At 44.1% G+C, this 72,089-nt stretch overlaps 1 protein-coding gene across 1 annotated transcript; it reads right to left on the bottom strand.

Moving 5' to 3' along the window:
- Window positions 1-20,251: 20,251 nt before the first annotated feature.
- RTN4RL2 (reticulon 4 receptor like 2) lies at window positions 20,252-66,958 on the bottom strand. The gene is made up of 3 exons (XM_044299621.1): window positions 66,823-66,958; window positions 57,601-58,097; window positions 20,252-20,911 (listed from the first exon to the last, which is right to left on the bottom strand). The coding sequence occupies exons 1-3, from the start codon at window positions 66,956-66,958 to the stop codon at window positions 20,252-20,254; spliced, it is 1,293 nt and encodes a 430-aa protein (XP_044155556.1).
- Window positions 66,959-72,089: the final 5,131 nt, after the last annotated feature.

The raw sequence follows: 72,089 nt of genomic DNA, 5'->3' as shown, positions 1-72,089 counted from the left end.
AGAGAAAGGGAGAAAACTAGGTACTAGGCCCCTTTCACACGAGCGTTGCGGGAAAATGTGCGGGTGCGTTGCGGGAACACCCGCGATTTTTCAGCGCAAGTGCAAAACATTGTAATGCGTTTTGCACTCGCGTGAGAAAAATCGTGCGTGTTTGGTACCCAAACCCAAACTTCTTCACAGAAGTTCGGGCTTGGGATCGCTATTCTGTAGATTGTATTATTTTCCCTTATAACATGGTTATAAGGGAAAATAATAGCATTCTGAATACAGAATGCATAGTATAATAGTGCTGGAGGGGTTAAAAAAATAATAATAATAATTTAACTCACCTTAGTCCACTTGCTCGCGTAGCCGGCATCTCCTTCTGTCTTCATCTTAGCTTTTTGTAGCAACAGGACCTGTGGTGACGTCACTCCGGTCATCACATGATCCATCACCATGGTAAAAGATCATGTTATGGATCATGTGATGACTGTGACATCACCAAAGGTCCTTTTTGCTACACAAAGCTAAGATCAAGACAGAAGGGCTGCGCGAGCAAGTGGATTAAGGTGAGTTAAATTATATATATATTTTTTTAACCCCTCCAGCGCTATTTTACTATGCATTCTGTATTCAGAATGCTATTATTTTCCCTTATAACCATGTTATAAGGGAAAATAATAATGATCGGGTCTCCATCCCGATCGTCTCCTAGCAACTGTGCGTGAAAATCGCACCGCATCCGCACTTGCTTGCGATTTTCACGCAACCCCATTCACTTCTATAGGGTCTGCGTTGCGTGAAAAATGCACAAAGAGGAGCATGCTGCGATTTTCACGCAACGCACAAGTGATGCGTGAAAATCACCGCTCATGTCAACAGTCCCATAGAAATGAATGGGTTCAGTGCGGGTGCAATGCATTCACTTCACACATTGCACCGGCACGGAATACTCGCTCGTGTGAAAGGGGCCTTAGACTGTCAGTCATCAGCAGGAGGGCGGGAGAGCAGGAATTTATTAACCACCTCAGCTCCCCTAGCTTAAACACCCTTAATGACCAGACCACTTTTTACAATTCTGCACTACACTACTTTCACGGTTTATTGCTCGGTCATACAATTTACCACCCAAATGAATTTTACCTCCTTTTCTTCTCATTAATAGAGCTTCCATTTGGTGGTATTTCATTGCTGCTAACATTTTAATTTTTTTGTTATTAATCGAAATTTACAGTTTTTTGGCCAAAAAATGACATTTTCACTTTTAGTTGTAAAATTTTTCAAATAAAACTACATTTCTATATAAATTTGAATTTCAGCATTTTGAAGCAGCTCTGACTTTCTGAGCACCTGTCATGTTTCCTGGGGTTCTACAATGCCCAGACAGTAGAAACACCCCACAAATGACCCCATTTTGGAAAGTAGACACCCTAAGGTATTCGCCGATGGGCATAGTGAGTTCATAGAAGTTTTCATTTTTTGTCACAAGTTAGCGGAAAATGATGATTTTTTTTTTCTTACAAAGTCTCATATTCCACTAACTTGTGACAAAAAAAAAACTTCCATGAACTCACTATGCCCATCACGAATTACCTTGGGGTGTCTTCTTTCCAAAATGGGGTCACTTGTGGGGTAGTTATACTGCCTTGGCATTTTAGGGGCCCTAATGCGTGAGAAGTAGTTTGAAATCCAAATGTGTAAAAAATGCCCTGTGAAATCCTAAAGGTGCTCTTTAGAATTTGTGCCCCTTTGCCCACCTAGGCTGCAATAAAGTGTCACACATGTGGTATCGCCGTACTCAGGAGAAGTTGGGCAATGTGTTTTGGGGTGTCTTTTTACATATACCCATGCTGGGTGAGAGAAATATCTCTTTAAAATGACAACTTTGTATAAAAAAAATGGGAAAAGTTGACTTTTAGAGAGATATTTCTCTCACCCAGCATGGGTATATGTAAAAATACACCCCAAAACACGTTGCCCTACTTCTTCTGAGTACGGCGATACCACACTTTTTTTGCAGCCTAGGGGCACAAAGGGGCACAAATTCCTTTTAACATGGCATTTTTAAACATTTGGATTCCAGACTTCTTCTCGCGCTTTAGGGCCCCTAAAATGCCAGGGCAGTATAAATACCCCACATGTGACCCCATTTTGGAAAGAAGACACCCCAAGGTATTTCGTGATGGGCATAGTGAGTTCATGGAAGTTTTTATTTTTTGTCACAAGTTAGTGGAATATGAGACTTTGTAAGAAAAACAAAACTAAAAAAAAAACATAATTTTCCGCTAACTTGTAAAAAAAATAAAAACGTCTATGAACTCACTATGCCCATCAGCGAATACCTTAGGGTGTCTTCTTTCCAAAATGGGGTCATTTGTGGGGTGTTTATACTGCCCTGGCATTTGAGGGTCTCCGCAATCATTACATGTATGGCCAGCATTAGGAGTTTCTGCTATTCTCCTTATATTGAGCATACGGGTAATGATATTTTTTTTTTTTCGTTCAGCCTCTGGGCTGAAAGAAAAAATGAACGGCACAGATTTCTTCATTCGCATCGATCAATGTGGATGAAAAAATCTCTGCCAAAAAAAAAAAAGGAGGGGAAAGGTGTCTGCCAGGACATAGGAGCTCCGCCCAACATCCATACCCACTCAGCTCGTATGCCCTGGCAAACCCGATTTCACCATTCACATCAATCGATGTGGATGAATAAATCATTGCCAGGTTTTTTTTAGTTTTTTTTTATGCAAAGTGTTTGCCAAAGCATATGAACACTCTTTTTTACTGCAGAGGAGAAATCTCATCTTGCAGCGCCGCATACACTGACTTTTGTGTAATCTGACAGCAGCGCAATGCTTCTGTCAGAATGCACATCAGTGCTGCAGCTGGTTCATCGGTTGGTCCACCTAGAAGGTAAAAAAAAAAAAAACAGGCCGCAACGCAATAAATTTATTAACATGAACTTTATAATAACATTTGAACAGAACATTAACTTTTATCAACTTTTTTGAAGTTTTGGAACAGAACATTAACGTTTTTGCTTACTGGTGATTAATTTTTTTTGTTTTGCTTTTTTAACCTTTATAGGACAAACCTCTCCTTCCCCATGGGACAATGTGCAAAGCGCAAATTGCCCAGAGATGTGGCGAAGTACATTATGCACTTTGTCCCAGGTGAAAGGAGAGGTTTTCAGCAGCTCTGTGTGAAAGGGCCCTAAGAGCCCTGTGTGCCTGTCCTGTGAGATGCAATCCCTATGCTAATAGTGTGAGTGGTACTTCTGGAAACACTCCCCTAAGCATAGGGCAGGGTTGGGGTACCAGAAACGACATTGGGGAAATGTCGCTCGTGTAGACGGCTCACTACACTGGTGGATGGAGCCACGGAACCTCCTGGATACAGGAGGTTCTCGATGATCTCTTCCTGAAATTTGAGGAAGGATCCTGTTCTCCCAGCGTTACTGTAGAGAACAAAACTATTGTACATAGCCAATTGAATTAAATATACAGACACCTTCTTATACCAGCGTCTGGTTCTGCGGGACACTAAATACGGAGCCAACATCTGGTCATTGAAGTCCACCCCTCCCATGTGAAGGTTATAGTCGTGGACTGAGAGGGGCTTTTCAATGACACGGGTTGCTCGCTCAATTTGTATTGTCGTGTCTGCGTGAATGGAGGAGAGCATGTAAACGTCACGCTTGTCTCTCCATTTCACCGCTAGCAGTTCTTCGTTACACAAGTCAGCCCTCTCCCCCTTGCAAGACGGGTGGTAACGAGCCGTTGGGGGAAGCCCCGGCGACTAGGTCGCACGGTGCCACAGCAGCCAATCTGTTTTAAAAACAAATGCCTGAAGAGGGGCACACTTGTGTAAAAATTGTCCACATAAAGATCGTGCCCCTTGCCAAATAAGGGTGACACCAAGTCCCAGACCGTCTTCCCACTGCTCCCCAGGTAGTCAGGGCAACCGACTGGCTCCAGGGTCTGATCTTTGCCCTCATAGACACGAAATTTGTGCGTATAGCCTGTGGCTCTTTCACAGAGCTTATACAATTTGACCCCATACCGGGCGCACTTGCTTGGGATGTATTGTTTGAAGTCAAGGCGCCCGGTAAAATGTATAAGGGACTCGTCTATGCAGGGTATACAAATCTGCAAATTTGGTGTTAAAGTGGTCTATGAGGGGCCAAATTTTGTGGAGCTGGTCAAAAGCTGGGTGGCCTCTGGGACGAGAGGTGCTGTTGTCACTAAAGTGCAGGAAACGCAGGATGGTCTCAAATCGTGTACTGGACATGGCAGCAGAGAACATGGGCATGTGATGAATTGGGTTCCTGGACCAAGATGACCGCAATTCATGCTTTTTTGTTAGGCCCATGTTGAGGAGAAGGCCCAGAAAAGTTTTAATTTCGGAAACTTGGACGAGTTTCCACCAGAAAGACTGGGCATAAAAGCTTCCTGGGTTGGCGGCTATAAATTGAGTGGCATACCGATTTGTTTCTGCCACGACTAAGTCCAAGAGCTCCGCAGTCAAGAACAGCTAAAAAAAAAACAGTGCCAATCCGATCTGAGCTGTCTCAACCCAAACTCCAGACTGGGCGGTGAAAGGGGGAACTACTGGTGCGGCTGAAGTTGGGGGCTGCCAATCAGGGTTTGCCAGCACCTATGGGACTCTAGGGGCTCTATGGGCCTGTCTGTGCGGTGGCTGCGACGGGGGAACTACTGCACGTGCCACTGTACCAGCTTCAACTGCCCTTCTGGTGCTCGCCACTTCACCATGTTGTACGGCAGTGCTGGTACTAGTACCAGGATGGGCTGCACTGCTGGTGTATGCCTCACCACGTAATCCGACAGCGCCAGCCCCACTCTGCTGCCCTTGAAGCGGATCCTGCGCAACCTGTGGTCTAGCAACACGGGGCCGGGTACGCCTGGTGGTATCAGGGACCTCAACCTCATCGTCCGAACTTTGGGTCAGACTGCCACTGCTTTCTACAGGTTCGTATTCTGACCCGCTGGATTCATCAGATGAGGGTTCCCATTCCTCATCCGACTGGGTCAGAAGCCTGTAGGCCTCTTCAGAAGAATACCCCTTATTTGCCATTTGGTCAACTAAATTTAGGGGGTATTCCCTGAGACTGCCCAAGAAAAAAAGCAAGCCTGTCTTACAAATGGGAGGCTAGCGAAGTACCGGAAGCCGCTGCGATTGATAAAAAATATCAAAACTGATTTTTTTATCGCCGCAGTGCTTGTAAAGTGATTGTGCAGTGATAAAAAAAAAAACATTTTTTTGTCACTGTGGTGGGGCGGGCGTGGGTGAACGCACGTGTGGGCGACCGATCAGGCCTGATCGGGCAAACACTGCGTTTTGGGTGGAGGGCTAAGGTGACAGAGCTAAGGTGACACTAATACTATTATAGATCTGACTGTGATCAGTTCTGATCACTTACAGATACTATAAAAGTACCAATGCTGATTAGCGATACGCTAATCAGCGAATCAGTGACTGCGGTGCGGTGGGCTGGGCGCTAACCGACGCTAACTACCTGACAAAGGGGCCTAAACTATCCTAAAACCTAACCGTCAATACTAGTGAAAAAAAAGTGTGACAGTTTACACTGATCACTTTTTTCCCTTTCACTAGTGATTGACAGGAGTGATCAAGGGGTTAATTGGGGTGATGGGGGGTGATCTGGGGGCTAAGTGTAGTGTTTGGTGTGTACTTATAGTAATGTGTGCTCCTCTGCTGGGACCAACCGACGAAAAGGACCAGCAGAGGAGCACACAAGCCATTTAACACCTTATATTTATAAATATAAAGTGTTAAATGGCTTCTGATTCGGTTTTTTGAAAATCACCAGCCTGCCAGCGATGATCATTGTCTGGCAGGCTGGTGACGAAATACTCCTCTAACTTTTGCCGGGCCGCAATGCGCATGCGCAGGTCGGCTGTGTGCGTAATCTCGCGAGATGACGCACGGCTGCGTCTACGAGGAATCCATCGACCGCCTCCGGACCACGATCCTGCGTTAGGCGGTCCGGAGGCGGTTAATAACCATGACTCTTCTCAGGTGGCCGTGACTCTTTTCCAGTCCCAGTCTGCAATGATTGTGATGTTGGTTCTCAGCAACCACTTACTTTTAACTTTTAAATGACAGACCGCTGAAATCTGTGCTGTTCTTTTCAAATTGAATTCCTGCACTGTATTATTATATCTCCTTTTACTATGTTGTTTCTACGTATTGTTTCTCTGCTGCCATCTGCTGGCCGGAATTTGTATGCTGCACGCCTTGTTCCTTGTCTATAAAGTTTTTCTTTCTGGGCGTGGTTTTAGCAGCCTTGGTTCTTGTCACTTCCTGTAGCCATTTTAAGTGCTGCACTCCTTGTGACTAGAGACTCACACCTTGGCTTGTGAAGGCATCAGTTTTTGACCAGCAGTTGCCTCAGCAGTTAGCCTCAGAATAAGACATCTACACAACAGCATCTACTCTACTACCGCATTACAGTACTGCATCACTGTATGTCACTGCTCTGGATCAAATAAACCCACGTTTGATTGCATCCTCATGTCTACGTCTGGATCCATCTAACCTGAGCATCTGCCGGTCCGGTCTGCTCCACTGCTTGGATACGAAGGTAGGACAGTCACAAGGTCATTATCAGTTACACCTTCATTCGCCTTCATGTGGGGACAGAACAAAATCAACTCACCTGTCTCTACTTTATTCTGCCGTTAGTATGGGCTGCATAAAGCTGATGACAAGTTCCCTTTAAGGACAACCAAATTCCAAAGTTTAAACATGGCGCCCCCTCAGATGCTGAGTAGTTGCTACAGACTCCCAGAGGCAATGTCTATGATCGGCAATAACGCTAATCACAGACATTTAACTCCTTAGATGCCGCGGTCAATTGCGACCCCGACATTTGAGCAGTGAAACCCTGGGAGCCATTTGGTTGCTCTGGCAGCCTTGGCCTTCTGAAGGCTCCAAGGCCTGCCACAACTAGGTCCCTATGGAGCCCATTCATTGACAGGGCTCCACAGGAACAATATGAATCTCCCATAAGCTGTGATGGTAATTTACTGCAGTCTGTGGGAAAAACGATCAGACAATCTCATGTTCAAGTCCCCTAGGAGAACTTAAAAAATAAATAAAATAAAACTGGCAAAAAAAGTTTTGAACATATAATAACATATAAAAATTCGAATAACCCCTTTTCATCATATTAAAAATAAACAATAAAAAAATAAAGGTCATAGGCATCGTCAAAACCCAAAATGTGTGTACTAATAAAATATAAATGTATTTATCCCGTATTGTGAATGCCGTAATGGAAAAAAAATTGATGATTCCCTGTTTTTCCATTGCTTCACCTCCCCAAAAAATGTAATAACAAGTGATTAAAAAGCAATACATACTGCAAAAGGGTATCAATAAAACTTACAGATGGTCTCGCAAAAATGAGACCTTACTCAGCTCCGAAGATGAAAATATAAATAAAAGATGGAGGTCAGAATATTGCAATGCAAAGAAAATAATCTTTTTTGTCAGTTTTTTTAAATATTAAAACACAAGGAAAACTATATAAATGTGGTATCACTGTAATAGTACTGACCCACAGAATAAAGCCTCATGCACACGACCGTTGTTCTGGTCCGCATCCGAGCCGCAGTTTTTGCGGCTCGGGTGCGGACCCATTCACTTCAATGGGGCCTCAAAAGATGCGGAAGGCACACGGACAGCTTCCGTGTTTTGCAGATCCGCAATTTGCAAGTAACAAACATGAATGAATATATAAGGCTACTTTCACACTGGCGTTTTGGCTTCTGTTTGTGAGATCCGTTCAAGGCTCTCACAAGCGGTCCAAAATGGATCAGTTTGGCCCTAATGCATGGAAAAGGATCCGCTCGGAATGCATCAGTATGCCTCCGATCAGTCTCCATTCCGCTCTGGAGGCGGACACCAAAATGCTGCTTGCGTGTCCATCTGACGAAACTGTGCCAAACTGATCCATTCTGACACACAATGTAAGTCAATGGAGACAGATCAATTTTCTATGACACAATAGAAAATGGATCCGTCCTTCATTGACTTTCAATGGTGTTCAAGATGGATCCGTCTTGGCTATGTTAAAGATAATACAAACGGATCCGTTCATGACGGATGCAGACGTTTGTATTATCTGAACGGATCCGTCTGTGCAGATCCATGACGGATCCGCACCAAATGCGAATGTGAAAGTAGCTTAACAACATTCATTTCATGTGTGGGGGAACAGCTATATTCTCTCTGGGGATTGCTATCAGTATTATACTTCTGTGGGATTACAACATGGTTCTACCCACTGGAAGTTGGATCCTGGTCTTGCGCCCAGGGTGGGTGGAAGACGGTGAGACCTCAACCACGCTGCGGCGGTTCGTGGGGTCGGCAGTGATGACCAGGGCCGGACTGGCCATAGGGCAGACCGGGCATTTGCCCGGTGGGCCGGGCCGAACACAATCAGCCGTTTTTTTTTTTATTATTGTGGCAGGCAGCAGCCGGGCAGGAGTGGAGATGAGCGCTTCCCAGTGGCGGCCGCATACCTATCAGGGAAGCAGCTGCTTCGGGGCCCGAGAGCAGTCGCTGTACTTTGTCACCCCGGGCCCGTCAGAGCAGCTGACTTCTCCTGCACTTGCACTCTTTGCTCTGCCTCTCCAACTCCTCAGTTCGGCCCGATGTGGGCGGAGCTATCATAGCCCCGCCCCTTTTCTACCCGCGAAGCGATTCCTGCAGCCTGACGTTACCTTCCCTGCCCAGCAGCATGCTGAACATCAGTTGGATTGTCACCAGTTAACTGCACCAGTGATGTGAGTGTCAGGGGAACTTGGGTTATATTCAGCTTTCCCAGACTGTGCACATGTGACATGCAGTACAGTAGGAAAGCTGGGTGAATTATATCTTGAATTGTCATCCAGCTTCCCTGCTATCCTGCATGGCACAAGTGCAGAGGCATTAGAGTATGGGGGAGAGGCACAGAAGGAAAGCTGGGTGTCTGTCTATATATGTGTATTGTATATGTGTGCGTCCATGTATGTGGAGAGTGTGTGCGCGTCCATGTATGTGGAGAGCGCTTCCATGTATGTGGAGAGTGCGTGTATGACTGCGTCCTTGTATGTGGAGACTGCGTCCATGTATGTGGAGAGTGCGTGTATGAGTGCGTCCATGTATGTGGAGAGTGCGTGTATGACTGCGTCCTTGTATGTGGAGACTGCGTCCATGTATGTGGAGAATGCGTGTATGAGTGCGTCCATGTATGTGGAGAGTGCGTGTATGACTGCGTCCTTGTATGTGGAGACTGCGTCCATGTATGTGGAGAGTGCGTGTATGAGTGCGTCCATGTATGTGGAGAGTGCGTGTATGAGTGCGTCCATGTATGTGGAGAGTGCGTGTATGTGTGCGTCCAGTGTGTATGACTGCGTCCATGTATGTGGAGAGTGCGTGTCTGACTGCGTCCATGTATGTGGAGACTGCGTCCATGTATGTGGAGAGTGCGTGTATGACTGCGTCCTTGTATGTGGAGACTGCGTCCATGTATGTGGAGAGTGTGTGTATGACTGCGTCCATGTATGTGGTGAGTGTGTGTATGACTGCGTCCATGTATGTGGAGAGTGCGTGTATGACTGCGTCCATGTATGTGGAGAGTGCGTGTATGACTGCGTCCATGTATGTGGAGAGTGCGTGTATGACTGCGTCCATGTATGTGGAGAGTGCGTGTATGACTGCGTCCATGTATGTGGAGAGTGCGTGTATGACTGCGTCCATGTATGTGGAGAGTGCGTGTATGACTGCGTCCTTGTATGTGGAGACTGCGTCCATGTATGTGGAGAGTGTGTGTATGACTGCGTCCATGTATGTGGTGAGTGTGTGTATGACTGCGTCCATGTATGTGGAGAGTGCGTGTATGACTGCGTCCATGTATGTGGAGAGTGCGTGTATGACTGCGTCCATGTATGTGGAGAGTGCGTGTATGACTGCGTCCATGTATGTGGAGAGTGCGTGTATGACTGCGTCCATGTATGTGGAGAGTGAGTGTATGACTGCGTCCATGTATGTGGAGAGTGCGTGTATGACTGCGTCCATGTATGTGGAGACTGCATTCATGTATGTGGAGAGTGCGTGTATGACTGCGTCCTTGTATGTGGAGACTGCGTCCATGTATGTGGAGAGTGCGTGTATGACTGCGTCCATGTATGTGGAGAGTGAGTGTATGACTGCGTCCATGTATGTGGAGAGTGCGTGTATGACTGCGTCCATGTATGTGGAGACTGCATTCATGTATGTGGAGAGTGCGTGTATGACTGCGTCCTTGTATGTGGAGACTGCGTCCATGTATGTGGAGAGTGCGTGTATGACTGCGTCCATGTATGTGGAGACTGCATTCATGTATGTGGAGAGTGCGTGTATGACTGCGTCCTTGTATGTGGAGACTGCGTCCATGTATGTGGAGAGTGTGTGTATGACTGCGTCCATGTATGTGGAGAGTGTGTCCATGTATGTGGAGAGTGTGTCCATGTATGTGGAGAGTGTGTCCATGTATGTGGAGAGTGCGTCCATGTATGTGGAGAGTGTGTCCATGTATGACTGCACTATGGGGGCATCTACTGGGGGCCCTATATACTGGCACGCATTATAGGTGGGCACTATGGAGAAGTGGGGGACAAGAGCACTATGAGGGCATTATATAGGGGCATTTAATACTGGCACCCATTTTGATGCCACTATGGGGAAGGGAGGAAAGGAGCATTATGGGGGTATCTATGTGGGGCATTTTATAGTGCCACATTATGGAGGGCACTATGGAGACGGGGAAGGAGCACTATGTGGGCATCTTCTGGGGGGACTATATAGGAGTATTTTATACAGGCACAAATTATAAGGTCACTATGGGCACCTAAGCTCAACTGGGCACTAAGTGTTTTTTGTAGTGGCACACAGTGCAGGTCATTAGAACACATGAGGGCACTCTGGGGGCATTGGCTATACTGGGGGCACTAAGAGGAGGTGTTTCTTTTTTTACTGCCACACGACTGAGCATTTTTTGTACTGGTGCACATTATAAAGGGGGGGGGGGGGTTCTACTGTTACACATTATAAAGATAATTATTACTATCGGGGCATTATGGTGGGCTTTATTACAACTGGGGGACTATGGGAGCATTATTACTTCTGGGACACATTACTGACTTTGGGAGCACCATTACTTTGGGGGCACCTGGCACAGCATCAGCTTAGCACAGTTCTTTTTGCAGTATAGTTTTGGGGAGCACAGCTTCTCAGTATTGGGGGTGCATGATGGGATGTTAATTGGAGGATGATGGAAAAGTAGGAAACTAAGATGTCTGTCAAACTCTGCAGAGACGTGAGATGGCTGAAAGAAGTTATCACGGTGGTCTGGTCTGAATGGAGAAGATGAAGAAAGAGAACATCTACATCAGTGGAGACGTCACTGGATATAAGAGGTATGGGGTGCTGTATGAGGCTACTGTCACATCTGCGATAGTGATCCTGGCGGCTGTTCCAGCTGAGAATTCACTGGATCCGGCACTGCTGGATGCAGACGGAATGCCCGCCAGCCCCATTAACTATAATGGGGTACGGCAGAGATCCGGCCACAATCTGGGAAAAATGCTGAGAATCAGCGGGACATAAACCGCTGCATGCTGTGCGTTGTGTCCAGTCGATTCCTTGCATTTTCTGCCGGATTAGGTGGCCGGATCGTACTAAGACCCCTAATGTCACCTGGGGACCCCCAAAGAACCTTGTGTGTTGGCTGAAGCCTTCCTATCTTACTGGTGGCTGGCCCTGCCTCTCAATTGTGCTTCCGGTTTTGGCTCCGCCCCTAGACTGCAAGGGGGTGGGGCCTGTTGGGGTCATGTGATTGGGCTGCTCAGTCAAAAATGCCCGGGCCTATTTTTTGTCCCAGTCCGGCCCTGGGTGATGACGGTGTCAAGTGGAGTGCTTGGAGCCCTCAGGAAGCACTAGGAGCATCCATCAATGGAGGTACCCAGTCGGGGTGCCAGGAGATCCGTTACAGTGGTGGCAACAGTGGGATAGCGTCCTACTGCGAGGAGAAGCAGCTCGGAGACACCGGTAACCTATAGAGTTTATTGAGGGCAACGCCAGTATCCGTACAGCTCCCCTGGATACAGCAGGATGGAATCGTCTAGTTTTCGGACAGCAAGGAAGTCTGGTATGATGCCCTGGAAATAACCCAGTGGCAGCGAGGTGAGAGTCTCCCCAGTTAGCAGCGGCTACAGAAGCGTGTGGCGATGCGGATGGGTCTCCTGAGAGAGCAGCCCCTGGACGAGTTTGTAACAGAGCTCCAGAGCCTGGTATGTAAGGAGCTTTGGCTAGAGGATGCTTACCGGGCCTTAAGGTGGCATGTCATTCAAGATTCCCCCTGGAAGGCCGAGCACGATTTACCCGAAGGGAAGGATTATGATGGACCTGGGTTACTATGGGAGGCCTTGGAGGGGGACATTGATCTTGGCAGCACGGAGGCGTCTAGGTTTTGGGACATCTACGACTACCGGATGGGCATGCATATTTATGCTGACGGATGGGAGTGTCATGGCCTTTGCTGTGTGCGCTGTGACATTTGTGCCATGCTTGCGGTTGCCGGTGGCAACGTGTTGCTGTTATGGCATGTGGTGGCTGTGTCTTGGCTTTGGCTGTGTGTGTCGTGACATGGTTGCCACGCATGCTGTTGCCGGAGGCAATGTAGTGGCTGGTGTGTGCACTTCCCCTTTAAGTTGTAGCCGTCTCCTGTCTGGTGCTATAAGGCTTAACCCCCTAATTGGGTGTGGTCGCTTTGGCTTTGGGCTATTTAGCTTCTGCTGGAAGCCTGTAGCTCAGTGTTCCTACAGGCTTGGTGTGTGCTGGTGGTTCACTGCTCCTGGCTTTACCATCTGTCCAGTGAGGGCCACCCTTGTGGTCATACTGTCACGATGGGGAGTGGGGAAAGGGAGTGGGGAAGGGGAGCAAAGACATGACCCCCCTGGTAACAAGGGAGTGGGAGCTGGAGAAGACCTACCAACACCTGCTCTGCTCCGTTCAGCCCCAACCTACCCGACAAGCAGAGCCAGATCTGCCATCCAAAAACTGGGAAGACTGGGTGGCGATACCCCCTGCTTCCCTACCTGCTCCCAAAGTAGGGAACTTCATCAACTGGTTCTGGGAAGACCTCCCGACAGGCAGGTAGAGATGGGACTGAAGTCTCTCCACCGGTCCTACAGGGATGCTGGGCAACTGGCCCAGATCCCCAACTACAGCCAGCGTTATCTGAAGTCCAGACAGTCGGTTTGACTCCCCAGCGGCAGCTTACTTCACAGGGAAAGATGACAACCGGTCTCTCTCCCCAGTGGGAGACAGGATTTCAGGGAGAGGAGATTGTCGGTCCCTTGTCCCTGCAGCAGCAGGCGATTAATCCCCAAGCAGCGTTACCATGAGTCGAGACAGTCAGTCTTACCCCCCAGTGGCTGTGTTTTGTAAAGGGAGAAGAGACAACCGGACTCTCTCCCCAGCGGCAGTGTGTCCTACAGGGAGTGGAGACTCCTGGTCCCATGCCCCAGCGGCCGTGTATGTTACAGAGAGATGGGACAACCAGTCCCCCTCTCCAGCAGCAGCTGCTCAACCGAGTCCCAGGAGTAGTGGAGGAGCTGGCATCTGGGCAGAGCCCAGTTGGCCTCTGCCCTCCACTATCCTCTTGTCCACAGCCTGACTCCCCACAGGCTACCCCAGTAGAGGAGCTGGCATCTGGGTAGAGCGCAGTCAGCCTCTGCCCACCAAGTACCCACAGATCCAAGCTAGAGAGCAACAATGCAGCAAGCAGTAACAGATGCACACTCAACAGCTGGGGACATAAAGAACAGAGCCAGGCCCCAGTGTTTGTTTATGGGTGGGCTACTCAACTAACTCAGGCACCGACCGAAAGGAGGTCAGGTACCTGGTTAGTCTACTGTTGGGAGGGGAGAAATGTGACGTACTGAACCATTGCTGGGGCTGCTGGAGAAGCCCGAGGGCTAGCCTCCTTCCTATGAACTATGGACCTAGAACTATGGAGACCCCCCTCAGACCTTTTGGGGTTACAAGGAACTATGAACCCTGATTTATGTGTGGAGTTTATATGCCACATATTTCCAATTGACCACTAAAGGTGCAGGGTGTGAATCCAACAACACAAAAAGGGTTAACTGTGCACTGAGACTCCCACTGATTGTGTTAGTGATGGGATTAAGATAGCTGACTCTAAAAGTAGCCGACTCCGGTGTAGAGGAGTAGATCACCCTATGATACACTCATGAGATAATCCCATCACATGTGTCCCCTCTCTCCCTATTCATTCATTATGGAGGGGGTGAAGATTTCTGTTTGCATGTTGTTCATGGTTGATTGGTTTATGTTGTTAGACTTCTTGAACTGTATATAAACTGAGTTGGTCTTCAATAAAATCAGTTCCTGTTTCGCCTTCAACATAGAGCCTCCTCTCATGTGTGTGGGGATTGCTATATACTGTATACTGTTTCTGACCATGTCCATCCCTTCATGACCACCATGTCCCCATAAATGAAACATCATAATACATGACAATCTCTTTCTAACAAAGCTAGAACCAGCTCTGTAGCTCACATGGATACAGAGATCTCTCCATTCATTGTTCTGCTAGATTTATATCAAGTTGACAGCTCAAGGGGCGTGTCTTTTGTGCTGCAGCTCAGGGGGAGTGTCTTTTCTGCTGCAGCTCAGGGGGAGTGTCTTTTCTGCTGCAGCTCAGGGGGCATGTATTTTCTGCTGCAGCTCAAGGGGAGTGTCTTTTCTGCTGCAGCTCTCTTCCTATCACAGCTCAGGATTTAGTTGAAGGATGAAAATGAGCATGTGCAGCCATCTCAGTGAGCCAGACAAAGAAATAATAATAAAAAAAAAATAACGCAGGTGGCGTTACACAAATAAATTTTATGGAATAACTAGTGGCTATGCTAAATTTTTAATTACATGCAATTACAAAAGTGTTCAGATTCAGGTGCTGGTTTGAAAACTGTAGAATACTTTTCATGGGACAACCTTATATCTGTAGTGTCCCACTAGGTAAATGTGGGCACTACACAAGGGTCAATTGGGCCACGTGGTTCTCCTTCTCCTGAAGAACGGTGGCATTGTGTTTTACAGTCCTTTTTAATGTATATTGCTATGTTTTTATGTATATTTTCCCTGTATCTTGGGTGTCAGGCCTGTTAGGGTATAGTTCCTCCTCCTAGACAGTAGAGGGAGCTAGGGAACCCATAGTATAAATAGTCAGGTCCTGTACAGGGAAGGGAGCTGTGTGTGTGCAGAGTTAAGAGTTCAGAGGGTGTCTTTAGCCAGAGTGGAGCTGAAGGCCAACTACTGCCATGCAGCTAGACAGCCCAGGCTTCTAGTTGCCACCAGGAGAAGAAGTTTTCTCCTGAGAGAAACCTGAAGTTCCCATAACCAGAGCAGAGCAGAGCCAAAGTGTTTCCAGCCAACCTGAGGGCTGAAATGCAGAAGGATTTTACTGAAAGCACTGAAAGCAAGGAGATATATACCTGAGGACGTTTTCCCTACCAACGATAAAGCCAGCATTAGGGCATACGGGCCTTGGGATCAAGACAGACAGGAGTTCTGAGGAATAGTGCACAGGATTTCTGAGGAAAAGTGCAGCCTGATCTGTAAGTGTTTTAACCCTTCTGAATATCTTGCAAGAACATTGTGCCTGCCATTTGTAAAAGCCTGCTTCGAATTGCCACTGCCATGTGGAACTGAACCTAGACTGTAAATAGTTGACTGTTTCCAGTAAAAGGAAGTTTTGGTTCACCACAACATCGTGTTCCTCAATTATTCCTATTATAAATCGGTGTGCCACCGTTACCGTCACAAATCTTAAAAGGACCTTGCCCCCGGGACATTAAACACCTGCAACATCCAGGGCACCTCATCTACCATCAGGCCTGGTCCCTATACACAGAGAGTGCCCCAGAGGTCCCGTGTGCCAGCCTCTCCATCACTGCCATACGCCTGCCCAGGGTCTTTCAAGAAACTGTGAGTAACCCAGACCTCACCATCGCAATACCCTGCAGGGCTGCATACTGCATATCTTAAAGGGGTTGTCCTCATTCAGGGATCTTTCGGCCTGACCTCCCCCATGTTGCTGGACCTGTGGAGGAAAGCCTATTTACTACTCCATGCCGCTGGGTTTTGGCTCATTTCGGTCTCCTGCTGCCACTGATATGCTCAGGTCCTGTGTGTCAACATCCAGTATGACAGGATGTCACATGCAGTGGCGTACATAGAGAAGTAAGGGCTCCATAGCAACGGATCAAACCAGGTCCCCCACACAGGACAGAAGGGTTTCTGCCTAAACCTCTTTCAATGACCCTTGGGCCATTTTTTCCACTGCCTCATTTTCTAAAAGTTGTTCCTTTAGAGGGTAGAGTCCTGACCAAGTTTTCACCCCCAGTAGAAGAGGAGATAATCCGAACTAAGGCTACTTTTACACTGGCGTTTTGGCTTTCCGTTTGTGAGATCCATTCAGGGCTCTCACAAGAATTCCAAAACTGATCAGTTTTGCCCTAATGCATTCTGAATGGAAAAGGATCCGCTCAGAATGCATCAGTTTGCCTCCGATCAGTCTCCATTCCGCTTTGGAGGCGGACACCAAAACGCTGCCTGCTGCATTTTGCTGTCCGCTTGACGAAACTGAGCCAAACTGTTCTGACACACAATGTAAGTCAATGGGGACGGATCTGTTTTCTCTGACACAATCTGGCACAATAGAAAACGGATCCATCCTCCATTGACTTTCATGTTAAATATAATACAAACGGATCAGTTCATGACGGATGCAGACGGTTGTATTATCTGAACAGATCCGTCTGTGCAGATCCATGACGGATCTACACTAAACGCGAGTGTGAAAGTAGCCTAAGACTGGGCCTCCTCTTGCCCTGTGCCCCATAGCAGTCACATGGTCTGCTGCTATGGTAGTTACGCCCCTGGTCACATGTGCTGCTGTAGCCAATGTCTGGCTGCAGCGGTGATGTGTCTCCCATACGTCTCGTCAGTGGATCACTCCAGTCAAACCAGATGTTGACACACAGGACTGAAGCACATCAGTGGCAGCAGGAGACCGTGGAAGCCAAAACTCAGTGGCTGGGAGCAGGTCATTATGCTTCTCTCCACAGGTTCAGTGACACAGATTGTTAAAGGCGTTGTCCCATGAAATATACACTCAACTAAAGAATTATTAGGAACACCTGTTCTATTTCTCATTAATACGATTATCTAGTCAACCAATCACATGGCAGTTGCTTCAATGCATGTAGGGTTGTGGTCCTGGTCAAGACAATCTCCTGAACTCCAAACTGAATGTCAGAATGGGAAAGAAAGGTGATTTAAGCAATTTTGAGTGTGGCATTGTTGGTGCCAGACGGGCCGGTCTGAGTATTTCCCAATCTGCTCAGTTACTGGGATTTTCACGCACAACCATTTCTAGGGTTTACAAAGAATGGTGTGAAAAGGGAAAAATATCCAGTATGCGGCAGTCCTGTGGGCGAAAATGCCTTGTTGATGCTAGAGGTCAGAGGAGAATGGGCTGACTGATTCAAGCTGATAGAAGAGCAACGTTGACTGAAATAACCACTCGTTACAACCGAGGTATGCAGCAAAGCATTTGTGAAGCCACAACACGCACAACCTTGAGGCGGATGGGCTACAACAGCAGAAGACCCCACCGGGTACCACTCATCTGGACTACAAATAGGAAAAAGAGGCTACAATTTGCACGGGCTCACCAAAATTGGACTGTTGAAGACTGGAAAAATGTTGCCTGGTCTGATGAGTCTCGATTTCTGTTGAGACATTCAAATGGTAGAGTCCGAATTTGGCGTAAACAGAATGAGAACATGTATCCATCATGCCTTGTTACCACTGTGCAGGCTGGTGGTGGTGGTGTAATGGTGTGGGGGATGTTTTCTGGGCACACTTTAGGCCCCTTAGTGCCAATTGGCCATCGTTTAAATGCCACGGGCTACCTGAGCATTGTTTCTGACCATGTCCATCCCTTCATGACCACCATGTACCCATCCTCTGATGGCTACTTCCAGCAGGATAATGCACCATGTCACAAAGCTCGAATCATTTCAAATTGGTTTCTTGAACATGACTGAGTTTACTGTACTAAAATGGCCCCCACAGTCACCAGATCTCAACCCAATAGAGCATCTTTGGGATGTGGTGGAACGGGAGCTTCGTGCCCTGGATGTGCATCCCTCAAATCTCCATCAACTGTAAGATGCTATCCTATCAATATGGGCCAACATTTCTAAAGAATGCTATCAGCCCCTTGTTGAATCAATGCCACATAGAATTAAGGCAGTTCTGAAGGCAAAAGGGGGTATTAGTATGGTGTTCCTAATAATTCTTTAAGAGAGTGTATTCAGCAGTTTTCAAACCAAAACCTGAAGCTGAATACTTTTGTAATTGCATATAATTAAAAATTTAGCAAAGCCACTGAGTTATTCAATGGAATGTGCCTGTGTAGCACCACCTGCTGTTTCTTCTTTTCCTTATTTTTCTGTCCACCTCGCTGTGGTTGGTCGCACATGCTCAGTTCTATCCTTTATTTGCCTCCTGACCTGTGAAAGGGAGAGAGCTGCAGCAGAAAGTACATGCCCCCTGAGCTGCAGCAGAAGGGAAACGCCCCCGGAGCTGCCAGCTTATAAAGCTTGTTTTAGAAGAGCAATGAATATGGGGAGATCTCTGGATCTATTTGAGGTACAGGGCTGGTTCTAGCTTTGTTAGAGATTGTCATGTACTATATAATGTCTGATTTTCATTTTTTACATTAATCACCCTTTAATGTCCATGAGGTTTTGTAGGAAGGCTGTTGTATAGCTAAAAAATCATGTACCCATTAATCAATTTCAAAATCAGTGCGATTTTGAAATTGATTAATGGGTACATGATTTTTTAGCTATACAACAGCCTTCCTACAAAAGTTCGGGTTGTACCGAACTTTGCGAGTTCGGGTACCCGGACCTGAACCTGGACTTTTTCACTGAAGTTCGGCTTCGGTGTTCAGGTGATTTTTATTATTTTCCGTTATAACATGGTTATAACGGAAAATAATAGCATTCTTAAAACAGAATGCTAAATAAAATGTCTATTAAGGAGTTAAAAAAACTCACCTCATCCACTTGATCGCACAGCCACTATCTTCTTTTCTTCAGGACCTGCAAAAAGACCTGCAGTGACGTCACCGCAGATCCTGCTGAATGAAGATAGAAGGACACTTTATTTGGCATTCCGTTTTAAGAATGCTATTATTTTCTGTTATAACCATGTTATAATGGAAAATAATAAAGTGAAGTTCGGGTCCCCATTGACTTAAATTTTGACCTGTAGTTCGGCAGAACCCGGTGAAACCGAACTTCCACAGGTTCGCTCAACACTAGTCTTTATTAAAAATATGGAATCTTTTTTGTGTACAGAGCTGATATGCCGTAGTAGCAGCCTCTGGATTTTCTCTCTTTTCCGTCAGTTGGGGAGCTGACAGGCTCCTTATCTCTGCTCTCTGATATTATAAACACTCAGCTCTTATGTTACTGATAAACTTAAATAAGTGTTCATGACCTCGTAGTAGTTTAGAGATAAGGATTATTAAATGACCGACCCAAAATGAAAGTGAAAGTACCTGTCACACAGCTAGAAAAACAGGGTAGAATGGCTCAATATTTTTAATAAAGGCCAATTGAAAATAAGATTTTTAGCAAAAAATTAGCAAAATGCAGTCATAAACAAAAATTGCCTCCAAAGGTGTACATAGCCTTTACCTTTGGGTCCACATCCATAAAAGCCACACAGGCCAGTTTCCCATCCAATCTGCTGAGATTTATGTAAAACGTTAACCTATAAAACAAATCCCGTGTTTTGTGTGTTTTTTCATGATATGAAAATCTTCATAAAACATTTCTGAACCTGACAACTTCACTCAAAACACACCGATGGACCCTGAAGCTAAATACAAGGGATTGCAAACCTTTACCTTTAAAACTATGGGACTGCGGAAGTGTGTTCAATATGTTCTTGCAGCAGCTCCAATATTTATTGAGACCTTCTAATAAGCTGTGGTAGAAATCATCACAGACACTTATATAAATATATATATAATTTATTTGTCAGAAAGTGTTCACAGAGGACAAAGTATTAATTGCTGAGACGATTCCACAGGTCAAAGGTCCATTTCCACATTCCAAATGAGCAAAGCCAACAGAAGCATTATGCTTAGACCACCTCTATCTCCACCACCATTCAAACTGTCACCAATATCTTCTCCCACCTCCTCTATCCTATCTTCCCATTCCTTGATCTCATTCTGACTTGGGCCAGGTTGACCTCTATAGAAAGAGGAAGGTTTAGGTGGAAAGGATAATCCTGACAGATTTCCTGTGGGGATGGGGTTATGAGAGCTACAAAACCGTAGATCCCGCTCCTCAAGGGAGCGCAGGTCTCTTCCTCGAAAAGCTGGTGGGGAGGAGCAGGTCACTGGGGAGCTAGAGATCCCCGGGGAGGACCGAAACCAACCCCACAGTGATCGGCAACTACAGTCACAATGCCATGGGTTCCCATTCAGACGCAAAAACTGCAGTGAAGGTAGGGAACGCAAACAATCTCCTGAGAGGGATGGTAGGCTGTTATTGAAGAGGAAGAGTATGGTGAGGCTGCTCAAACCACTGAAAGCTGCAGGGGAGATAGTCACAAGGCGATTACTATGAAGCAACAGCCGATCCAGGCTTGAGAGACCGAGAAATGTACCAGCTGGGAGAGACTGCAACAGGTTTCCATACAAAAACAACTGTGTGAGGTTTGACAGGTCACGGAACAAGGCATCCTAAAGAGAGAGAAACAATCAGATGATTAGTAGATGGAAAGTCTTTTTGAGCGGTGTTGGAAAGTAATTAATAAGTGCAATCAAAAAAATAGAAAGAAAATAACAGGTGGTGGAAGGAGTGTTGTAGGAGTATCTCACATTGGTAAAGTAAGAGGTTTATATATAGTATGTGACGGCATCCGCTCCATATTTAAAGTTATATGCGAATGTTTAATTGACAGTCTGTAGTGCATATAGATCTGTCTCCTGTACTCCCGTACGTGAGAAGCAGCTGGCGGTGTGATTACTCAAATGCTAGCTCTTAAAGGAACACTCGAGGTAAAAATGATTCACTGTGTTATGTGCATCATGCAAGGCCTAAAGGGGCGGGGCATGACTTTTACCTATAGTGTTCTGTATGATGCTCCGCCCCTCTGTGTTATGCATAGACCAGAGCATGAAGGGGCAGTACATAATTTCTACCTATAGAGTTCTGTATGATGCTTCGCCCCTCTGTGTTATGCCTAGTGCAGAGCCTAAAGGGGCAGTGAATAACTTCTACCTGTAGTGTTCTGTATGATGCTCTGCCCCTCTGTGTTATGCCTAGTTTAGAGCCTAAAAGGGCGGTGCATAACTTCTACCTATAGTGTTCTGTGTGATGCTTCGTCCCTCTGTGTTATGCCTAGTGCAGAGCCTAAAGGGGCGGTGCATAACTTCTACCTATAGTGTTCTGTATGATGCTCCGCCCCTCTGTGTTATGCATAGACCAGAGCATGAAGGGGCAGTACATAATTTCTACCTATAGAGTTCTGTATGATGCTTCGCCCCTCTGTGTTATGCCTAGTGCAGAGCCTAAAGGGGCGGTGCATAACTTGTACCTATAGAGTTCTGTATGATGCTCTTCGCCTCTGTGTTATGCCTAGACCAGAGCATAAAGGGGCGGTGCATAATGTCTACCTATAGAGTTCTGTATGATGCTCTTCGCCTCTGTGTTATGCCTAGACCAGAGCATAAAGGGGCGGTGCATAATGTCTACCTATAGAGTTCTGTATGATGCTCTGCCCCTTTGTGTTATGCCTAGTGCAGAGCTTGAGAACCCTGCTGTTTCAGGCTCTACACTAGTTAAACCACTGTGGGGGGAATTTGTCATTAGGGGAATATCTAGTCAGTTTTGCGTGAGTCTGTGTTGTAGTACTTTATGTCACAATTATAAAATGTCTCATCATTGATAAATTTGGCTTACCCTTAGATGTAACACTTTTGTCTAGAAAAACTACTCCAGTTTTCCTACTCCACCTTCCTACTCGAGTGAGATTGCAACTTTAAAAAAAAAGTCTCAATAACAAATCTGGAGTGAAACTCTTTAACATAGCTAACTTCACCCACTTTTCCAGCTACATTTCAAAGCTGAAGTTAGTGGTGTAAAAATGCAAAAAGTCAAATGAGCCCAAAAGGTTGCAAAAGCCTTATTTTGCAACGTTTTGAAGACTGAAAGCATGATAAATCAGGGCCTAGTTTTACCTGGAGTGTTCCTTTAAGACCACCTAAAATAAACAGTTTTGGGCTTCACTGTACAAAATATAGCTTTTTGATGCAAGAGGGTGTCAAAACCATTCTCTCTATTTAATAGAGATGATTGAGGGTTAATGAGATGAAGGTTTGATTTGGCCAAATTGACCATCTGATTTAATTTAGGTTGAACTTATTCAAAGAGTGCTCTGATTGCCTGGAAAAGTCTTTGTCTCTCTCTGCCTCTCTCTTGCCTTGATTTTCCTGAATTAAATGGCACAAAATTTGTGTTTGGTACAATCAGAGTTTTTGAAAAATTTCCAGATTTTAGAATTGATTCGCTCAACTCCTGTATTTAATGTACGGTTTGTGTATGAATTCAGTTAAGTTCAATGATCACCCTGCAATGCATTTTATTATCCATACCTTCTCCTTCCCATAAAAGACCTCTATAACAAAGCATTTAGAAGAATAAAATATAATTGTAAGTGCAATTGAATTACTGCCACCTGTCAGAAAATTCACATCCATTGCCCACTTTATGCCATAGATAAATGTGCCCACACTGCACTGCACCATAACAATATCTGCCTACATAGCAATTTACATCAATGCAGTAGTGTCAGAATAGTCCTCACATAGAACGTCCTCAAAGCAGGCCCATACATAGTTCCTTCTAGCCTACAAGCCCCACAGTAGATACAGTCCTGATCAAAAGTTTAAGACCACTTGAAAAATGGCAAAAAAAATCATATTTAGCATGGCTGGATCTTAACAAGGTTCCAAGTAGAGCTTCAACATGCAACAAGAAGAAATGGGAGTGAGACAAAACATTTTTTGAGCCTTCAATTTAATGAAAACAACAAATAAACGGAAACAGTCTTTTGATCAGGACTGTACCAATGGTGTATAAATAGCAATGTCCATATATGTGACATATAATACAAGAAAAAGAAATATATAATGTTATCCGGTGTGAAAGTAATGGACCTCAGCAGCGGTACCCTTAAGGGAGTAGGTTCAATCTCCTAAGTAGCTAAAAACAGAAGGTGCGGGAACCACGCTCTAAAAACAGTTTATGTCAGTTCTTGAACCCTGCGGAAATAGAGAACTGAAGTCTGATCCAGCTGACAGAGGCGTTATTCGCAGAGACGTAATGTTCATACGAAAAAGTTTGTAAGCCACCTCCTACTGGTCCACAGATCTCGTGATGAGTCACCAACCAAGGAATCCAAACACCGGACCCGAATACCTTCAAGAAGGAATAGAACAGATGGTGCAATACCCTCGGTATCTTTAAAGGTAAGAGGTTTATTGTACTTACAATTTTCAAGTTACAAGCATGCACATAGAAATGCCCGACCCGGGTTTCGCTATTCGCTTCATCAGGGGCTGCGGAAGAAGCGAATAGCGAAACCCGGGTCGGGCATTTCTATGTGCATGCTTGTAACTTGAAAATTGTAAGTACAATAAACCTCTTACCTTTAAAGATACTGAGGGTATTGCAGTAAGAGTTAAAAATGTTATTCTGGTGGGTCCATTTTCTAACTTTATGTCAGATCTGCTCCAATGAGAAGAATTTTGAAAAACAGGCACTTGCCCTTACATCACGCTTTTGTGAGAGAGGATATAGTAGGAGTGATAATAGAAAAGGGTTCCAACGAGCTAAACATTACACTAGAAATTCTCTGTTAGTAAGTAGATGAAAAGTTAGAGAGGAGGATTAAAAGATGACATTTATTACCACCTCTAGTTCAAACTGGGTTGACCTTCAGGCAATTTTTATTGCGCCATTGGCCAATTTTACTCACAGATAGAGACCTGGCTCTTAATTTGGACCCTTATCCAGCCATAATGATTGAGCAATCTAGGGGATATTCTGACTTCTTGTAACTATGTTCCCCAGACTGATGTAAATGTATTTAGTGGTAGAGGCACTAATTGGGGTTCACTTTCGTGAGGCAGAGGTATTGTATGTAAACATATGGGGTGTATTACTGGTTTTTGGAACTTTGTGAGGGATAGGGAGTTCAAAATTGTAATTTAATTTGCCACTTGCCCTTGTAATTACATTTTTGTTCGCATGACTTTGAGACCATTGAAATGGTCCTTGAACATGTGAATATGATTTTATTAGCAGCCGATGTAACAGGGAATGTAATTGAAAAGCTACAGGTTATTCCTGTCCAATTTCAGGAATCTGCAACCCAGGAGGTTTTAGGGTAAGAGGCATAGATGGGGTCAGGTTGCAGTGGCGTGCCTAGGTTGTTTGGCACCCGGGGCGGGTCCTTTCTCTGTTCCCCCTTAAAGTACTTATCCCTTCATTGTGCCCCCTTCAAAGTAGTTATTCCCTCTCTGTGCCCCCTTCATAGTAATAATCCCCATTGGGCCCCCTTCACAGTAATAATCCCCATTGGGACCCCTTCACAGTAATAATCCCCATTGTGCCCCCTTCATAGTAATAATCCCCATTGTGCCCCTTCATAGTAATAATGCCCCTTAATAGTAGTAATGCCCATTGTACCAACTTCACAGTAATAATGCCCATTGTGCCCCTTAATAGCAGTAATACCCATTGTGCCCCCTTTACAGTAATAATGACTATTGTGCCCCCTTCGTAATAATTCCCTCTGTGCTCCCTCCTTAGTAAAAATCCCCATTTGTGCCCCCTTAATAGTAGTAATGCCCTCTGTGCTAGTAATGCCCATTGTACCCCCTTCAGAGTAATAATGCTCTCTGTGCCCCTTCATAGTAGTAATGCTCTGTGCACTGTGCCTCCTCCATAGTAGAAATGCCCATTGTGCCCCCTCCATAGTAGAAATGCCCATTGTGCCCCCCTTCACATTAGCAATGCCCTCTGTGCCCCCTCCATAGTAGAAATGCACATTGTGCCCCCTCCACAGTAGAAATGCCCATTGTGCCCCCCTTCACATTAGCAATGCCCTCTGTGCCCCCTCCATGGTAGAAATGCACATTGTGCCCCCTCCATAGTAGAAATGCCAATTGTGCCCCCTCCACAGTAGAAATGCCTATTGTGCCCCCTTCAGAGTAGAAATGCCTATTGTGCCCCCTCTGTGTTAAAAACAAAAAAACAAAACAAAACACAGTAACTAGTCACCTTGTCCCGTCCCTGAAGATCAGTCCTCTCTCCCCTGCAGACACAGATCGCTGTGCAGCACTGTGTGGGCGGAGCTTATGCAGATTTCCGGCAGCGCGATCTGTGCCTGCAGGCTGAATGGTGGAGCAGGGAGAAGTCTTCCTGCTTCACCATTCCGAGTGCCGCCGGCCTGAAGGAGGGGAGGAGTGCGGGGATCTGAATGGTGAGTGACAGGACATCAGCTCCCAGCGCTCCAGCAATGAGCGCTTCCATCTGCATTGATGTAATCTCTCATTGCTTCTGGACTCTGGCATCCCCTGAGACCCCCCCTCCAGTAGCATGCAACTGTTGGGTTGGGCTCTAGAGGTGTTGGCCTATTTTAAGGCCTTATTGAGAAAGGAGACACGGTGGACGGTGTTATTAGATACAATTGCTCTGATGGGCCTCAATTAGGCACTTACATTCAAATCCTTCTTATACATTTCTATCATTTTATAGGTTTGGGGTACTTTGTTTTTATTGTTTTTATTTATTCTAATTTGTCTGTGAATATCCTTAGGTTCTGAATTGGGCTATTTGCAGTGATTATCTTCTAGAAAGCAAATGGTTTTCCAGATTTCCTGCTGTTGTTTTGTCCATTGGTGTTTTTATCAGCATTGGCACTTTCTACTCGTCAGTGATATTAGATTTGAATTGCCTGTTTTCAATGATCTGTACACGTGAATTTTGTATGCATTTTTCGTTTTGTTTTTTTAGTGTTAATTTCCAGTTTTTATTCTGGGTCATTATCCATTGTTTATTCATCAATTCTTTTCAGTTCTTGCAGACAGTTTTTTACATAATCGATTAGATTATTTTTACTCACTAGAACTGTTTCTATTTATCACATTACATACTTATGTAATTATTGATATGCACTTTTACATTTTATTTAGTGCCCATGTGTTCTATATTTTTTTTATAATTTTTTCTAGTGGAAATTGCTTTTTAGTATTTATTTGTGCGGGATTATCTAATATTTTATTTAGCTCACACTAATTTGCTTGCAGCGGGCACAGACGTGCTCCTATTATGAGCTGCTTTCACTCTATTCAGGATCTTGGGCAATGTGTGTCTGGTGTCATTGCATGGCATGGCACCGTTGCTTGGGGATGACCTGGGGATGGTGTGATGTGCACCGGAGGGTGAAATGCATATCAAGGGGTTGTGCCGTGGCTGGTTAGTACCACACCATGTCTAGGGGTATGTAACTGTTTAATTTGCACCCTGGACCCTTCAAGGGAAATATGTTGCATTTATTCTTACTATTCATGATTCCTTTCTGCACAGTGCTGGTCCGGTATGGAGTATTTGTTGACTTATATTATTATATTCTTATATATAATGATTGTGCACAGCCAGGTGTGTCTCTGTATATGTGGGGCTTTATGCCTTGTGATTTTTTCATGTTTTTATCTGATTTTTTATTTGTCTTATGTCTATTTAATAAAGTGAAGATTCTATTTGTATTTTGTTTTTCCTTTTAAATGTGAATAATCTGACAAAAATCTTGATAAAAACCTGTCAAAAATGAGGCCTCATTCCATAGGAGGCATCCTTTCTATGAATCAGTGCCCATAAATGATCTGTCTCAGCTTGTCATTTATAATCATCACCCATAGATTACACTGAGTAGGAATTAGTGACCACAACTCTCTGGATACAATCCTTGAGCCAGTTTTCAATCACACTTTCTAAACCAATAGAACTTATTTTAGGTGTCCATTGACGGTCAGTGTCAAAAGCCCTCGCAAAGTTCAAAGATGCTTCTACAAGCCTCCCTATAAATACAGGTCAGGTTAGTTTGACAAGTCCCGTCACAAGTGGTATTATTTTCAGCCGTGTACTCCTGTACATAACTCCTTAAAAGCCCAACTAATATTTTTCTAGGCTTACTGGTCTGTAATTACATGGGGAAAACTTGTAGGCCTGAACTCTACATTGTCCTTGCGTTATTTCTCTTAGAAATCTATGGTGTTACAAGGTGGTGGTGTGCCCCTACTCAGTCTGACATTGTCCATTCAGTGCTGCCAGTTGCAGACAGTGTAGGGTCACACCCTTTAGACAAGAGGAATGGCTAAACAATTTTGGGGATTTCTTTTGCTAATTTCAGCACCCTGACAAAGAAACTGGAAACAGCAGCTCTTAGTAATCTGCTCACACCGAGCGCTGCTGGGTCTGTCTGACATAGGTCAAATCTCAAAGAAGATGTCACAATAAAAGAAATTAGATCCACGCTGCCAGTGATAATATATAGTGACGTGAATTAGATACCACATCTCACTTGCAGGAATCCTTAAGAGGACACAGTTCACACAACAATATCTTTATTCACAAACAGCATGGTAAAACAGGTGCATCAGATGATAAAAACCACGCAGACGGAGGCTGTGTCAATAGCCAACCCGAGTGTGCCCCAGAAGAAGCTGTGAGTGAAGCTCAAGTCGGGCCATTGATACAGCTGCAGTCTGAGTGGTTTTTATCTTTTGATGCGCCTATTTTAATCTGACGTTGGTGAGTACAATAAATCACTTTGCACTTAATACTAATCCTGCAGTGCTTCACTCTTCTTGGTTTCCCTTCCCAGGGGAGGACTAGGAACTTAAAGTGGCCCCGGAATATAAACTAAAAATGGCCCCATGCTGTAGGTGGGTCCAAACTGACAGAAGGCAGAGCAGGACAAGTTTGCAGGAACAACAGAAGTAGGCATGGCCAGCAATACTGTAATATAGCACAACATACCGCCCCAGCAGAACCAATTACCACAATGCAGAACAGAATACTGCCTCAGTAGAACCAAATACCACAGTACAGTACAAAATACCACCCCAGCAGTACCAAATACCAAAGTGCAGCACAAAATACTGCCTCAGCAGATCAAAATACCACAGTACAGCACAATATACTTCCCCAGCAGATCCCAATACCACAGTACAGCAGAATATACTGCCTCAGGAGAACCAAACACCACAGTACAGCAGAATATACTGCCTCAGGAGAACCAAATGCCACGGTGGAGCACAGAATACTGCCTCTACAAGACCAAATACTACAGTGCAGCATAAAACACCGCCCACACAGAACCAAATACAACTATTCAGAACAGAATACTGCCTTAGCAGAACCAAATACCACAGTGCAGCACAAAATACTGCCTCAGTAGAACCAAATACCACAGTGCAGCACAAAATACTGCCTCAGTAGAACCAAATACCACAGTACGGCACAATATACTGCCTCAGCAGAACAAAATACCACAGTACAGAACAAAATATTGCCTCAGGAGAACCAAAGGCCACAATGGAGCACAGAATATTGCTTCTGCAAGACCAAACACTGCAGTGCAGCACAAAATACTGCCCCAGCAGAACCAATTTCCAAAGTCCAGCGCAAAATACTGCCACCTGTGTCACAGTATGAAACTGTATCATTTTCCTAAAGAGGGCAATACAGTTGAATTCAGGAGGGCACCTACATCTGGCTGTATGCATAAGTGATACTTCAAAGACATACTGATAGGGAACTTAGATTGTGAGCCCCATTGGGGACAGCTTGATACTAATGTCTGCAAAGCGTTGCAGAATATAGTAACGCTATATAAGTGCATAAAATAAATAAATAATAAATGCTCTTTTGTTAATTAGATCAGATTTTTATGTACCTGGCTGGTGGCCATGAGTAGAGCTTGAGTGACCACCCCTGGGCATCAGCCCACCGGGAAATTTCTCTGTAGGGTCTATGGTCAGTCTGCCCCATTCCTTCCTTTTCTCTGAACTAGGGATTTTGGATGAGCAAGCCTGGATCAGGAAGCATTATATGGTATCTGCTGCTATCTGGTTGAATTGGTGGATAACATATTTTCCCATTAAATACCTATTATCACTGGAGCAGCGCATTTCCTATTTTGTTTTATTGTGATATTTTCAGCACTCTGCCCTTCGCTTTTTTCTTTAGTACTTTTATCATTTTCAATTTTAAATTTCAGTCACAATATTCCCGAAGGAACGTCCAAAGAACTGCAAACCTCTGTAGTTTCAGCTAAGGTAAGTGGTAATGACACAGATGTGTCTGTGCTGGCTTCATAGTTGAAATCTCCCAACTTTCCTAGCTGACTCAGTATGGTAGACGATGCAGCCTCTCAGAGGCGGACTGGGACCATAAAATGGCCCTGAAAAAAAAAAAAATACAAAAAATGGTCTCCAAATTGACAGGAAGTGAGGCCAAAACAAGTAGGCATAGTCAACAAGACCATAGTGTAGCACACAATGCCACCCCAGCAGAACCACATACCACAGTGCACCTCAAAATACTGCCCCAGCAGCACAAAATACCTCCCTCTTGACGTTCCCAGTGTTAAGTAACACTAGGAGTAGCAGGTTGTTATGTACCTAACTGGTGGACATGAGAATAACTCAGATGGCCCCCCTGGACATCGGCCCACCGGGAAGTTTCTCTGTAGGGTCTACGGCCAGTCTGCCCCTGAAGCTGCTATTTGGTTCTTGGCAAGAGAGAGGACCTGGCTGGTCTTGCTACTAGGTGCAAGAATCTGTGCATCTGTAAATATGGCTGAATGGAGAAGTGGTCATGCATGTGCGGTGTACTCTCCATTCACCACTATGGGTCTTCCCATAAAAAAGGACCCTGTTCTAGAGATAGGAATGGGTCCTAGAGGTAAGACCCACACCTATCTGACATTGGTGGCATATCCTAGCGATATGCCACCAATGTATGAGATGGTTATAACCCTTTAAGCTAAATTATGATGAAAAATTATAAGAATTTAGCTCAAATGACTTTATGAGCTGTCAAAGAACTAGAGAGGGCTACAGATGAAGCCATCAGAGCAGCTCACTGACAAATTTCAGTGAGAACTAGAAGGAACATTCTGCAGGGGCAGTGAACACGGATGACTGCAGACAAACTATTGAAATTTAACACCAATTGGAAAAATAGTTTTTACCCCAAGATAAGTAGAATGCAATAATCTGCTCATATTGTTACGTGCACATGAGGATATTTCAGGCTCATCAGGTCATTAAATATAAATTAGTGAATGACCATTGTCTCTTACAGACACCTGAAACTGGAGTGCTTTTCCACTTAATTTATTTATATGTAATGCAACCCTTCTCCGCTCTAGAACTGAACTGTCTGGGTCACGCAGGACTAGAGGAGGGATCGCCCTCCATTTTTTGTACTTTGTACATTTGTACAGTGACAGTATTATATACTGTACTATATGTGACTATTATATACCCTACGATAAGTATCTTCTATTTCGTATACTTGTTAGTCAATGTATATAATAATACAGTCATTGTAGCAAAAAACCTCAAAGTGTACCTCTGATTTGGAGGTAATCAAATGGGATTTCTCACTTCAACAAATGACATTTATCATGTAGACAAAGTTAACACAAGGCACTTACTAATGTGTATATATATATATATAATATATACTGTATATAAATCAGGCTAGATTAATTTTTGCATCACATTATCCACTGCTCCTATTTAAGGGTTACGACCACCCTGCAATCCAGATTAGCTATGTATAATGTAATGGAAAAATGAATCAAGCCAGCAATCACAATATATTAGTAAGCCTTGTGCTTCCTTTGTCTACATCATAAGTTTAATTTGCTGAAGTGAGAAAACCCCTTTTAAACTCAAATATAGGAATATTTAATTCAAATATTGTAAAGAAATTGGTTCTGAGTTAAGCTACATGCACACGAACGTTGTTTGTGTCCGTGTCCGTTCCGTTTTTTTTACGGATAGGATGCAGACCCATTCATTTCAATGGGTCCGCAAAAAATGCGGACAGCAAACCGTGTGCTGTCCGCATCAGTATGTTCGTTCCGTAGCCCCGCAAAAAAAATAAAACATCCTATTATTGTCCATTTTAGGCAGTGTTACAATGGATCCGCAAAAAAAAAAAATATGGATGGCATACAGATACGGTCGGGTGCATGTAGACTTACCAGGAGAAAAAATTAACCTGACTTCACATTTCACCCATAGCACCCATATTTCCATGACTCTCTAACATGCACACGACCTTATGTGTTTTGCGGTCCGCAAATTGCGAATTCACAAATAAAAAACATGCCATCTGTATGCCATCCGTTTTTTTGTTTTTTTTTGCGGATCCATCTTAACATTGCCTAAAATGGACAAGAATAGGACATGTTCTATTTGTTTTGCGGGGCTACGGAACGGACATACTGATGCGGACAGAACACGGTGTGCTGTCCACATTTTTTGCAGACCCATTAAAATGAATGGGTCCGCATCCTATCTGCAAAAAAAAAACGGAATAGACACGGAAACAAACAACGTTCGTGTGCGTGTAGCCTAAGTAACATATACAGAAACCAGTTCTGTTCCACAACCCCCCCAAAAAAGGTAGACCATACCCTATTCTTGTCCGATTGCGGACAAGAATAGGCATTTTATCCTAGGGCCGGCCATGTGCGGAGCGCAAAACAAATACGGTCATGTGAATGTAGTCTTAACCTGGTCCTGATGCAATAATTTTTCATATTTCAGTTTTTTTTTATTCCCTGCCTTCCAAAATGAAAATTTTGTATTTTTCCTTTCACATAGCCATATGAGGGCTTGTTTTTTTTGCAGGAACATTTAATTTATTATGTTGTGTATTGTAGAAAATTCTTCACGGGGTAACATTTTAAACACTGCTATTATTTTTATTTTTTTTGCCCTGTTCCATGTGCAACGTTGGACTAGCCCATCAGACTACCAGAGGATCATAGTGTGGACTGAGGCTCTAATATTATGGTAAGACCCAAAGGTCCAGGAGCAAAAAAAACTATTTGCTTCCTTTGGAGACAATTACAGTATATACCAGTAGTTATATAGTTTTTATTGATACCATTTTGGGATATTTATGATTTTATGATCACTCTATCTGCCATTTTTGGCAAAGCCACCAAAAACAGATGATTTCAGTGATTTTTTTTGTTACGTTGCGACTTTCACAGTATAGAACAAATACTTTTAGATTTTTATTGTTTGGCCATATTTAGATACAGCAATACCAGTTATGTTTATAATTTTTTTGTTAAAAGGGGAAAGGGGGTGCTTTGATTATTATTATATTTTTTTTTATACAGTATAGTACTGTGCATGAAGGTGAGGAAAACATGCTACAAAGTAAGAATCCTTTAAAAAATAGAAGTGTTAATAGTATATATATTTTTTTTATCAATGAGCAAAATGCAAAGTGAACGAACAAAAGAGAAATCTAAATCCAATCAATATTTGGTTTGACCACCCTTTGCCTTCAAAACAGCATCAGTTCTTCCACATACACCTGAGCACAGTTTTTGAAGGAACTTGGCAAGGAAGTTGTGCCAAACATCTTGGAGAACTAAACACAGATCGTCTGTGGATGTAGGCTTGCTCAAATCCTTCTGTCTCTTCATGTAATCCCAGAAAGACTTGGAAATATTGAGATCAGAGCCAGTCATTATGATATTTTCACTGCCTGGCCCTGTGAATCAAAGTGGAGAGGGCATGGCAGTTGCAGAGAGAGCAGAGCCTCTAGGTGGAACAGCTGCACCCCTGTTGCTCCTAGAGATACATTAGCATATATTTTTCTCAACAATGAGATCACATATGAACATGGAACCAACACTGATGCCTTCAACTGCAAAGCGCACACGCAACAGGTCAGCAAGTTTCATGGGTACAAATCTGATGATGGATGCACTTTAAATATCTATATTGATCCTGATTTGTTTGAATTACTGTAGAGTCTGGACATTAGCTGTACATGTAAATCCTTTTTCACACATTGCCCATTTTGTCCATAATAAAGCATACCTGTATCTTCTCTTTCCAACAAACATTTTTGAGATCATCTGCCAGGTTAATACCAGACTTGTCCTTCAGAGTATTTTCTATTCACTGTGGGCTGCACGTTTTGATTGTTCCCCAACTCCCGTAAGCTTGCTAGGAACCTCACTATCATGCCCCCTCCCTTTCTAGGTTACTAGTATTATAAGATAGGTCATCAAAGTGGTGTCTTCTTCAGACTTCCATTTGCCCTATCTTCATGATCCTTAGTCTATGTATTTTGCTTGGTGTTTAAACAAGGTTTTCAAGATATTTTTGAATAAAATATTGTTGAATAAAATAAACATAGGATTTTTTTTTTTATTGATCTATCATACGGCTGATTTTGCCACCAGGAAGCAGCCCTTTGGAGACCTACATCCCTTCTATTTGAGACCCTTTCCTTTTACAATCTAGCAGGCCTGGGAACATTTCTAAATTATGGTCATGCACCCCATATGTTAACCACTGAGGGTTATGTAGTTATTAAGAAACCTAGGCTGCCCCTTTGTGTGCGATGAGATCATGTTTGGTTCTGCCACTTCTAAGCCTTTTATCCTCTCTTCTTTTATTTGCCATGCATCTCTCTTCCTATTCATTGGTTTGCACAAATCCTGTCCAGAATCATAAGATTCAGTATCTAGACCTTTTTTTGATCTTTGTAATTATTGCTATGGGGTTCCAATTGCAAATGAGATGTATTACTAATTGCTGCTATATTATACAATAATGTATAGACCAGGATTGTCTGTTTCCCTTGTAATGAATGCTTTTGGTATATCGGTTAACCCTTTTTAAAGTATATATTTGAATAAAGAAACTACTGAAAGATAAAATCAATAGCAAGACACGAAGATTATAACATAGGGACATTAAAAGCGTCAATGTTAAATGGAATAAATGCATACTGGCAGAGCAGCATATCATCTAGTCATAATGGAATTATGTTTTTCCAAGGAGCATCACAGTGTGATCTCATCTAGTGGAAATCATAAGTGGGTGGTATGGGGGAGGGAGCTTTTTGCGATGCAGACAAGATTTTAACCTGTTAAAAGAATCTCATACTCTATGTTATAGAGCGCAGGAGTTATTGGGTTTAGAGTTTAATTGCACTATAGTTTACAGTTTAGTAGTCACAGGTTCAGAGTTAAGGTTCTTGACGGTTTACAGTTTATGGACCTTATGGTTTAGAGTTTAGGACCTCTAACGATACAGTTTAGTTTATAGGATCTCTAATGTTTGAGATTTTGAGGTTAGAGATTCTAGGGTTTACAGTTTAGCTGAGAGTTGGTTGTAATGCAGTTTGAGTACAGTTGTATACGGAATTGTTTTAGTACCTGTTGGGAAGTTTAATCCTTCTTCAAAAGTAAGATTCCCTTACGTCCTACCAGCAGCACAGATGGGGTTAACTGCCCCCTGTGGACTGGTAGGACCGTCGGAATTTTTAATGAGCCCAAGAACCAATAATAAAGTTCCCACTCCCTCAAAAGGAGGGAACTACCCCCAGCCACCGTGTTTTTTTCTGTCCTTTGGACAGGTGGATTGGCGTGTAGCTCCCCCCATCTTCTTCTTTTTTAGTTGGGGGGAGCATAGATTTTCCCCTTGTATTTACTTATCTTAGGGCTTTGCGATTGCCCTTTTTTCTTCTGACCCCTCCTCTCCTCTCTAGCAGGCTCCTTTTTGCTAACCTGTTTTTATCCTCGCCCGTTCAGGGGATCGCCGGCGATCCGGTCCCCTCGTCGCTCTAGTTGCGGGCGCCGACTGAGGGATTCCGGCGGCGCCGCGTCCGCGGCGCTCGCCGATGTCTCCCCTGGATGACGTCACCAGCGACGTCACTTCTGTGTGCTCCTCCTCGCCGGCAGCTGTGCGCCGCTGGCACTCACTCCTTGCAGGGGAGGAGGGGGGGATGATTGAATGACCTTTTGCATAGATTTTCTGTTAGACAGGGATATTATTAAATCCCCTGTTTTCAATGGGGAATGACATCCCCAGGGGGAAAAAAAAAAAAAGGGGGAAAAAAATAGGAGGGAAAGTGGGCGGCTGCATCAAGTGTGATTCGTTTGCCTGCAATAGTTCCGCCCTGGGGCGGACCCTTACGCCTTCCTTATAAGCCCTCAGTTACCTTTGCTCAGTCTCTGGTTGTGCAGCTATTTAAGTAAGCCTCCAGAGCCCTATTGTGCGGAGAGAGAATTTTCTCTAGCTCTCCTTGTGATACTGAGATCTCGGAACTTCGTTCCTGTTTGGTGGGCTTATTGTTAAGGTGCTGTTTTGTCTTCTTATTGCTGAATACGTTTTTAATCCTCCTCTTTCTTTTCGCAGTCATGTCTTCTCCGCGAGACTCTGACCAGCGGAAATCCACCACCAAACGCAAGCACTTGGCCTGTTTCGACTGTAATACCCCCCTAGACGTCAACTGCCCGTATTCAAGATGTGACAGCTGCCGTTCCCGTACCACTACTGAACCCACTATGCAGGAAATGTATCAGTGGGCTAGGTGTTATGTGGATGACTAAATTAAGGGGGTAGTCAAGCTGTTGAATGAGAGGTTGCCGGGACCCTCCCAAACTCCTATGGAGGTCACCGCACCAAGCGAGAGGCCCGCTGTCTTTTCTGTGGGCTCATCATCCTCTGACGAGGAGGAATTAACCTCATGTTTTTTCCCTCCAGAAAAAACTCAAACGCTTTTGAAGTCCATCAGGTCGGGGGACCAGGATGTTGACGTTGGGGAGTCCTCCGATCCCGCCGGTCGGGCACATCGTATCTTTAAGGCGGATGAGACCCTCCGTTCAATCATGCGTACTGAATGAAATAAAAAGGAGAAAGGACCAGTCCTGACTTGCAGATTCAAGATGATGTTCCCAATGGCGAAACCCTTGATGGAATCGTGGGTTTCCATTCCCAGGGTTTACATAGCCATAGCCAAGTTGTCTAGACGCACTCTGGTGCCTGCAGATGATGGGTCGAGTCTGCAAGACCCTCTTGATAGAAGGGCGGAGTGCACACTAAGAAGAGGCTATTCAGCCGCTGCAGCTTCAGCATCCGAAGTGTCGTACTTCTTGAGGAATAAGCTAAATCAGATCCAGACCGACATGGATCAGAGTGTATCACGTGATGACATCCTGGCTGCCTTTAAAACGGTGAATCTGGCTATGGACTTTTTATGCAATACTACGCAAGTACAGCTAAAGCTCGCGGCCAAGACCATGGGTTTAGTCTCTGCAGCTCGTAGACAGTTATGGCTGAAACCATGGAAGGCTGATAATGCCTCTAAATATAATTTGTGTGGGCTTCCGTTTGAGCCTGATCAGCTTTTCGGGTCCGAGCTAGACAAAATCATGGAGGGCCTCTCCGACAAAAAAGGCAAGAGTCTTCCTCAACAGCTCTTTCTAGGACGCTCCAGTCAGCATCGGGGGGGCAGACAGGGCCAGCAGGCTACTTCCCGTAGAAACTGGGGGGACAGCGAAGATCTTCGAGGCGCCCCCGCAGACCCACTAAGGAGGCCAATTCCTCCTGGCTGCGGGCCTCCCAGAGGCTCTTGGTTTCCCCCTGCTGTCCCTGCCGTTACGCCTCTGGCTTTCCCCGTACCCTCTCCCCAGATCCCCGTGGGGGTGGCGTCTTTCCCATTTCAAGGAGGTTTGGACCCAGGAGATTGCAGATCCCTGGGTTCCAAGCATCGTTTCCTCCAGGTACCTTATAGATCTCGTCTCTCTCCCCCAAGAAAGATTTGTTATCAATCGAGGCTTTCAGCCTGCCAAACAGAGGATTTTAGAATCCTACATCCAGGACTATATTTCAAAGGGGGCTCTGGAGGAAGTTACAGCAGGGGAGCAGGGCCTAGGGATCTATTCTCCAGTGTTTCTGGTTCCCAAGAAAACAGGCGATCTCCGGATGATAATCGATTCGAAATACCTCAATCGATTCATAAGAAGGCCAAGTTTTCGTATGGAAACCATAAGGTCAGTCAGCCTCATTCTCAGACTGGGAGATGTGATGGCCACTCTGGTTCTCAGGGATGCTTATCTCCATATTCCGATCCATCCCGTTTTTTGGAAATACCTCAGGATCGCAGTCCAGATTTCCGGGGTTCTCAGGCATTTTCAGTTTGCCGCCCTTCCCTTTGGAATCTCATCCGCCCCCCTTATCTTCACCAAGGTGGTAGTAGCAGTGGTGGCAGCACTGAGACTTCGAGGACTGACCATTGTCCCTTACCTGGACGACTGGCTCGTTTTGGCGGCCACTGTACCAGTTCTGACCCACCATCTTCATCTGGCAATCTCCTTTCTGATCCGCCTAGGGTGCATCATCAACTGGCAGAAATCGAACGTGAGCCCTTCGACTTCAATACAATACCTAGGTGTTATAATCGACTCTGTGGATATGTCCCTTCAGTTGACACCAGAGAGGAAGTCCCGAGTACAAGACCTAGCAAGGTTCTTATTGGTTCCACGACGAGTATCCATTCGGACTCTCATGAAGATGCTGGGGCTCATGTCAGCGGCTGCAGACGCAGTCCCTTGGGCATTATGGCACCTCTGCCCTCTTCAAACAGAAGTTTTCAACAGGTGGGACGGCAGCCCTACGGGGCTAGATTCTCTATACTCTCTATCCTCCCAAACTCGGAATTCACTGAGATGGTGGTTCCATCTCCCTGCAGGGAAGTCTATGATCCAACCATCTTGGCTCATATTGACTACAGATACGTCCCTAGTAGGCTGGGGCGTTCATCTAGACGGTTCCACAGTTAGGGGAACTTGGTCTCCCATGGAGCGGCGTCTCTCCTCCAATCTCCGCGAAATGCGAGCTATCCGGCTAGCCCTCCTTCACTTCGCCCCTCAGATCCGGGGCAAAGCTGTGAAAGTACAGCCAGACAATATGACTGCAGTTCTTTACATAAACAAACAGGGGGGTACGAGATCCCTACCCCTTCTTTCAGAGATCAGGGTAATTCTATGGTGGGCAGAGTTGAACCTATCCCATTTATCTGCCACCCACATTCGAGGGTCCCTCAACATGATTGCAGATCGTCTAAGTCGCGGATTACCGACCATGGAGTGGTCTCTGCGTCCGGAGATCTTCAAGCAGATAGTCCTCAGATGGGGATTACCGGAGGTGGATCTCATGGCAACCAGGTTCAACGCGAAGGTACAGAGGTTCTGCTCTCTATACAGGGAGGACAACCCCCTGGCGATAGATGCTCTGTCGATACCGTGGAGGTTCGGGCTGGCTTACATCTTCCCTCCCTTTTCCATGATACCGAGGGTATTGATGAAGATCCGTCAGGATCGGGCCTTGGTAATAGCCATCATTCCATTCTGGCCCAAGAGAGCCTGGTTTACCCAGCTCATTCAAAGTCGGGGACAATACTGGAGACTCTCCCTGGAGCAGACCCTGGTGTCGTGGGACACACATCTCTGGCCAGATCTGCACAGATTCAACCTGACAGCCTGGAGGTTGATCAGTCCCTTCCCAGAGTAGAAGGGCTCTCTGAGGCGGTCCTGAGAACGTTATCATATTCAAGAACGGAGTCCACTAAAAAGGCCTACGCCAGAGTGATGAGAATCTTCACCTCTTGGTGTGATTCCAACCAGGTGGCGTCTGCAGATCCGCCCCTTTCCGCCATACTACAGTTCCTTCAGGATGGACTAGACAAGGGCCTTGCTCCGGCCACTTTGAAGGTTCATGTTTTTGCCATCTCGGCCTGTCTAAACAAGCCATATTCTCGGGATCCGCTCATCAAACGCTTCCTTAAGGGAGCCGAGAGATTGAAGCCTACATTACTGAGACCCATTCCTCAATGGGATCTTTCAGTAGTGCTCAATGGTTTAGCATCTCCTCCCTTTGAGCCATTGGAGGAGGTCGGGTTCAAGTTTGTCACCTTAAAGACAGTTTTTTTGCTAGCTGTGACATCAGCCAAGAGGGTTACGGAGTTATAAGCCTTCTCGGCTCTGCATCCATATATCACCTTTTTGCAGGACTGAGTCCTCTTAAGATGCTTACCCTACTTCAGACCAAAGGTTTTATCTTTTCAGAATGTTAACCAGGTAATTTCTTTACCAGTTTTATTTTCTTCCGCCTCTTCCGATGTTCCTGTCAGACATCCTCTGGACATATCGAGATGCCTCCAGACCTATCTGGATAGGTCCAAGGAGTTCAGGATTGATGAGAATCTCTTCATCCTGTTTGCCGGCAAATCTAAAGGCCACAAAGCGTCTAAAGTTTCCATTAGTCGCTGAATCAGAGAAGCCATTAAAGAGTCCTTTCTGTCTCAATCTCTGGACCCTCCGGAGTTTGTTAGGGCCCATTCTACTAGGGCCGTTTCAACCTCTGTGGCGGGAAGAAATCATCTTCCCTTAGAGTTAATTTGTAAATCGGCTTCCTGGAGCTCCGAATCGACCTTTATCTCGCACTACAGAGTTGGTGCTAAGTTTGCGGAGTTTTCGGCCTTTGGGCAGACTATTCTTAATTCTGCCAGGCAGGAAAGCCCTCCCTAGGGGTTTCTTCTTGTTATCTCCCCGTCTGTGCTGCTGGTAGGACGTAAGGGAATCGTTAATTTCTAACGATAATTTGTTTTCCCTTAGTCCTAACAGCAGCACACAAATTTCCCACCCTAAGTACGTATGCTTGCTGAAAACACAGTGGTTGGGGGGTAGTTCCCTCCTTTTAAGGGAGTGGGAACTTTATTATTGGTTCTTGGGCTCATTAAAAATTCTGCCGGTCCTACCAGTCCACAGGGGGCAGTTAACCCCGTCTATGCTGCTGTTAGGACTAAGGGAAAACAAATTATCGTTAGAAATTAACTATTAGGATCTTTCTGTGGAACATAAGCCCGTATGCTAAATAAAAAAATAAAAATACAAGAAAAAACAACACCACCCCAACAAGGCCAATTCTTGCATGATATTCAAGGTGCCAAAAAATTTCATTTTGGCATTCCAGAGCAAATTACTTAGCATTTTTTGCATCAGCTTGCAATATGTAACTTTTTGATTGTTTCTACCCTTACTTTACCATTATGCGGTATGTATAAGTTATAATTTATTTTAGAAGGGACAATCAAACAAAAATAAAAATGTCATATTTGCTTACATTGTTCACTGTTGACCATAGTACATGTTTTTACAATTGTGGGGATACCAAATGTGTATTGGTTATATTGCTGTAAATAGGGTTTATCCTTACACATTGGGGGAGATATATCCATACACCAGTCTTGATCTTCCTGCACTGGCATGAGATGCGTGTAATTTATAAAGAGGCAGAAGCCTCTAAACAAATCAGGCGCGCCTCTGACCCGCCGTGCGCCAGAAACTGAAGTCTATGCTAGCTATAGGCTGACAAAGACTTCAGCTACAACTTCTGCCACTTTCTGGCAAAAGTGATAGGTGCCCAGCGCTCCTGCTAAGCCATGCCCCCTTTTCCTGCACTTCAAAGTGCTGAGAATCTCAAAGAGTTGAAAATTATGGTGCACACATGGCACACACCATAATCGGCAACTTCTTTACACCAAAATAATGTCTCTAATTGTGTTTTGTGTATTTCTTCATTTAGTCTCATAAAGGCACTGCGGGAAAAAACTAAATAAAACCAGATTTTTACGCTGGTCTTAGTTTCCTCCTCTGCGCTGTCTTGTGCGCTCATCATTAATTAGGCACTTCCGTGGCAGTCTGTGTGCCTGGAGTAAAAACTATGCCAGGCCCTGGCTAGCATAGTTTTAGCTAACATTTGTGACAGTTTCCAGGTGCAAATTTAAGTGAATTTGCTGGGGCTGAAGTCTGATGCTGCACGGGTTTACTAGCAGGATCAGAGAAACATCTGTTCTTCCCAATTTCAGCAATACTGTGAAACACATATAAAGAATTATATTCTAATTGTCCTAAGAGAGGATTTACCCCACCCCTTCCCTTTTGACTGTAAGGCAAGTGACTGCTGCAGAGCTCTCCCCCAGTGTTTTGTCTGCAGCAGAAAAACCAAATATTAAACCCACCTTCTTAGCAAAGCCTTAAGCCTGAGCCACCTGCCAGATGAAAACGGAAGGGATCAGCAGGATTCATCTGTCATTTTATTGTTTCTAGAAAGATATACATAGCAGTTTTAGCCTCCACTACTTACAGTGCCACTCTCCCCGTCCGTCATTATTTACATGACTTCAGCAGTGACATGCCTATATGCTATATGTTACCACTGCAACCTCAGGGCTATATGGGGGTATATGGGCATGTCAACGGTACAGAGAGTGGCACTGAAAGCGGCAGTTAATTAAACTAATCAGTATATCTTCTTTTGTTATTTTATAACACTAACTCCTAGTGCACATTTTTATAAGTTGGAAATCCCCTTTAAACAAGGAAGTGCATTTATTTGTGCAGCACTATTTTGGTGATTAAATAAATATATACACATATATATATATATATATATATATATATATATATATATATATAATTTTTTTAAATTTATGTTTATCTGTTTTCTCACATAATCCACATAATATATCGTCACATCAATAAAATATACCCCAACTACCTTCCTCGCTGCTATGTAAATAGCTTCCTTATTTTTCCAACCCCAGTATATTTTTTCATATTGTAGAGCTGCATTTACATATTCTTACCAGTCTTTTTTGACCAAAGCAACCAACAAAATCAATTTTGAGATTATCACTTTCCTATTCAGATCACCTAAAATACAGATGGGGGAGGGGGGGGGGGGGGGGTCCAGCAAATGCCCCTCTCTTTTATGTGTTCTTCTACTTCTTTCCAAGGACACTGACACGCCATCTACTTTTCAGATAGCTTCAGTACCATAAAATTTAGACAGTCTACATGAGCATAATATGCCCTATAAATATTGTGTAGCTATGTGAGAAGATATGCTGGATTTCCTGACAGTAGAAGGATATTTCTTACAATTCCGTTCTACTGTTACTTTTTACATCCTATCCTTTTCCCATTTGAGATCATTTTTTTCTGCTAAACCCCTCCCCCTCCTCTTTGACCCCTAAGCATTTCACCAACTGTCCTGATACCAGATACTATTCATGTCCAGAGCTATTGTTCTTTTTGAATGGATTTAATTTTGAATGTTACAATTGTGAGTTGGTTAGACCATAATAAAGCACATAAGATTCAAGAGGATGATATATATTGTGACACAGTGAGGGGTTGTGTCTGGCATGTGCGGCTGGGCTGGTTTTCAGCCAGGTGAGGTAAAATACCGGACCAGAGTTTAAGTGTCGGTCCGGGTTTTGGCAGTACCTGACTGTCCTTAAATAGGCAGCTGGGCTCAGCAGAGATGTCTCTGTTTTTGGGTTCTGAGGCATTGTGCCATGCTGGAGGGCTGAGAGACACATTCTGGGGAAACAGGTCCCCTAAAGCCTCCTTGGACTACTGGAGGCAGAACTGCCAGCAAGGTGACTTGTGTTATATGAACTGTCCACTGTGTGTGAATTAACACCAAGACTGCAAAGTTATGTGCTGTTTTGTGCAATTGCCTCAAGTGTGAATAAACACTGACATTTAGAGTTAATAACTTGTATTTTGCCTCTGTACTGCGCCCGCTTACCCCATCTTCCAGAGCGAAAACCCACAATTGGTGGAGGATGAGAGCAAGAGCAGTGAGGCTGGCGTAAACGCCGATATTTTGGGTTTCTGCATTTTTCAGGCACAGTTGTATGTCGTACATTAAACCAGCTGTATTGCAACCAGTGCCCCACGACAAAATTGAGGCTGTTGTGAAGGCCCTCATGGAGGCTAATCTGCAGCAGCGAGAGACAAACCTGCAGCAACTCGAGGCTAATAAGCAGCAGCAGGAGTCTAACCAGTTGCTGCTACAACACATGATGGTTTGCAGACAGCAGGAGCAACCCCGAGCGTCCATGATGCCCGGAAAGCAGTCCTAAGATGACCCCCACAGACGACATCGAAACCTACCTGGCGATGTACGACAAAGTGGCCATCAGGGAAACGCTACCCCATGACCAGTGTGCAGCAGGTATCATAAAAACTGTAAACCAGAGGCTCTTCTGGACTCAGGGAGCCTGGTGTCCCTAGTAAGGGCTCCCCTGGTATGGTCAGTGGAGTATACTGGCCGGAAGGTCAGGGTCATGTGCATCCATGGAGACTTAAAAGACTATCCCACCGCCCTGGTGTCTCTAACCACAGGGGCTGGTAGATGGACTCACGAAGTGACAGTTGCCCCAAATTTACACTGCAAACCTATAATAGGGAGAGACGTCCTGGCATTGTGGCCTGCTATGAGAGTGGCTGATACCCATGAGACAGGGGTAGCCCTAGCAGAGTGGCCTGGCTCAGGGGGAGACCAGAACCCTGGGAACCTAAGACTGAAGGGCCAGCGGTAGGGGTGACCTCCACTTCGGTGGAAGAAGGGGAGACAACCCCACTAGATGTGATGATCAGAGACGTGGAGGGGATAATTTTGGTACCGCCCAACATCGGGACTCAACCCTATGCCGCGCCTGGGAAAATGTGTTAATAGTAAATTGTGAACCACAACACCCTGGCGCAGAATCAGTGTTTCCCCATTTTGTGGTTCATTAGGATATGTTGTATTGGGTAAACCAACTATGGGGTGAGCCTATTGAACAGTTGGTGGTCCCCAAGGCTTATTGCAAGCTTGTGTTAGATCTAGCCCACCAACACGCTCTCGGGGGTCACCTGGGGCTGCAGAAAACTTAGGATCATATTATACAGCGGTTTTACTGGCCCAGCATATTTAAAGAAGTGGAAGAGTTTTGTAAGTTATGCCCAACCTGCCAGATAGCTAGCCCCCAGCCACATTTCCATAGTCCCCTAGTACCTCTCCCGATTATCGAAGTACCGTTTGACCGAATAGCTATGGACCTCATAGGCCCAGTACCGAAGTCCGCCAGAGGGCAGGAACACATCTTAGTCATTCTAAACTACACCACTCGGTACCCGGAGGCGGTGCCACTGCGACCCACCTCGGCCAAACTCATAGCTAAGGAGTTAATGGAGATGTTTTCCCGAGTGGGACTACCTAAAGAGATTCTGACCAACCAAGGGACCCCTTTTATGTCCAAGGTGATGAGGGAACGCTGTAAGTTGCTGCACATAAAACAACTATGGACGTCCATTTACCATCCACAAACGGACCGTCTGGTAGAACGGTTTAACCAAACATAAAAAAAATGTTGAAAAAGGTAGAGTCTAAAGATGGGAACGACTGGGACCTCCTTCTGCCCTATCTCATGTGCAAGAGGTACCCCAGGCCTCTACTGGGTTCTCGCCCTTCGAACTGCTATATAGCAGACACCCTCGCGGTCTCTTGGACTGGCCAAAGAGGCGTGGGAACAACAACCCACTCCACATAAAAGTGTTATTGAGTACATTACTCAGATGCAAGATTGGATAGAGACAGTGTTGCCTCTTGTTAGGGAGCATATGGAGGCAGCTCAGCGAGCCCAAAGTAGGGTCTATAAACGGCATGCTCGGGTCTGGATCTTTAACCCGGGTTATCGGGTTTTGGTTCTGGTGCCGAGCGTGGACATTAAGTTCCTGGCTATGTGGACGAATCACAATGTCCATTAGTTGCTGAAAAGTGGCGGGGGCTCCATGTAGACCAAAGAATAAGACCTTATATTGATACAGCCCCTCAGGCGTGATGAAGGCAGTTTTCTCTTTGGCAGCCTCTGTTAAGGGCACCTGCCAATACCCTTTTGTGAGGTAAAAAAAAAAAGAAAAATACCGGGCTTGTCCTAACCTCTCGATGAGCTCATCCACCCGGGGCATGGGATACGCATCGAATTTGGAAACCTCATTAAGTTTTCGAAAGTTGTTACAAAACCGCAACGTCCCACCCGGCTTGGGAATCAATACTATAGGACTGGCCCACTCACTTTTTAACTCCTCAATGACGTCTGCAACATTAGCTGCACCTCCTCCGATATGGCTTGTCGCCGAGCCTCAAATACCCGGTATGGTTTTAATTGTACTTTTGCCTGAGGATTATGGAAGTGCATCCAGGGAGGTCCGAGAACACATCCGTGTTCAGACTAACGATTTCCCTGGCTTCCTGAGTGTGTTTAGAGGAGAGGCTGTCAACAATTTTTACTGTGACAGCCGCCTCTCTTGCATCAGACAGAGGGGCCGGTAGCTCTTCACCTAGAAAACCCGTCCGCGCGCTGTCTTCTGTAGAGGTTTCCCTATCTTTCCACAGTTTGAGTAAATTCACATGATAAACCTGCTCCGGCTTTCGCCGCCCTGGCTGGTCTACCTTGTAGTTTACATCTCCAATTTTCTCGAGTACCTTGTAGGGCCCCTGCCACTTAGCCAGGAACTTACCGTCCACGCTCGGCACCAGAACCAAAATCCGATCACCCGGGTTAAAGATCCAGACTCGAGCCTGCCGATTATAGACCCTACTCTGGGCTCGCTGAGCTGCCTCCAAATGCTCCCTTACAAGAGACAACACTGTCTCTATCCGATCTTGCATCTGGGTAACATACTCAATAACACTTTTATGTGGAGTGGGTTGTTGTTCCCACGCCTCTTTGGCCACATTCAAGAGACCACGAGGGTGTCTGCCATATAGCAGTTCGAAGGGCGAGAACCCAGTAGAAGCCTGGAGTACCGCTTGCACTGTGAACATGAGATAGGGCAGAAGGAAGTCCCAGTCCTTCCCATCTTTAAACACTACCTTTTTCAACTTTTTTTAAAATGTTTGGTTAAACCGTTCTACCAGACCGTCTGTTTGCGGATGGTAAATGGACGTCCGTAGTTGTTTTATGTGCAGCAACTTACAGAGTTCTCTCATCACCTTGAACGTAAAAGGGTCCCTTGGTCAGTCAGAACCTCTTTAGGTAGTCCCACTCGGGAAGACATCTCCATTAACTCCTTAGCAATGAGTTTGGCCGAGGTATGTCGCAGTTGCACTGCCTACGGGGACCGCGTGGCGTAGTCTAGAATGAGTAAAATGTATATAAGTAAGTGGCTCAACCAAGATCCCAGAGAATGACCAGGTACCCCCAGTACCGGAATAAAAGAAAGGAAATAATATATTAAAAGTGGGGGGCACTCAGTATGTGACACTATATGGATTACTGAAGATACAAAATTATAAAATTTATTGTGAATAAAAAAATGTAAAAATAGATAATATAAATGATATATATGACCTTGAAAGGATTGCAGCAGAAACACTTTGAAACTCAGCGTGAGCACTTAAGAATATAAGCATTATAAATAATAGCTTAGAACTTTCACTGCTTACTGTCCATCAGTATGGATATACTGTATAACGGGACTGTTCCGTCAGTTCAGTCTGGATTCGGAAGGGTCCCTGTTAATTTAGGTGTATCCTTCAGTAATCCATATACTGTCAGATACTGAGTGCCCCCCACTTTTAATATATTATTTCGTAGTCTAGAATGACTAAGATGTGTTGATGCTCTCTGGTGGACTTCAGTACTGGGCCTATGAGGTCCATAGCTATACAGTCAAATGGTACTTCGATAATCAGGAGAGGTACTAGGGGACTATGAAAATTTGGCTGGGGGCTAGTTATCTGGCAGGTCGGGCAAGATTTACAAAACTCTTCCACTTCTTTGAATATGCTGGGCCAGTAAAACCGCTGTAGAATACGATCCTGAGTTTTCTGCAGCCCCAGATGACCCCCGAGAACGTGTTGGTGGGCTAGATCTAACACAAGCTTGCAATAAGCCTTGGGGACCACCAACTGTTCAATAGGCTCACCCCGTAGTTGGTTTACCCGATACAACATATCCTGGTTAACCACAAAACAGGGAAACAATAACTCTGCCCCAGGTTGTTGTGGTTCACCATCTACTATTGACACATTTTCCCAGGCGCGGGATAAGGTTGGGTCCCGATGTTGGGCGGTACCAAAATTGAGGTCTGCCAATTCAGGACCCGTCGGCAAGTCCTCCATGTCTCCCACCATTACACTTAGCGGGGTTGTCTCCCTCTCTTCCACCGAAGTGGAGGTCACCCCTAACGCTGGCCCTTCGGTCTCAGGTTCCCAGGGTTCTGTTTCTCCCTCTGAGCCAGGCCACTCTGCTAGGGTTACCCCTGTCTCATGGGTATAAGTCACTCTCCTAGCAGGCCATAGTGCCGGGAAGCCCAGGAAGTCTCTCCCTTTTATAAGTTCGTAGTGTAAATTTGGGGCAACTGCGACTTCGTGAGTCCATCTGCCAGCCCCTGTGGTTAGAGACACCAGGGCGGTGGGATACTCTTTTAAAAGTCTCCATGGATGCACATGACCCCGACCTTCCGGCCAGTATACTCCACTGACCGTACCAGGGGAGCCCTTACTAGGGACACCAGGCTCCCTGAGTCCAGCAGAGCTGTAGAGGGTACACCCTGGGTGGGTTTGGTTGGTATAAGTCGCCGGGTCTGGGATGGAGATTTATGGGGTTTGACTGACCTCCTCCCAAAAGAAACCCCTGTAACAGTCTTAGTAGCCTCGTAGCGCTGCAACATTCCACCATTTCTAGGGCATTGCCAGGAGACACCTGGCCAATCCAGTGCTGGAGAGGGGGTGGCAGAGCCCTCCAGAACATATAAGCCAATAGTCTATCCAGCATAGCTGTGGGTCTCAGCACATCAGGCTGTAGGCACTTTTGCAAGAGGTGGAGTAAGTCATAATACTGGGTCCTCGCAGGCTCAGCCGGCTTAAACCCCCACTTATGTACCCGTTGGGCCCGGACCAACACATTCACCCCCAGTCTTGCCAAAATTTCACCTTTACTTTTTGGTAGTCGGCCGATTGATCGTCCGGCAAGTCGAAATACACCTGCTGAGAATCGGATGCCAGGAATGGAGTGATGACCTCAGCCCACTGGTCATGGGGTAGCTTTTCCCTGATAGCCACTTTGTCGTACATCGCCAGGTAGATTTCGATGTCGTCTGCGGGGGGTCATCTTAGGAAACGCGCCACGGACTGCTTTCCGGGCATCGTGGACGCTTGGGGTTGCTCCTGCTGTCTGCAAAGCCATCATGTGTTGTAGCAGAAACTAGTTGGTCTCTTTCTGATGCTTATTAGCCTCGAGTTGCTGCAGGTTTGTCTCTCACTGCTGCAAATTAGCCTCCATAAGGCTCTTTACAACAGCCTCCATTTTGTCATGGGGCACTGGTTGTAATACAGCTGGTTTAATGTACGACATACAACTGTGCCTGAAAAATTCCAAAACCAAAAATATCAGTGTTCACGCCAGCCTCACTGCTCTTGCTCGCATCCTCCACCAATTGTAGGGTTTCGCTCTGGTAGATAAGGCAAGCGGGCGCAGTACAGAGACAAAATACAAGTTCTTAACTCAAAATGTCAGTGTTTATTCACACTTGAGGCAATTGCACAAATCAGCACATAACTTTGCAGTCTTGGTGTTAATTCACACACCGTGGAAAGTTCATATAACACAAGTCACCTTGCTGGCAGTTCTGCCTCCAGTAGTCCACAGCAGGCTTTAGGGGGCCTGTTTCCCCAGCATGCAGCTCTCAGCCCTCCAGCACGGCACAAAGCCTCAGATCCCAAAAACAGACATTTCTGCTGAGCCCAGCTGCCTATTTAAGGACAGCCAGGTGCTGCCAAAACCCGGACCGGCACTTAAATTCCGGTCCGGTATTCGACCTCACCTGGCTGGAAACCAGTCCAGCTGTACATGCTAGGAGGAAAATACCTTCTTTGCCAGACACAACCCCTCACTGTGTCACTATATATATATATATATATATATATATAAATACATATATATACAGTCTATATTTATATATATAGCCTTTTTTGTCTGGCCATTCACATAAAATAGCTCTTGAATAAATGCTCTCCAATTCCCGATCCCTCGATAGCAGCACACATTCATCACAACAATGTGGGCATGCTTTTATGGTTGATAAGTAGCTGGCAGATATTTTTAGCAAAGATAAACAAAGAAACTGATTAGAATCCAACTTGTACAAGAGTTGTTTACCACGAAATGAGATGTGGAGGCTTATGAGTGGGAATATTTAGGCTTTCCCAATAGACATTATATTGTTGAATTGAGCAGAGGGATCTGTCAACACATTTTAAATGTGTATGGTCAGCTTTGGTCTCTCAAAAGACCTAATTTGTGTTCTTCAACGGAGTTATCAATAACCACACCCTGCTACCCGCTTCATCTGTACAAGCCTGACAATCACAGTACTCCAATCCAAGAACATTAAAAGTTATGTCCACTAAGCATGTCATCCAATAAAAAAGTACCAGGCCACCAGGAAGAGTTAGTAAGCAGTAAAGCTGTCTGCACAACATTTGGGGGTATGGTCAAATAAATAAAGGGCATTTCAAATAGGTTTAAGCAAGTTATATTACTATAAAAATATATTTTCTGTTCCATCTATTAACCCTAGGACTGAGCAAGTACTCTGCTTCACTATGACTTGTAACAGTTATCAAATACTGATTGTTTGTTCCAGAGGCAGAATCCCCAAGGCATCTGCCCCCTTTGCCCTACCAAAATGTACTGTATATGAGAAAAATTATTCTATGGTTTTACTTATCAGGACAATCTGGTCCCTAGAAGATCTTAAAGGTAGGTCAACAACACATGACATATTACTCCGTGTCATTATGTATTCAACAAAAATCAAGCCAAAATGGAAAATTCATGTCTAAAATAAATATATACGCCCCATGAATCCACAGCTCGTAGAACCACAGCAATAACCTGAAGCAATCGCTTTCTGTATGGCTTCATTAGTCTCTCACATCTTTCTGGAGGAGTTCTGTCCCACTCTTCTTTACCACATTGCTTCCGTTCAATAATGTTTGTGGGTATTAATTTATACACAGCTTTTTTTTAAGGTCCTTCCACAGCATTTTAGTTGGGTTGAGGTCTGGAGTTTGATTAGACCATTGCAATATCTTGATTGCTTGGGATTATTGTCCTTGTTGCATTACTTAGTTTCAGGCAAGCTTTAGCTGTTGGATAGATGGCCTCACATTTGACATTTGAATAACTTGATATACAGAGGAGTCAATGAACAACTCAATAAGTGCAAGGTGCCCATGTCCTATGACTGCAAAACAAGTAGAAGTGGCTTAGTTGCCCTTAGCATCCAATCAGATTCCACCTTTCATTTTCCAAAGGAGCTGTGAAAAATAAAAGGTAGAATCTGATTGGTTGCTATGGGCAGCTAAGCCAGTTCTACTTTACACCAGTTTGATAAATCTCCCCCATTGTTCCAGAAGTTTTGTGGTTTGTTCAGATGCAAGTTGGCATCCATTTTGTGGTTCCATTGTAACAATGCCTATTCATATCTGAAAAAGTATGGGACATGTTCTATCTCTTTTGTGACACTGAAGAATGGTCATATGGATGCAGACAGATGCTGCCTATTGAAATGAATAGGTCTGCTTCCAATCCGCAAAAGAAAATCAGATCGGACCAAAAATGCGATCGTGTGAATGGGGCCTATTTGTACGATCATGAACTTGTAACATGAGGCCTGTAGATTTTTTAGATCTTAGTTTTAGAGTCTTAGATGTAGTTTTTTTTTTCTGCAATGTCTCTGAGTATTGCACGGTATAAACTTGGGGTGAATTTCCTGATACAGCCACTCTTGAATGTTACACTTGCTGATGATCAATTAATGAAGAGCAGTTGATTAGCAGCATCTGGCTGCTACTTATTCTCTGGAAACAGTAAGCATGTACATAATTTTTACATACAGCTTCTGCATTTTTGCCTATTTTTTTTATTATTATTTATTTAAATAAAAAATGAGGTCACAACGGTCACAACAATAGGCAATCACAGTCTGCATAAACTAATAACACACAAAGAATTAAATGTTACCATGTTTTTATTGAACACACCATGTAAACATTCACAGTGCAGGTGGAAAAAGTATGTGAACCCTTGGATTTAATAACTGGTTGAACCTCCTTTGGCAGCAATAACTTCAACCAAACGTTTCCTGTAGTTGCAGATCAGACGTGCACAACGGTCAGGAGTAATTCTTGACCATTCCTCTTTACAGAACTGTTTCAGTTCAGCAATATTCTTGCGATGTCTGGTGTGAATCGCTTTCTTGAGGTCATGCCACAGCATCTCAATCGGGTTGAGGTCAGGACTCTGACTGGGCCACTCCAGAAGGCGTATTTTCATCTGTATAAGGGCTGTTTCACACGAGCGGATGCCGTGCGTGACATCCGCTCCGTCAAAGAGTGCCAAGACCCGATGCGGACAGCAGAAGCACGGAGCAGTAACATGACTGATAATGCTCCGTGCCTCTCTGTGATCTCTTTACTACGAAATCACAGTGACAACTGTGATTTCGTAGTAAAAAGATCACAGAGAGGCACGGAGCATTAACAATCATGTTACTGCTCCGTGCCTCTGCAGTCTGCATCGGGTCTTGGCACTCTTTCACGGAGCGGAGGCCACGCACGGCATCTGCTCGTGTGAAACAGCCCTAAGTCATTCTGTTGTTGATTTACTTCTATGCTTTGGGTCGTTGTTCTGTTGCAACACCCATCTTCTGTTGAGCTTCAGCTGGTGGACAGATATCCTTAAGTTCTCCTGCAAAATGTCTTGATAAACTTGGGAATTCATTTTTCCTTTGATGATAGCAATCTGTCCAGGCGCTGATGCAGCAAAGCAGCCCAAACCATGATGCCCCCACCACCATACTTCACAGTTGGGATAAAGTTTTGATGTTGGTGTGCTGTGCCTCTTTTTCTCCACACATAGTGTTGTGTGTTTCTTCCAAACAACTCAACTTTGGTTTCATCTGTCCACAGAATATTTTGCCAGTACTGCTGTGGAACATCCAGGTGCTCTTGTCCAAACTGTAAACGTGCAGCAATGGTTTTTTGGACAGCAGTGGCTTCCTCTGTGGTATCCTCCCATGAAATCCATTCTTGTTTAGTGTTTTACGTATCGTAGATTCACTAACAAGGATGTTAGCATATGCCAGAGACTTTTGTAAGTCTTTAGCTGACACTCTAGGATTCTTCTTCACCTCATTGAGCAGTCTGCGCTGTGCTCTTGCAGTCATCTTTACAGGACGGCCACTCCTAGGGAGAGTAGCAGCAGTGCTGAACTTTCTCCATTTATAGACAATTTGTCTAATCGTGGACTGATGAACAGCAAGGCTTTTGGAGATACTTTTATAACCCTTTCCAGCTTTATGCAAGTCAACAATTCTTAATCATAGGTCTTCTGAGAGCTCTTTTGTGCGAGGCAAAAGCAAACACAGAACTGGTGTGTGTTTTTTTTATAGGGCAGGGCAGCTGTAACCACCTCCAATCTCATCTCATTGATTGGACTCCAGTTGGCTAACACCTCACTCCAATTAGCTCTTGGAGATGTCATTAGTCTAGGGCAGGCATGCTCAACCTGCGGCCCTCCAGCTGTTGTAAAACTACAACTGCTGTAGGTTGATAGCTGTAGGCTATCCGAGAATGCTGGCAGTTGTAGTTTTGCAACAGCTATAGGGCCGCAGGTTGAGCATGCCTGGTCTAGGGGTTCACATACTTTTTCCACCTGCACTGTGAATGTTTACATGGTGTGTTCAATAAAAACATGGTAACATTTAATTCTTTGTGTGTTATTAGTTTAAGCAGATTGTGATTGTCTATTGTTGTGACTTAGATGAAGATCAGATCACATTTTATGACCTATTTGTGCAGAAATCCATATTATTCCAAAGGGTTCACATACTTTTTCTTGCAAATGTGTATATATATATATATATATATATATATATATATTTATATGCATATATCAAATGCAACATGGCAGATTTACTAACACTGTCTAATAGTAAGGCATTGTTAAAGAGGCTGAGACCAGGATCAACCCTATCATGCTGATTAAAACTATACCTTTCTTTTGTCTGTATAATAAATCAGTTTTTTTATTCCTATGCAAATGATAATTTCGAGCACCAGGAGGCGGGGCTGAATCATTTGAGCACTGCTTTGTAAAAAAAACCCTGATTTACAGGGTGAGGCCTCTTGCACACAAATGTTTTGTTTTGTTTTTTCCGTTTCCATTCCATTTTTGCAGATTCCGTTTGTAGTCCATATGCGGAACTATTCATTTCAATGGTTCCGCAAAAAAAACAAAAAACGGAATGTACTGTACCGTTTCCGTATTTCTGTATATCCGTTCCTCTAATAGATAGAACTTGTCCTATTATTGCCCCTAAATAATGATCCGTGGCTCCATTCAAGTCAATGGATCCGCAAAAAATGCTTAATGCATACGGAACACATCCGTATGTCATCTGTTTTTTGCGGATCCATGCCCACTTTACCTATGTGTATACTGTTAAAACACATTACTGTACATTACATTAATGATTAAAAACTTTATGTTTCTGTTTGTGATCCACAAACAACGGATCGCATATGGAAACCGTACGGAATTTTTTTGCGGAACTACGGAACGGAAACACAACGGAAACAAAAAACTGAACGGATCCACAAAAATGGGCAGAAAAAGCCATACGGTTGTGTGCAAGAGGCCTTAGACATGTTGAGGGCAGAGCTGTGTCCTAGCATCTACATATCATATACTCTATATACTATAGCCTCACCACACTGAGATCTGCTCAGAAAGCTTATTTACATATTACTGCTGTATTCACAAGCACAATATACAATCATACAGACACCAGTAATAAGTGTGAGCTTATAAGCTTGGTGGTTAGGCTAGGGCTACACGACGACATGTGTCGCGTGACAATGAGTCGCGCAACACATAGGGCACAACTACACTGCAACATGTGTCGCGCACCAATTTTTATAATGATAGTCTATGGTGTCGCACTGCGACATGCGATAAGCTGCGACTTTGACGCGACAGTCGCCGAAAAACCATTTCAAATGTATTTTTTGCGACTGTCGCACTCGCAGCATGTCGCAGTGCGACACCATAGACTATCGTTATAAAAATTGTCTCATGACATTGGTGCAACAAAATGTCTTATCTGTCGTTGTATAGCCCTACCCTTAAGTGATGGGTTTTGTATGTAGTGATTTCAGGTTTGAATCTTGGGAGAGGCGTCAACATTTTTTCTTCAGCTATTTTTTTTCATTCCACATTTATCCCATAAGAAAAGTCTATGGGCCAGATTTATCACGACTCTGACAGCTCACTCCACTTTAACATATGGCTAAAGTCAGTTTTAGCCAAGTCAGATTTATGATCGGCCCTTTAAGACTGTAATAAATGTGGGTTGACGGTAGCAGTTTATCCATCAGTAAGCAGCTTTACAAAAGTCGCACATCTTTATGAAAAAGTCGCACATTTTTATGAAAAAGTCGCATGTTCTATTAAAAAGTCTCATAAGGTAAGTATGGTCCTCACTGGAGTGAAATTGCGACTTTTTTGCGACTTTTTAAATAGTCCCAATAGTAAATCTGTCTAGAGATTCATTTACATAAGAAAACACGCCCACTTTCAGAAAACTGGAGAGCATAGTGCAGAGCAGAAAAAAGTCGCAAATTTGTGCACAGTTTGAGCGTTTGGGACTTTTTGGGGGACTTTTTCACTCCATTAGTCCTTATCATATTGAGAATTTTTTTTTTTTTTTTTTTTTTTTTAGAAAGCTAAAAGATATTACTGGTTTCTTTATAATCATATTTTGCGTCTGTGAATAAAACAGTAATAGATTTTAGCAACCCCCCCCCCCCCACTATTCTCAATATAGTAAGGCCTTGTATTATTATTATTATTATTTGATTATATATTATTTATTATAGTATAACCTTTTAATATGGTTTTAAATAAGAGATAAAAAAAAAAAACTGAAATAAAATTTGGTATGTCTCTCTTGAGACTTGAACCTAGGATCTCTACATGTGTGGTAGACCACTATTCCACCAAGCTATAACCATTGCTATATAAAGATCTATGCCTTTTCCATGCTTAGAAGCTAACACAGTGTTTTCCTAATCGTATATTGTGCCTGTGAGCAAAGCAGTGATATGTAGATTCTCTTTCTGAGCAGATCTCAGTGTGGTGAAGCTATAGTACATGATGGATATGATATGTAGATGCTAGGACGTAGCTCTTGGACAAGGCTCTGCCCTGAGCATGTCGAGCCCTGTCAATCAAGGGGAGGGGGGAGTGTACAAAGCACAGAGGGTGTTACAAAGCAGTGCTTAAAGGGTTCAGCCCCACCTGTTTGTGTGTGAAATTTATATTTGCATATGAATAAAAACACAGATTTCTCTGCATCTATTTATGGAACTGACAAAACAAAGGTATCGTTTTATTCAGCATGATGAATAACCCGTTAATTAAGGTTGGTCCTGGTGACAGAGCCTCTTTAACTTAGACAGACAGTCTTAATCTGGGCAAATGTGGATGATAAACTGGTGCACCTATACACTGTCTAGTTTAGGTTTACACTACCTATTTGTTGGTTTACTTTTATTCCAAACCTGGATATTATGTTGTAATAAATCATGACCACATATTACACCCTCATAGAATAATACCACCATACTTTTATTGAACAAACACTATGCAAACACTAAATATAAAATCATACAGTGACCATATAGTGTAGTAGTATATATTGGCTCTACACAGGCACACTTCAAATTGTATACTGTATGCAATTACAGTACAGTAAAATCTAGTTACTCAGGGAATCAGTGGCATCTTCTGTAATTAAAGTCATCCACTTTCCTTTTCTCTTTTATCTGACCCAGATTATTATGATCACGGCTCCTAAAAAATTCAGGTCTACAGAGTTTGTTACCCAGAAATCTTTGCCCCACTAACCCCAGCAGCCCATTTCAGCCCTCAACACTGTAATCCTGGTGTTACCACTAGTACCATGTCTGCTGCTATCCTAGGTGCCTCAATTATAGCACCTACAAGGCTGCCCAATGCCCCAAATACTACACTATCAAAATAATAGTGCCTGCTAAACACAGATACAGATTAAAGCAGGGCCATAACTGGAAGATGCTGGGCAGACCCCAAAATTAACTAGACTCTATAATGAATCAGGCCCCAAATTAATATAGACCCCAGAGCATACAATTAAATTAATTCAGACTCCAGACCAGACACCCAAATTAATTCAGATCCCCAGACTAGACCCTTAAATAAATTCATATACTAGAGCTCAAAATTAATCAGATCCCAGATCAAATTGCTAAATTCAGAACACAAAATGGTACCCCAAAGTAGTCCAGACGCCAGAACAGGCTCCCAAATTAGAACATACAAGTAAATGAATTTAGACTCCAGACCAGACACCTAAATTATTTCAGACTTCTTAAATAAATTCTAGAGCTCAAAATTAATCAGACCCCACATCAAATTGCGAAATTCAGTCCACAAAATAATACCTAAAATTAGTCCAGACCTGACACCAGGCCCCAAAATTAATCATACCCCAACCAGATCCTAAAATTAATCAGATCCCAGACTAGACCCTAACTTTAATACGAGCCCAGACCCTAGAATTAATCAGCCCCAAAATGAATCAGACTTCAGATCCAAAATTAATCAGACCCCAGACCTCATGCTGAATGGTTTCAGGGTCCAGTGCGGCTTTTGGTGCATGGAGCAGAAAAAATCCAGAGAGTGAGGAGTGGTGAGTTGTTGCAGCAGTACTTGTCAACCGCCTGTCCAATCTTGGTCTGAACTTGTGCCATTGTACTTAACTGTGTCCATGTCTCTTAGGCCTCGTTCACACGAATGTGTGCTGAACGTTGGCTTATCGCGGACCGCAGTTTGCGGTCCACAGCACGGGCACAGGCTTCACATATTCACATGAACGAGCTCTTAAGCAGCAGATACAGCAGAAAGCGGACACAGGGGCCCTCTCTTAAAAGGTTCCTGCTGCACCCTGCCATACAGAAATAGTGCCAGGGCACTGACAAGCCCTTGCTTGTCAGCGCCTGAGTAAAAGACAGTGGATGATCAAAACAAAAGCTACTGTGAGCTAGAATATTTTTTCTGTATGCTTCTAATTGATTGTAACTACAAAACCAGGAGAGCTGGACAAGCCTAAATGTGAACACTTTTAATTGACTTCTGTGATCAAGGGGCAAATTTCGAATGAAGTTTTGGCTTCTCATAAAATATCATTTTGCAAAACGTATCATCAGAAGGTAGAAGTAAGTTAGTAAAAATGTATATATGTTACACCACACTGTAGAAGATTATATTGATAGTAGATAAACATGCATCTCACCGGCAGGCCTATCAGGTGGTTGTGTTGAAGGTAGAGGTAGCGCAATGAGTGGAGGCCTCGGAACAGCTCTGCAGGTAGCCTGTGGATATTACACTGATACAGGTGCAGGGACAGCAAAGAATTGAGGCCACTGAAGGTGTCAGGCTGAAGAGGTGGCAAACTGGGATTCTTGCCTAGGTCCAGCTCCTCAAGGTGCTCCAAACCTTGGAATGTCCCAGGACGCAAGACAGAGATGCGATTTGAAAAAAGCCAAAGGACAGATGTGAAGGGAGAAAATAGCCCAGGGCCAAGGTCTGAGATCTGGTTGTTTTGTAGGAAAACTCTTCGTGCCTGACTAGGCAGAGGTGAGGGAACACGGGATAGGTTGTGTGATTGGCAGCTGGCTGTTGGGGGTGAGGGATAACACGTACAAAGTGAAGGACAGGGGGAAAGGGAAAAGGGGTAAGAATGTGAAAGGGGAAGGAGGAGGAGAAAACCAAGGAGGGACTGGAGGGAGCCTATGATAGATAAAGGAGGGTAAGAAAGAGCAGAAAATGTAGAATGACAGGGAAAAGAAATCAAGATAAACAGAAAAAAAAACACAAATTAGTACAGGTGTGCCTGTATACAGCAAAGCAATTGTACAACCTAGCCTATTAATATAAATGACAGTGGGTAGCAGAATACATCTGCCCGGGGTGGGTGTATTATTCGATATGAAAGACAGGACCGTTAGTAATGGTTGTTATGTCAAAAAGGTTTCTTCATCTAGAAAGCATTCCTGGGGAAGAACTAGGCATAAAGGGTTGGCAGGACAAGAGAGGGTGAATATTAGATAAAAACAGCTTCTTTAAGAGGCTTTGTGTAGTGAAACCAGTGACATCATTGATAACATCACAGCTATTTCCTAAGCTTGAAGGAAATGTAGGATGTAAAATAGAACTGGCTTAGTTGCCCCTAGCAACCAATCAGATTTCACCTTTCATTTTTCACAGTTCCTTTGGAAAATGAAAGGTGGAATCTGATTGGTTGCTAGGGGCAACTAAACCAGTTCTATTTTACACCAGTTTGATAAATCTCCCCCAGTGTTCTTCACTGCATGTTCCATTATAAAGATCACTGGTAACAATGATGTAATAGACTTTACCTTTATACCGGTGATATCTATATATGAAGACTGCAGGGAACACATAGATTATGTATTCCCCTGCTAACGTGCACCACAATTGTATAAAAAAGAATAAGTATTATGGTAAAATACTAAATAATAATATAGTAAAAATAAGTCCCCAACTGTCAAAAAGTGTCCTCCTCTCCAAATCCACACTTACCACCCTGAGTGAAGAGAATGCATTTTTCATGGATGTCAGATGTTCAAGCATTAATGTGTTATGTACTTAACTGTGAACATAACAGTGATTACCCCTGACCACCAATTCATGTCGGTATTACCCTGGCAATATCTGTTGCTGCACCTTCCATAAAATAGTTTTTTATTATCTGGATGATTATTCCCCATGTTAGAAAGGCTGTGTGTAAAGGGAGGAAGATATATCGCCAGCGCTATAGCACGTTACGCAACGAATTTGGCATTGCTATGCATTTAGAGGAGGAGTTTTTGGGATAAATATAATTGAACAAAACTACATTTTTTTCATGTTTGTGACCATTTTAAATCTAGAAAATAATAAGCTATTACACCCAATGTGTCTCATGTAATAAAAGATAGGGAAAAAAAATCTTAAAAATCTTAATGTTAAAGGTCAAATGCACCCTATGTCATGAAAGGGTTAATAGCTGAACACTAGTAGTGGGAACCCCATTATTAACTAATGGCATGACTTGTGGGCAATGTGTTCATTTACGTGTAGACATTGGAGAGAATTTATTATAAGGGGAATATTGGAAGTCCGTTTTGCTTGCCTCTGTGTTGGCGTGCTTTATGCCACATTTATCAAAGGTCACAGGTTGTTTGATAAATGTGTCTTATCCTTAGGCCCCATTCACACGACCGTATTTTTGGTCTGCATCTGATCTGTATTTTTTGAGGACCGCAAAATACACACAGTAGTGTGAATGCATCCTTAAACCTAACAATTTTGTCTAGAAAAGCTACTCCAGTTTTCCTCCTCCACCCTCTTTCTGGAGTGAGATTGCAACATTTTTGCTACTTTAAAAAAAAAGTCTCAATGATAAATCTGTAGTAGAACTACCCACTAACCACATCTACTTTCCCACTCGTGTTTCAAAACTGGGGAGAGTGGTGTAAAATGCAAAAAGTTGCTAAATTTGTGCGCAAGCAAGCCCAAAAAGCAACATTTTGTGACTTTTCAAAGTCAGAATTCTGGAGCGAAGGCGTGATTAATCAGGGCCATTCACTATAATGGGTCTGTTGAAATCCCAATATTTATTAAAGCAACAATATAGTTGAAAATTCCCGACCACCGACAAACACCAGTGTGAACAGAGCTGAGCATTTCATGCTGATTGAGAACAACTAAAATAATTATTTTAGGTTGGGAAAAAGTCATTTTATTGACCCTACCATCAACTAGGGGTTACATTTATAGATTGATGGTAAGATTATAGATTGGTGGCATGATACAAGATACAAATGGGTTATACATTAGTGAGTCCAAATATCCAAACCTAAGGTTTTCAGGGAAGGTAGCCACACTACCATAACACAAGCATTGTACCTTTATTGAAAGTGACAGCAAGACATTGAGAATGATCATATACCACTGCCACACACGCATAACCAGTGACGACAATACTTTCATTGTATGACGTTTTATGGTGGATCATTCATCAGATTATGGCCACCTTAGAAACTTCCTTAATAATTTGCCATTCCTGTTATAGATTCCCTTACCTCCTAGGAAATGATAACATTTCATGTCCCAACTATGAACCGTTTCTATTCCTTGTTCTGCACTAAGGAAACTCAATCTGATGACATGAAATATTCAGCAGGTAGCAGTTCTCCACTTTATCCTCCTCACCTGTTTAATTCTTCATACTGAGATACATCATGGGAACCATACTTTTACTATGCTCTTCTGCATACACTCTAATATCTATGAGAAGGCTCAGGTTGGAGCTATTAGTCTACTCACTATGGACAAATCTGCAACCAAAATTTTCAATTGTTAAACTTTACTTCTTCTAAAATCACCTTTTGTATCTTCTAAACCCACAGTCACCCACGTACAATAAGGTTTGATCTTTGCCATCTGATCAGATCACATTGTTCCACCTCTCTGCTATGTAAGACAACAAGACCTACTCATCTTTACTTTAAAACTATGTTGCATTTCTCCAAAGCTTTAGCTGTCCCTTACCTCGCAGGGGGATCTTGCAGTCTCTTTGCATCCTTGTCTCTGGATTGACTAGAGCATCCAGAGAGCTGAGGAGGATGTGACAGAGCGGGGGGAGTGAGGGTGGAGGGAGCAGTGCTACACACAAGGCTGTGCACCACTCATGTGTTCAGGGATGAAAGAACACTCTGTGACAATGCTCAAGTTGCTTCACGTATTTAGTCATTTACATTTTATATTCACATGTGGAGTTAGCTTCTTATTCTATTCTGTTTTGGAAGGAAGAGAGGGGAGACTGGCTCATACAAAAAAGTGGAAAATTAAATTTACAGCAAGATGATACAAGCTTCACTACCACAATAATAATTCAATACGTACCATACATCGGCTACTTTCACACTCGCGTTTGGTGCGGATCCGTCATGGATCTGCACAAATGCATCCGTTCAGAATGAATCCATTTGTATTATCTTTAAAGGGAACCTGTCACCGGGATTTTGTGTATAGAGCTGAGGACATGGGCTGCTAGATGGCCGCTAGCATATCCGCAATACCCAGTCCCATAGCTCTGTGTGCTTTTATTGTATAAAAAAAACAAACAATTTAATACATATTCAAATTAACCTGAGATAAGTCCAGCGTGAAGGAGCCCAGCACCGCCCCGAATCCTCAGAATCTCCTCTTTGCTCCCCGACGTCAAAAAGCTAGAGCGCTGTAATCTCGCGATGCGCGAGCTAGCACATGCGCAGTTTGTTCCCTGAGGCTGTTGCCAGCACAGGGAAGGAACACTATGACGACATTTGGCTTTCGGGTAAAATTGAAGTGCACAAAATCGTCCCACAACATGGACAGTGACATACCAGAGGGGGATCAATGGCAAAAATTCCCACAAAAAAATATGTATTTTAATCAGGGGCCATTTTTATGTGTCTTATAAAGGGAAACTGTAAAAAATGTAGACTGCTGAAGCCTAGAAAAATTATATTTTTGGCCACGGGAGTACAGGCCCCAAAAATTGGGCATTCACCTGACAGAAAACATCAAGTGGTTATGTGGCTGGAGGTACATTAGATGGTCATTGGATATCAATTTTACAGCAGGCCTGTGGACTACAGGCCCCAAAAATTATTAATTCACCGTACAGAAAAGCACAGTTGATAATGTGGCTGGAGGTAAATTAGGCGGTCACCGTATAACAATTTTACTGTTTGCCAGTTAGATTACAGGCCCCCAAAATGATGCATTCACCGTACATAAATGATCAAGTGATTATGTGGCTGGAGGTATATTAGACGGCCATTCAATATCAATTTTACTGCAGGCCAGTGTAGTACAGGCCTGAAACATTAGGCATTCACCGGACAGAAAAGAACAAGTAAGTATGTGGCTGGAGGTACAATTGCAAGAAAAAGTATGTGAACCCTTTGGGATGATATGGATTTCTGCACAAATTGGTCATAAAATGTGATCTGATCTTCATCTAAGTCACAATAGACAATCACAGTTTGCTTAAACTAATAACACACAAATAATTAAATGTTACCATGTTTTTATTGAACACACCATGTAAACATTCACAGTTCAGGTGGAAAAAGTATGTGAACCCTTGGATTTAATAACTGGTTGAACCTTCTTTGGCAGCAATAACTTCAACCAAACGTTTCTTGTAGTTGCAGATGAGACGTGCACAACGGTCAGGAGTAATTCTTGACCATTCCTCTTTACAGAACTGTTTCAGTTCAGCAATATTCTTGGGATGTCTTGAGGTCATGCCACAGCATCTCAATCGGGTTGAGGTCAGGACTCTGACTGGGCCCACTCCACTCCAGAAGGCGTATGACCTTTTATGACCAATTTGTGCAGAAATCCATATCATTCCAAAGGGTTCAAATACTTTTTCTTTCAACTGTATATTAGACGGTCATTAGATATCAATTTGACTGCAGGCCAGTACAAATAGATCTCAAATACATATGTTTAGAAGAATAAAAAATATAAAATTGAATTAAAAACATGGCTAACGAAATCCCCCCTCTTGAAAAAACTCCAAATGATAATAGTTGAAATTCGATAACACATGGTCATCACAGGTGTTGAATTCATCCGAGGTCCCAAACAATAGACATTCACTGGACAGAAAAGGCCTTTTATGCCGCTGTATTTACCTAAGACAGGGACCATTATTTGTTCTGGTTGGTGGCGGATATTTGCTAACTGTCATGAAGAATTTCAATTAAACGTGGTCGTCACAGGTGTTGAATTCCTCCGAGATTCATGCCTCATTCATTTTTAGAAATGTGAGGCAGTCCACACTGTCGTGAGCTAGGCGAGTGCGCTTAATGGTCACGATTCCCCCTGCTGCGCTGAACGTCCTTTCGGACAGGACACTTGACGAGGGGCAAGCCAAGAGTTCCATGGCAAATAGTGCCAGCTCTGGCCACAGGTCATACCTGCACACCCATTAGTCCAGCGGTTCCTTGCTTCTCAGAGCGGCCACATCGGCCGTTAACCCGATGTAGTCGGACACCTGTTGGTCTAGGGGTTCCTTGAGGCTGGATCCGGAGGGCAGATGTCGATAGGTTGGCTGCAAGAATAATCTCATATCCAAAGTGACCAACACGTCTTCAAACCGCCCTCTTTTTGCATGCGCTGTAGGATTGGTACTCGCAACAGTTTCTCTGTGGGTGGAAATTCCTCTGCCAGCGCCCACAAGAGCAGAATGCAGCATCTCTCACAGCAAGGCCTGGAAATGCTGCATTCTGACAAGCCTCTGTGATGCTGGTAACATTTCCTTCATTTTGTGTTTGTACCGGGGGTCTAAGTACGTTGCCACCCAGTACTGGTCCTTTCCCTTTACCTGGCTCCTGCTCATCACCGAGAAGAATGTCATCCTCGGTCTACTCCCCCCATCCACGGACAACACCAAGTATACCAGAAAAGTTTAACAACTGCTCCTCCTCCTCCTCCCCCCAGGCACCATGCTCCTCTGACTCCTCTTCAGACTCCTGCTGACTTGTCTCAGATGGAGTAGCCCCCCCCCCCCCGGGAATTCATTCAGCATCGCGACTTCCTCATCTTCCTGCTCCTCGACGGCTTGATCATTGACGCGACGCAATGCATGCTCCAGAAAGAAGATTTAAGGTATGACGTCACTGATGGCGCCCTGGCTGCGACTGACCAGTTTGGTGATCTTATCAAATGGCCGCAGATGTCTGCATGCGTCATGCATGCATGAGCAGCCACTGGCGCGGTGAAAAACAAAAAAAAAACTGTCCTGCCGCAGAGTTCGTACAGGCAGTCTTAAAAGCTGGAGAAGCCTATCAAGCATATACATGGTGGAGTTCCAGCGCATCGGGCAGTCACAAATCAGACATCTGATGGGCATGTGGTGTCGCTGCTGAACGTCAGCAAGGCGAGCCATGGTGGTGTAAGATCTTCTAAAATGGGCAGATATTTTCCTGGCCTGCCGCAAGACGTCCTGGACCCTGGGGTATTTGGCAAGGAATCGCTGCACGACTAAGTTTAGGACGTGTGTCATGCGCTGCACGTGTGTCATTTTGCCCTGTTTCAGCCCGCTCAGGAGATTGGCACCATTTTTGCACACCACTTTGCCAACTGTCAAATTGAGTGGGGTTAGCCACTGATCGGCCTGTGACCGCAGAGCTGAAAGCAGTGCAGGGCCGGTGTGGAGGAGAAGAAGAGGCAGGCCTGCATGCAATCCGTGGCGGTAACACCAAATCCACACGGGTGCCACGGGTTACATGCTTGATGGCCGTCAGAAGGTTCACCCAGTGGGCAGTAAAAGTTTTGTACCTTTCCTGCCCATGTTTGTTAGACCACATGTCTGTGGTCAGATGTATCTTGGCACTGACACTGTGTGCCAAGGATACATTCACTTGCCGCTGAACGTGGCCATATAGCGCTGGGATGCCCTTCTAGGAGAAATATTTCCTTCCAGGGACCTTCCATTGCGGTGTGCCAATGGCCACAAATTTAAGGCCTCCGAGTCCACCAATTTATATGGCAGTATTTGGCAGGCTAGCAGTCCCGACAATCCAGCGGTCAGCAGTCGGGCAAGAGGATTATCTGGCGTCATCATTTTTTAGGCTTGAACATTTGGGCCACGGAAGCCTGCCTCTTGCCAGATGAACGTGACAATGGCACGGTGGAGTGGAGGACAAATGGGTGGAGAGAGGAGAAGGAGAAGGAAAAGAGGCAGGACGAATAGGGTGCAGAAGCAGAAGGCTGAGTGAGCGACTCAATCAACTCTGGTCCATCCTTTGACGTAATCGCACGCACGCACCTTCTCCAACTTCCCACTTAGGCTCCGGCCTGGTGCACCTGCCCGACCCCTACCACCCCTGCGGAATGGCCTGCCTCTTCCTCTGCCTGTCATTTTCAAAATGACCCTGTGACAAAGTCCCTATAGAAGATTAATATTTGTGGAAGCAGGTATATAGAACCCCTTAATTAGTTTTTTTGGGGAAACTGGTATATCACACCAGTTGCAATTAGTTGTTCCAATGGCATTTGTCCCTCTGTATAGCTGCGGTATCTCAGCACAACCGCACACAAATGCTGCAAAATACAAATGCACTATATAGAAATGATATTATAGTTATACCACACCCCTGCCTCAATCAGATTTTTTTGGGGGCAACTGATATATCACACCAGTTGCAATTAGTTGTTCCAATGTCGTTTGTCCCTCTGTATAGCTACGGTATCTCAGCAGAACCGCACACAGATGCTGCACAATACAAGTGCACTATATAGAAATTATATTCTAGGTATATCGCACCCCTGCCTCAATCAGATTTTTTAGGGGGCAGCTGGTATATCACACCAGTTCCAATTAGTTGTTCCAATGTCGTTTGTCCCTCTGTATAGCTATGGGATTTCAGCAGAATCGCACACAAATGCTGCACAATACAAATGCACTATATAGAAATTATATTCTAGGTACTGTATATCACCCCTGCCTCAATCAGATTTTTTGGGGGCAACTGGTATAGCACACCGGTTGCAATTAGTTGTTCCAATAGCGTTTGACCCTCTGTATAGCTGCAGTATTGCAGCAGAACCGCACACAACTGCTGCACAATACAATTGCACTATAATATACTTTCTATGTTAGAAAGTATATTATAAGTATATTACACCCTTCAGTAAGTCACAGTTATTGATAGCACACCTATACCCGTCCTTAAAAGGACTTTTGTGGCCCTATTAGCTAGCGTTTGGTGTCTTTATACTCTCTAACAGTCTATCCCTGCTCCACACAGCAACCTCTCCTTACACTGGTAAAATACTGAGTGGAAAATGGCGGCCAGATCGGGTTTATTTATAGGGTAGGGGGTGTGTCCATGTGCTTAAATGTCTCAATTGGCTGTCCTGTCCCACCTGATGGATGTGTCTTGGGTCAAAGTTTTGCACAAGTTCGCCGCAAAGCGACTGCTGGGCGAACCGCAAGGCCATCTCTACTGTTCACAAGTCAACTTATTGTCTGCTGAGGCATGGCATCCCACTCTTATTGAAGGGCGGCCCTCAGATAATTGAGGTTCTGGGGTAGAGTTACGAGTCTCTACACGGCGACTCAGCTGATCCCATAGGTTTTCAATGGGATACAGGTCTGGAGAAAGTGTAGGCCACTCCATTTGAGATACCCCAGTCTCCAGCAGCCGTTCCCCAATAATGAGCTGGGGCATTGTTATATATAAAGATGGGGGGGCGTGGCCTGGAGCGCACCAGAGCGGACGCATGTCTCTGTAGCTCCGCTGCATGCAGTCTTAAAAGCGGCTCATAGGAACTTTCTACAGAAGATTTTACTAGCCTGACCTCACTCCTAACTTCTAAAGGCTTTTTTCGCCATGCTCAAGATGCCGAGGGGCAAAAGAAGACCAGGAACTCCAGCTAAGCTTACCAGCTTCTTCAGCCCGACATCGCTCCAAAATGGCGCCGGCTCGCGGGACTCCACAACCACTGTGCGTGAGGAAGCTGCTCCTGCTTTCGGATCCCTCCACAACTCTCACCAGTGGACAGCTCACCGTCCTGTACATCGGACAAATCGCAAGGCAAGTCGCACTCCCCTTCCTCATCCCCTATACACCCAGATTATTTGGGTGCAGGGAAACCTCCCAATGCGGCCCCTATAACATTAGAAGCTATGAAGGAGCTATTGTCTGATCTAAAGACATCATTTAATAAGGATCTCAAAACAGCTCTCGCTTCACTAAAAGCAGACATTACTGCCATAGGCGACCGCACAGCTCATTTAGAGGAAAAAATGGAGGAGTTTACAACTGCTCACAACTGCCTTGTGGACGCTCATAACTCTGCTGAGGATGATATAGCTGCTATCAAGATAAAATTGGCAGAAATTGAGGACAGATCCAGAAGGAACAACATCCGTTTTAGGAACATTCCAGAAACAGTGCAGGATGAACAACTGCAGGATTACTTGATTGACCTGTTTTCAGCTCTGCTACCTCAAGCCTCTAATACAGACCTGCTAATGGACAGAGTCCATAGACTTCCCAAACCTAAAGCTATCCCAGCTTCCCTGCCCAGAAACACTATAGCAAGGATCCACTACTACCACATCAAGGACTTGATCCTCAAAGCTGCAGCCAAAAAGCCGGACCTTCCTGAAAGATTTCAAGAAATCTCACTCTACACAGATCTTTCTCCTGCTACCCTAGCCAGACGCAGGGAATTCACTAAAATTACACAAATCCTAAGGGAGCAAAAAATCCTTTATAAGTGGGGTTTAACAGTCAAACTCATAGTCCACTACAATGGACGCACTGCGGTGTTAATCTCGCCTAAAGAGGCTATGAACTTCCTATCTAAGAATGCCCTTGTCAGGGATTCAGAAGAACCAAAGAGTCCTCCAAAGAAAAAAACATCACACTCTTGCTCATGAATGGACAGTAGTAGGCTCTCCTAAAGCCAATAATTCTCCAAAATAAGTAACTCTTTAATCTAGGCTAGTACTAAGATAACTATTCTGATATCAGTCTGATTTAATATTACATTTAGACTGGTTCGGTAATGTTAGACCAATTTTCACCACCACCTCCCATGTCATGTTAGCGACCTGGGGTCACATTGGTTCACTTAGAACCGGACTTTACTATTTCACTTATACATTTTTTTATTTTTTTGGTTTTACTTTGTTTTAATGTTATGTTCAAAACTACTTGTTTGTGGTATATTGGTAATTTACGGTCTCTTTCACCATTACAGGTATATTCTATATCATATCCCCTCTGCGCACCTCTTTCCTCCAATGCATTATGGTTCTGCGAATTGCCTCTTTAAATGTTAAGGGCCTTAACAGCCCAGCCAAACGCTCTTTTTTATGGAAGGAAGCCCATAGACTGGGATGTGATATATTTTGCGTTCAAATTATTTTCCAAAATTTTAGCTAATCGTCTGGCAGACATTTTACCTAGTCTAATAGATTCCGATCAGGTAGGCTTTGTCAAACACCGACAAACATCAGACGGGACAAGACGTTTTCTGGACTTGATTGAAATAGCCCATACCCGTCGGACGCCTTCCATGCTCCTTTCTTTGGATGCGGAGAAGGCGTTCGACAGGGTTCGCTGGGGATTTCTTCATTCAGTCTTGAAAAAATTTGGATTCAATGGCCCTTCATTATCTAGCATATTAAACTTATACTCCTCACCCCAAGCTTTTGTTTACTCCTCTGGATTCAAATCCCACCTATTTTCCATCTCAAACGGCACTAGACAGGGACGTCCCCTTTCCCCCTTAATTTTCACCCTAATAATGGAACCACTTGCTACTCATATTAGATCATCCCCATACATCTCTGGTATTACAACGTCAGAAAAAGATCACCGCATTGGCCTATTCGCGGACGATGTCCTCTTATTATTATCTAATCCAGCTACCTCTCTACCTCACACCTGCAATATACTCTCATCCTTTTCAAAGGCATCCTATTATAAAATTAATACCACAAAATCCCAGATCCTAAACTTGGGAATTCAGGAGAAAATTGTAAAGTCCCTAAAATTAACCTTCCAATTTAAATGGGTTAAAAAATCAATACCCTACCTAGGAATCAACCTCACAGCAATCCCCAGCAAAACATTCACTCTTAACTATATACCGCTATTTCAAGAAGTCAAATCTAAACTGGCTAGCTTCAAAACACAAGGCATTTCCTGGCTAGGCAAAATCGCTTTTTGTTCTGTGTACTTAGACTAGGCCTTTATCCAGGGACTTACCAACATCATAGGGTCAACCTAGGGCCTACCAGGAGGTTCCAAAATACGGGATAGTCCTTATCAGGGCGGCCATTCCGTTTATAGGCAGGGCAACATACAGGGATAGGGCCAAATTAACGACAGTCTACCCTGCCTACTATTGACCAATGACACTGAGCATTACAGTATTATCCTCCATATGTCGTCATGGTGATATCTTCTTTCCATTTTTTTTTGTTCTTTTTCTATGTTTGTCTGTGGGAGTTTGTTATTTTATATGTAAATTATATTAAAGGCTACGTTTTATAACAGGTTGTACCCTGTGATTACATTAATTATATATATATACCACCTGTGGTTATTATTCCCTCTGATGGGATATTGTCTTAGCTGTGAACTCTAGTGTATGTGACAGACAACACATATTGGAAAGTAAATGCACAAACCCAAATTATGCAAAATAGTATATCTAATTTATGAGAATTATTAGACAAAACACTGTCAAAAAGACGCATTAAAAACATTTAAAACCATGTAATAAATCCATGGGGTAATGTATCATATATGGTGTGAAACCCAGAAACAATCCTTTTGTAAATCACATCACCCCATGGTGGGATAAAGTACAATTCAATACAAATCTATAAATGCTGATGCAAAAAAATTGCACAGAAAAACAAATAAATAAAACTCCCCCAAGCCTGAAGAGACCATAAAGTACCTTATCATCCATTCAAGCTTGCTTACTTCTTTCCATACACTTTTTTAGGGGCGTTAATCACTCTGTTTTTCTGTAGATTTTTTGTATTACTACTTTACTATAGAAAAATGGTCTCCAGTTTCAATAGTTTCAGCTTACAATCGTCACCCTAGAACCAATTAATATTGTAACTTGAGGGACCACTGTACGGTCATGAGCCGCAGGAAGTTGTAGCCTTGTTCTAACGGCAAAGTTCAGAAGAACCTCTGATCTCTGTTGTTTAACCTTTTGAATGCCACAATCAATGCTGTTTGCGGTATACAAAGGACGAGTTGAGGGGAGACTGTCTTTGATCACATTACAGGTAATCCATGTCAGTGAATGCGGTGAACAATGGGCAGATAACAGACAGTTTTGTTTAGGTGGTTCGCTGGCTGGCAGAAATGACAGCTTTTTCTATTGTTAAAAAATAAAACCTTAAACACTTTTGCTTTGTGTCGGCATGTTCTGACGCCTAGAATTTTTTCTTCTTTTTCCTTTGATTGACCTGTAGGAGAATTCATTTTTTTTGCAAGATTTTGTTTTTAATGATACCATTTTGGAGTACATTGATCACTTTTTTACATTTTTTTCTCCCCCTAGGAAACTTGAATGATTGATTGCTTGTATTGTGCTTTTACTGGACTACGATGGGTGTCACTGCTGACACCAGTGATTGGCCGCCATGGTGTATGTGACCCCAACCAGATGTGTACAAGTCAGGAAGACAAACCAAACTCCCAGTGGTGGAACTTGCATTACAAAGGGTGAAATCCAGAATAAAAATTTGAAGCATAAATTGACATGCTGCAGATGAAAAAGACTATCCTCCGAAAGAAGGCTGAATATTTACAGAAGGCTGAGGACCAATTTAAGGCTGTGCTCGACTGATACAGTAGGCTACAGAAATGCAAGTTGCTGGCAATAGACTTTACTGCTGTGGTCTTGGTTTACTGCTTTAAGCACCCACCACACTTCTGATATGGAGTGGCCATCCGATCTAGGACTGTACCCTGCAAGTGGGAACTGCAGAAAGTATATTGAGAGACTGCATGCCTGTGATTGTTTGGAAAGATTGCAAGTACATGTAGAGAGAGACTCAGGAAGTACTACAACCATCATTGCCACCTCCTATATACAACTTTTGGGAAAAGCCTACTGTGTACAATATCTGAGAACTGTGCCTGCTGCTTCCATTTATACTGTAACTCCCATTATCTGTGAAAGGGGTTCTGCACTGTGTTTTAACTGATGATCTATCCTCTGGATAGATCATCAGCTTCTGATCGGCGGGGACACACCGGGGACCCCCGCCGAATCAGCTGTTTGAGAAGACATCGGATCTCCAGTAGCGCCGCGGCCTTCTCACTGTTTACCGCCGGCCCAGTGACATCACGACTAGTATCAACTAGTGTGGGCGGGGCTAAGCTCCATTCAAGGGAGCGCTGCTGCCTTCTCAAACAGCTGATCGACGGGGGTCCCGGGTGTCGGACCCCGCCGATCAGAAGCTGATGATCTATTCAGAGGATAGTTAAAACACAGTGCAGAACCCCTTTCACAGATAACGGGAGTTACAGTATAAATGGAAGCAGCAGGCACAGTTCTCAGATATTGTACACAGTAGGCTGTAGGTAAAGAGAGACTGTTCAACCAAACAGGCCTGGACATTGGCTCCATCATTCACCGGCCTCTTGCCCCAGTCCTCCTGCCTTTCACCCTGCCAAACTTCCACCATCAAGAGCACCCCAGCCACCACCACGCAGGAGCTATGAGCCCAGGATGTGCCTGCGGGATAGAAGGGTTGCACTGCTACCATCACTGTAAAGCACAGGGTATGCCAGAGTACTTAGGACTGCCACTGTCAGAGCAACCAACCCCATCCTTGCCACTACCACAACCACTCTGCTCCTCTTGATCTCCCTGGGCTCACTAACTGTGGATGAGAATTTCTAAAACACATTCACTTTGTTGGTACTGTACAATGCTGCAGATTTACTGCACAAAAATCCACAATAACAAATCGCCAGTATTTTAGTTATGTGTGGATGTATCCTTTAGGTTAAAAAGCTAGTGGAAGTAGCAATAAAATGGAATGCCCTAAACATTAAAGCGGTTGTCCTCAGGATACGTCATCAATATGAGATTGTCGGAGGACTGCACACTTGCATACTTACCTGCATGCTGTCTCCGTTGGGCGACAGTGCAGGATAA

Source organism: Bufo gargarizans, chromosome 6 (assembly GCF_014858855.1).
Source record: "Bufo gargarizans isolate SCDJY-AF-19 chromosome 6, ASM1485885v1, whole genome shotgun sequence".
In the NCBI taxonomy this organism is placed as follows: domain Eukaryota; kingdom Metazoa; phylum Chordata; class Amphibia; order Anura; family Bufonidae; genus Bufo; species Bufo gargarizans.
The sequence above is the reverse complement of the archived record's forward strand: the minus strand, read 5'-3'. Positions and strand labels throughout refer to the sequence as shown.

Coding starts and splice junctions, on each gene's coding strand:
- RTN4RL2 (XM_044299621.1), bottom strand. CDS start 66,958: ATGTACAGGACGGTGAGCTGTCCACTGGTGAGAGTTGTGGAGGGATCC. Junction 58,098..66,822: donor ATGTCGGGCTGAAGAAGCTG/GTAAGCTTAGCT, acceptor TATCTATCATAG/GCTCCCTCCAGTCCCTCCTT. Junction 20,912..57,600: donor ACCACCTGATAGGCCTGCCG/GTGAGATGCATG, acceptor CTCTCTCTTTAG/GATGCCTTGTTCCGTGACCT.